The 72,089-nt window shown below is 45.8% G+C and overlaps 1 long non-coding RNA gene across 1 annotated transcript; it reads right to left on the reverse strand.

The window, feature by feature from the left end:
* Window positions 1-4,750: 4,750 nt before the first annotated feature.
* Window positions 4,751-60,493, reverse strand: LOC146180198 (uncharacterized). Its single transcript, XR_014700961.1, has 3 exons — window positions 60,249-60,493; window positions 14,061-14,195; window positions 4,751-5,571 (listed from the first exon to the last, which is right to left on the reverse strand). It is a non-coding gene; the product is annotated as an uncharacterized LOC146180198 (long non-coding RNA).
* Between the last annotated feature and the right edge of the window lie 11,596 nt (window positions 60,494-72,089).

The raw sequence follows: 72,089 nt of genomic DNA on the forward strand, positions 1-72,089 counted from the left end.
TTGCCGTACGTGACCTTCGCGTATAACACGGCAGTCCAGGAGACGACCAGAGCGACCCCATTCAAGCTTGTGTACGGCAGGCAGCCAACGACGACGCTCGACGCAATGCTGCCGCACGTAACCAACGAGGACAACTTTGACGTCGCCGCCTATCTGCAGCGTGCAGGGGAAGCCCGACGACTCGCACGGCTGCGTATTAAAGACCAACAGCGCACCGACACCCGACGATACAACTTACGACGACGTCACGCATAGTACAACCCAGGAGACCAAGGGGGGGGGGGGGGGGGGGGGGGTTGGACTCCAATTCGCCGCCGTGGACTAAGTGAAAAGCTGCTGCGTCGATGCTTTGGGCCATACAAAATCATTCGTCGCGTCGGATAACTGGACTATGAAGTCATTCCCGACGGTACGACAGCATCACAACGGCGACGCGCGCGCCCAGAAATCGTACATGTTGCAAGGTCAATGTACAACTGGTCGCGCAACTTGGAAGAAAGCGCGTGCAGCTGCCTACTGCCAGCGGCATCAACTCGATGATGAGGGCTCCTGCGAACTGTGAGGCAAATTACTAGCGCACAGAAAATAAGATCTGCCAGAACTCCAAAGAACTAGAAAGTAAACATAATATTCGCGCTCAGGAATGAATGCAGTTTTTGTTTCTTGCGTAAGAAAAAAACGTGTCACATTTTTAATAATATTTTAACTTGTTTCTAACGGCCTCTCTCGGCCACTTATTATCCGCTGCGTAGTTGCCCAAAGCTCAGATACGGCTCAGACCAAAGCTTTTTTTATGCGCGGGATGGGTGCGTCATCGTCCCCGGTTCAACGTTCATCGTTGCGCGCTGCGTACAGAGTGGGTTATCTGTAACAAACAGTCAGTATTTTATTATGCTAGTTGTGGTAGAGCTTTACAGCAAGGCTAAGACTGTCTGTGCTCGATGAGAAACTGATTGCCGCTGCATGTGCGCATTTCCGGACGATGGGACAATGCTGCGTCACAGCTCGGCGGCTCAACTCTGCCTCCCAGGCACGTCGCAAAAGTGGTGGCTTGTTTTACGGATACACGTCTGCATGAGCGGCGTATCGCTGCATGTTTTAATTGAGCGGTGAAGGTGAGATTTTATTGCCCAGAAGACGCGTGTCGCATTGCTCAAAACCTTCCGTTCCGCTCCCTTTGCTGCGTGTTTTGCTTGTTGCGTCCTATTACCGCACCAACGTTCGCTGAACGTGCTTTAGCTGTTATTACAGTGATGTTCCTATTGTCAATGGGATCTTTCTCATGAACATGTTAAATGCTTAAGTTGTAAATTTGTAACCTCACATTGACTCCTCTCAGTGGCAAATGAAGCGCGAGTAAAATAATGGAATCATGAACAGGGCGAGATTTATTGGAGCAAAACTATATCGTAGATATTTTGACTTCTCAGACGCATTAGCTTCTAAATACTAGTAATCCCAATTTGAATTGCTTACCTAAGCTCTTACAGGTTGGCGTTCTAGCGCTAGCGTTAGTTATTCCGTTCGTTTGTTTTTGTTGTTCTTTGACACTGATATGTACTTTGTTTGTTAGCAAGATTTTTTGCCCTTTTATAATCGCACCGCGTCTCGTTAGGAGACCTACGCTGAGGATATTTTGTTATCACGAGGATTTCATGAAGAACGTGAATGAGCGGTGGTCGCTTTCCCACACTTAAAGATTTCATTGTCGTGAAGCGTCTATGTAAGTAATCGTGAATTAATAAAGCCTGGCTTTCTATGCAGCACAGCTTCACTCATTTATGCCCTTAGTGAAATGCCTCAAGCCATGTGATTCTATCCATGTGCTTGCCGAATTCACTTGAAGGCCCTTGTTCACAAATGTGCCCGAAGAAATAAGCCCCAGAATGCGTTTACATGACGCGCGACGAAAGACTAGGCTAACGACGACGGAGGCAGAACGATGCTATGATAAGGTGGTTAAAGATGCCGTAACATTTCAGTTAACGTAAAACTTGAATGTAGAAATCCATGTCAAGTCAAGTTGGCTGAACAGTTACGGTGTCCATTTTTCTGCCTTATCCGAGCATCGTTCTGCCTCCGTCGTTGTTGGCCTTGTTTTTCGTTCAAAAGTAAAAAGACGATCAAATTCCCCGCCAAAAGCACGTCCCTGTGACGTCACAAGCAACGTCACGTGATTGTTGTGCCTCACAGTTCGCAGGGGGCGCTGGGAGACTAAAGCCTCGCTCAGAGTCGACACGCAGGCTTCTATGGGAGTTACGCTACCATTTGTTCTTCTACCATGCATGTTGTTCGTCTGAAGCCTTATTACGCGCGTTAAAGAATCCGTTGTGATTAAACTTTGTAATGTTTTCATTTAAGTTGCTTTGTTTATTTTAGAACATCGAGGCGATGTTTTTTAAGGGGGGAGTAATGCCGCGAAACCTTTAAAACTGTATTTGTTGTTTTTTAACAGCAGCTGGCATGCGGGCATATCACTGTGATCATGGCACGCGTATCAATTCTGTATCCCGTGTTTGCTCATGCTCGTTGTCGCGATACGACGCGCTATCATTTTCTTTGTCGCGAAAGATGCGCCGAGATCTGTCTCGAAGATTCCGATCAATTGCGTTGTTTCTACAATGTTCCAGGTTGTGCTAGTAGCAGTTTGCGACGTTATCTAGATTGTTCTGAGCAGCCTTTAAATTGAGCGTTGACGAGTGCGACGGGCATTCGTTGTTCAACGACCGACGAGCACGTTTGTTGCTATCGCCGCCGCCGAGTTGCTTAGTTCTTTTGCTGGCTCAAGTCAGCCCAATAAAGAGTTACTTTCAGTACCATCAAGCCTGTGTATTTTTTTGGGTGTCAACGGCCTTGTCACCACTACGTGACAATATGTAATAAGCAAATTTGTGATGGCAGTCAGCAGTCTGTTTCAGGCTACCGGTCCAGTTAACAATCACAATTGACACATATGATGGATGCAAAACGTGTTGCCGTGAAAGAAATGCAGGATACGTTAGGCACTGCTTATTACATATTAGACATGTGAAGGCATGACAAGCTGAAATGGTCCATGCATTGCATTATAGCAAACAGTAAGTCATTAAAAGATGCATGCATCACATGGATCTCAATTTGACACCACACATGTGCTAGCACTTACAAAACATACAATGCCATTACTCTTCATGCGATTTACACAACAATATTTTCATGTTTTCTAAAGGCTACGCACAGTTCTTTACTACATAGAAAGTACATATTTATAATGCCCCTAGTTACCCAAATATAACATGACAGCCTTAGTAACAATGTACGACATTTCTTCTTGCTGCGCTGGACTGAAATTCTGAGGCTGAATGTCCCGAAATCTGGTTGTATTGAGACTTTATGATATGCTCCATCAACTTTATTTCAGGTATGAAGGCATTATGCTCAAATTTATTAAGCTTAATCTAAAACAAGCCCTGATCACTGTGAAATGACTCACATAGTATTATAATAATCATAGCCCAAACGAGAATAGGATATCCATCAGGCGCTTAATTGTTTTTGGAAACAGGGTAACCAAAACAGTGAGAGCGAGGTCATCCTTTAATACTACACCTCATTTAGTTTTTTTTTTCCTAATCAACATCACTCCAGCATCACAATTCTGACCTGAAAAATTGCACAGTTGAATGACCTATAGTATCGTATCTCCATTCCCTGTCCTCACGGCCTTTTTTTTTTTTTAGCCCCCTACTGTCATCGACTATTGCAGCTAGGATGCTCATATATAATGACAAACAAGCGCCGGCGCCGTGTTGCCGGCCGGCATTGTATGCATACGCCGGCGCGTTACTTTGGAGTTAGGAAATTAGGTCATTTTAGTCAATTAGAGCGGTCACCGCGCGCATTTTTGGTTAAAAAATTTATAATGAACTATTTCGCTTAGAAAAAGGCCGAATTATATTGGGACGCGTGGCAACGGGACTGGCAACCGTTACCGAGAGCCCGCGCGCCTGAAACACGTCGCACCGAGAAAGCTATTTTACAAGAAAACGTTTTGTAACTAATATAATTTCAAGTACGAAATGTACAGAAAAGCGAAATCACCGCAAACATGGTGTACAGTTGTCAGTGGAAAATTCGCCCGGCCGGCCTACGAACAGGTCAAACCGCGTTGGTGAACTTCGATTGTTTTTGTCGCTGAAAGGTCTCGCACAGACCTAGACAAGGAAGAGCAATAAACTGTGCTTTCCCCGGCAATGCGTGCGGTGTGACAAGCTGGTTCGGAAACTTCTTCGCGGCTCGAAGCGCATATATGTGCTATTTGACGTTGCTGCCGTTTCCATGGTGTCCGCACCGCGCGCAAGCTAGGCCTCCAATAAAGCGGAGAGTTGAGCTAGTTGGTGCGACATTTTTTCAAAACATACAGCGCAAGAAACAAAGGACAAGCGAGTAGACGGGGACAGCGCTGTCCCGTCTACTCACTTATCCTTCGTATCTTGCGCTGTGTGCGTCAGCTTGCGGCCCGCCGGACCGGGCGCTCTCAAAAGCATGGGGATCCAGGGATGGCCTAGGGAAAACACGTGCACCCTTCATTCGGACATGATGTCATAAAATATTACGTGACCCATGACGTTGTTTGGTACGTCAATTATGACGTCCCATATTTTGTGCTAATCAGCGTTTCCAGCCGAACTACCTTGTGTCTCACGCCCTTCGCGACTCGCCAGTGTGCACAGAGCATAACAATTGCAAAGAATTCTCACATATCTGCCTGTAAGTTTTCTCAAGCAAATTTTATAACCACTTTTATTATTGTAAACATAGAAAGGAGGCCTCCTAAAGATGCAAGCATAGATATTCTAAAAGAAAATGAATTTCGTTGTGCAACCAGCCTTTTCTTGGATAGTTCTTTTTTCACTGATGCCACTGTAGCTATTACTCAGTTAAAAACCAGGCTTAGCTAGAACGGTTTATCCTAGATACATTTCACAGCTCATATACCTTCTCTCGCTATAGTGCATACAAGAGGTCCCACGCTAAAAAGAGCTCTTGATTGTCTGTAGTTAAAGGTCATGTGAAGTAACCTTGCTACCGAATTGGTTTGTCCAATGAAAAGATCAAGGTTACGTCCAATATAATGCCGTTGAATAATGGCAACGTTAAGCTTTAAAATAAATATTTATGGAGCAGAGACTGCCGCTGGATGAATACGCTGCTGATGCGATTCCAGTGCCGCCTTTCTGGTATACGCCTTTGAGCATAAAGCACATTTGAATGGTTTTTCATCGGTATGGAATTGCAGGTGACGCTTCAGGTGGGGCTGCTGAACAAAGGCCTTGGAACACAGGTGGCACCTATGTGGTCTCTCGCCTGTGTGGATGCGTATGTGAATGTCTAAGTTTGCCTGCGCAGAGAAGCCCCGGCCGCAATCAGGACACCGGAAGGGGTGCTGTCCGGTGTGTTTCCTCTGATGTCGTGTCATGGAGGCGCGTTCAGTTGTGGTATAGCCACACTCGGGACACTGCAGTGACCGTCTTGCCCCTTGTGGTGCTTGCCGAGGCAATTCATTTGACGGGCCAGGAGTGGTCGCCAAGCCTGAATCAATAAAGAAGGCACATGCTCTTAAATACAGGAGAGAGATTTCTCCATACACAGATAAGAGCTCGTCAATCTCTTGAGAGAAATCAAGGAAGCAAGAAACGTCCTTATTTTTACCAGTGAGCGCAAATGGAAATTGCAAGCAGGAAGCCAAATGGCATGCTAATGATTGCTCTTTACGTGAAGAATCATGTGTGGAAATTTCCTTTTCTGAGCTATGCAAAATTATAACAGAAAACAATGATGAAAGTGCTCACATGGAATCTAGAAACACTGAAATAACAAGTTCCAGATTTCACCACAAAGGAGAACTGCTCCTAAAATCTCAAGTTCACTTTACTCTTTGTTTTGCCCTGGGGGGGTTACTAACGGACCTCGGGCTCTGCTCTCAAAGCCAAACGTTTCACCGCTAGCTCGCGCCACACCGTGACAAGGAAAAGCAACACACCGAGGCCCAGCCAGCGGACCAAGCTGTTTATCCCTAAATTCTTCCTCGGTCTCGTAGCAGCATCCGCACGCTCCGCATCGCGGCGTCGTCTCTCCCAGGATGCAGATGCTGTAAGAGGGGAGGGGGAAGGAGGGGCCGCCCGGCGCGCTACATCAGTTCTCACTCGCGCCCTCTCCGCAACAGCTCCGGGGGAAGGAGGCCAGGAGGGGAAAGATGAGAGCTCCAAGTGAAAGAGCAAGATAGGGCGTTCGCCGCATCGTGCGCGCGATGGAAATATTGAATCCCCACAGCACATAACTTGCAATTACAAAAGAAATGAAGCGCAAACAGCTATATCATGAAAAATATGACAGCTTCCCACAAAAAAAAAAAAAGAAAAGAAAACGAAGCTTCTGTGGGACAGCGCACAAGCCGATAAACTTGAGGGTAAAAAGATATACCTGGTTCATGACAAAGTCAAGTTTGATAAAGTTCTTTTTTTCTGGCGTGAGGCCAAGAACATGCGTGTAAGGGTAATCAGCAAACCCTCCCCGCAGCCAGAAACTCCCAAAAGTGCGACAAGCAATTGCGTGTTACTAACCTAAACGCTCGCAGCGTGCTAAACAAAACAGAAAACCTTGAAGTTACTTTATTAGAACGCATGCCATATCGCAGTGATAACGGAGACATGGCAACGGTCTGAAATAAGTGACGTTCCCTCAGTGCTATTAAGTTTTCCGCAAGGATCGGAATTCTAGCGGAGGCGACGTTGCAGTCCTTATTAAGAACCATGTAGAGGCTGTTCTCCTGGAAGACGATGCAAGTCTCGAATGCTCAGGCATAAAAATCACGAGTTGGGGCCACAAGTTTATTTTGTTCGCCATTTACAGACCCCCATATGCGCTGCCTGAATATTTACTCGAGCTACAAAGAAACATGTCCCAATTCTAATCGAATAAATTGTTACTAGTAGGTAACCTTAATATACCTGACATCAATTGGGAGAATTTGCAAGCACTTTCGCGGAACAGTAAACATTTAAACACTATGCTTGACATAATGCTAACGCACCATCTAATTCAAATAGTTCAGGAGCCAACACGTGTGCAAGGACCTTGGAAATCTGTTCTTGACCTGGTATTTTTTGTCCAGATTGTTTACTGAGTATTGTTTACTGTTGCAGTTGTAGAAGGTATATCAGATCACCGACTTGTCAATATCGGTGCACCAAAAGTCACTTCCGGCTCATCTGAAAACCTTGTAAAGCGATCCTTCAAGGACTACTCACGTGCAAATGATGCAGCCATAATTGAACATATGGAAACCTGCCTTACAGACTTTAACGACAGTGACGTGACAACATTTTCGCGCCGTTTTAAAGACATTTGTAAGTTCTGTATTGATAAGTTTGTGCTTGATAAATGCAAACTGATTCGCAAATAAAATTCCTCGATGACACGTGACATTCATATGACCCACAAGATAAAAAGGTTAAAGAAAAACCCCTACAACTCGATCATGTTATTGAAATAAAGAAAAACTTGCGCGTGCAGTAGGACCTCGAAGGAACGCTACTTCAATACAGTATTCCGAAACTTTATTTTGAACAGCCCGAAAAATGCTGGAATCATATGAGCGAAAAAAAGAAACCAGTATCCCAGATTTGCATTGATGGTGCAATATTAGCGATCGCCGGGATATTTAAGGTGTTATTTCTATAGTTTATTTTCTAATTCTGGCATTTGTTCACCCAATGAAAAAATGTTTCACCCATCTGAAGCAAATTTTATTTCACACCCTGGCATAGTTTCGGTGCTATTAAACTTGAAAATAAATCTTCATATTGTCCTGACTACCTTGAAAACATATTTTTTAAACAATACGCTGGATCCATTGCAAAGTTCCTTGTTATTATATTTCGTGCATCATAATTCGCTGGAAAATTACCGGATACTGGAAGATAGCCAGAGTTGTACCCGTGTTCAAGAAGGGCGACCATTCAATGTTAGAAAATTATCGTCCAATATCACTGACATCCTCATGTTTTAAGCTAACTGAACATATTATTGCCAATCAGATTAATGAATTTCTGGATAAACACTCAATACTATTTCATCTTCAACACGGATTCAGAAAAGGCTATTTGACAATTACAGAACTAGTTGCCATAATACATTAACTCGCCTCGATAAAATGGTCAAACTGATGCTCCTTTTCTTGATTTCAGCAAAGCCTTCGATAGTGTTCCACATGACAAACTAATGCTAAAAGTGCGGCATCTTAAGCTTCCAGAAATTTTGATTGCATGTATAACGAGCTCTTTTACAAATCGCCGCCAGTTCGCAACAATTAATGAGCAACTATCTGGCTCTCTACCGGTCACATCAGGAGCTCCTCAAGGAAGTGTCGTAGGGCCATTGCTTTTTTTTTTTAATTTACATAAATGGCATTAGCATGAAATTAATTCCACTGTAAAAATCGGTTTGTCTGCGGACGATTGTGTGTTTTTCAAGAAATCACGTTATCAAATGATCAAATCGATTTAAATGGTTCTCTTGCTGGCATTTTTGATTGGTGCGAAATCTGGGGAATGCTGCTCAACACTGAAAAAAAAAACGACCTTTATTCGCTTTTCTCGTCAAAAAGCTCCATTATCCTTTATTTACACGTTAGGTTCATCGCCTTTGCAGGAACAAATCAATTATAAGTACTTGCGTTTCACAATTGCTAACAATTTATCATGGAATATACACATTGATAATATATGTTCTTCGGCCTCGCGTAAATTATATATATATATATATATATATATATATATATATATATATATATATATATATATATATATATATATAATATATATATATTATATATATAGGATGCGAGAACATTTAACATACTAGGCCGCTTTAAAAAACTATAGAGCGAAGTGCACGCTTCATTATATATATATACACACATTGAGGGGAAATGAGGGTACTCGTTATAATAAATGAAGGAAAGAAGCCAACAGTCGGCGAGACCAAGGAAAGCATTGGGGATTGTACTTTATGTCTTTTACATAAATTAGTAATGTAATCTGTCTAGGGGAAAGACAAACACAAAGTAGAAGGAAAAACAACGTGCCGTTGGTGGGGACCGAACCCAAAACCTCCGAATATCGCGTCCGGTGCTCTTCCAACTGAGCTACATCGGCCGCTGTCCCCATTGGTTCGGTCCCCACCATCGGCACGTTGTTTTTCCATCTACTTTGTGTTTACCTTTCCCCTAGACAAATTACATTACTAATTTATGTGATTACCGAAGTAAAAATAAAAAAAAGACTTAAAGTACAATCCCCAATGCTTTCCTTGGTCTCGCCGACTGTTGGCTTCTTTCCTTCATTTATTATAACGAGTACCCTAATTTCCCCTCCATTTATCTGCTTGTAGCCTACGGGGGTCTCGGTTCTGGCAGTCTTGAAGCCATAGGTAGCGTAAGAGGGTTCTAGCACAGCTTTCGCCCTCACTCTTAATCACGTTCTACGCGACGCTGGCGGTAACACAGGACGTTCCACGTCCACCGCTATGGTTGAGGGCGGCGCTTGTGAACACTCTCAAGGTTCGTATACAGAAAACATTAATACCCAAGAAAGTAGCAGGTGGGACAGCGGCCGATGTAGCGCAGTTGGAAGAGCACCGGACGCGATATTCGGAGGTCGTGGGTTTGGTCCCCACCATCGGCACGTTGTTTTTCTTCTACTTTGTGTTTATTGTTCCCCTAGACAGATTACCTTACTAATTTATGTGATTACCGAAGTAAAAAAAAAAAAAAGACAAAGTACAATCCCCAATGCTTTCCTTGGCCTCGCCGACTGTTGGCTTCTTTCCTTCATATATATATATATATATATATATATATATATATATATATATATATATATATATATATATATATATATATATATATATATATATATATATATATATATATATATATCACATATATACACATATATACATATATAAATATATACATATACTTATATATATATACTTATATATAAGTAAATAGACGTACTTGGTTGCTAGAGGTTACATACAAGTGAAAAATTGCTTCAAACTGTTTCCAAGTTTATTTGGAGTCGACGTTTCGGCAGGAACCCTGCCTTTCTCAAGACTTGAGAAAGGCAGGGCTCCTGCCGAAACGTCGACTCCAAATAAACTTGGAAACAGTATGAACGTAAATTTGCATGCCTATAATTCCTTACTTAGACCTAAACTAGAATATGCATGCGTTGTTTGGGACCCGTTTACTACAAAAAAATATTAAATGTCCCGAAAAGGTAGAGGGAAAAGCTGTACGATTTATTTATTCGAAATTCTCTGGATAGGACTCTCCCTCACAAATAATGCGTGATAATGGCAATGAACTTCTTAAACATAAAAGGAAACACGACTGCGATTACTTTCCGCACTTTGTAATGAAAATTTAGCATTTGACCCTTCGATCTACAGAAACAGCGCTACTTACACAAAAAGAACAATAGATAAATTTCAAAATAAGGAACTAGTTGCAAGTCACAAAATTTTCTTACCTAAAATGGAAACCTACGGTATCCGTGGGAAAGCACTAGATTTAATGGAATCATACCTCTCCCATAGAACATAGACTTTAAAAGTTCCTTGTCTTCAGTACAGAATATCTGTACAGGAGTCTCCCAGGGAAGCATATTGGGTCCGTTTTTATATTTAATTTATCTAAATAATATTGTGCATTGTCAACCTGATAGTACATTTGTATCTTACGCCGATGATACTTCAGTGTTCATATCCGGGAAATCAGAAGATAATATTGAAGCAAAAGCAAGTAGAACAATTGATGCATTAAATACATGGGCAAAAGCAGATTTTCTGAAGACTAATTCTAAAAAGACTAAAATAGGTTGTACTTGCCGAGAGGTAAGGTGTTGTTTAAGCCACTCAATGTACGTTTAAACCGCGATCCTGTGGAGATAGTGGATTCTGTCAAAAGTTTTGTGGTCATGTTTTCAAAGCACTTTTCTTTCAAAGCGCTTTACACGAATACAGACTTTTAAGAGCATCAAAAGTGCTTCGCGGAGCGATGAAAATCATGTTAGTAATTTGACAGAACTTGCAAAAAACACCCATATTTCACAAGCTAGAAATAAAGAAATGTGATTAGTTCCTACACCTAGAGCATATTGCTCCGAAACATCTATATCTTATACGCTACCAGTGCTATTAAATAAATTAAACAAAGAAATGTTTGACCCTTTCCAACATCCAAATACTTTTAAGAGATTTTTTTGAACAAGTTTGTGTGATGACGCTGAATGTATTTTTGTGTTGGTACTTTTTGCTTCTTTTCCAAGGTGCGTTATCTTTTTTTGTGCTATAATATATAGCGCAGAATTTATTGCCGCTTGTCTGATGCTATGCCAATGTGAAAAAAGCGGCAGGATCTCTGTCAAACGACTGATTGATTGATTGATTGATTGATTGATTGCTTACTCGACAGCATCATCCGAATTCTCTAACACGTCTTATTTTACACGGACGGATGTATTGAAGTTTTAGTCTTTTTCCCCCAACTATAGCAGGTTGGAATTAATTTGACCGATGCATTCTTTATTTATAATATTGTTGTATTTCACCACCCTGCTTGGACCTGAGCAATGTCTGCATTATGGAATAAATAATAAATAAATACCGCGCTTTACACAGACAGTGAGGCTAACTAGCCGAGTGTTCATCCTATTCATAGATTTGTTTCAGCAGCATGCAGCAATGCGTTGTACTAACTGTTCCCAGCATCTTTTCAAAACACTACCAGTTATTAACAAGTTACCTCTTCAAGCATTATCTATCAATGTTTGCTTGCCATATGGGGGCTTTGGGTGCGAACCTATCCTGATGGAAGCAAAAGGCGCCTGTGTCAGTGCAAGCTTAAGACCTCCAGGTAATCAATCCTTCACTATGGCAGCCCTCATAACCCATATGTTGCTTCGAGGTGTTAAGCATCATAATTTACAATTCTGTTTCCTTTTCGCGCCAAATATATCTAGTGTATGGAGCTCCCCAGCATATGCAAATCGACCGTTCTGAACACAAGCCTAACATCTCTGGGAAATAATATATGTGTACGATATTAAAGAGGTAAGTTAGAACGTTTCATCTGTGACTGCCAGAAGACAGTTTGCTTTCTTTGCTGTGCTCACAAGAGTCACTAATGAGAAAGCTATCAAGGCATAAGTAAATAACCAAAGCATGACAACAGAATAGAGCACAAATATGATGGAAAAGCAAAACAAAGCAGCCTATAGCAGCTGTGGAGAATTAGGTTATGATTTGCGATAACAACGGCTTCATGTCACATTATATGCAGAATTATAGTGCATTATATGCAATAATAGGCAGATTTTATATCATTAATGAGCAACAGCAACTATACAAATTTTAAAGTTTAAATCAAGTTACCAGAAAAAGAAGTAGCACAGCAGGGCAACCCAAAGTGACATTTTATTTTCAGGGCTACGTTATCCCAACAAATTAGCAAGGCAGCAATTTATTGGAGTCACAGTGTCAGTACACAGGAGAGGAATGAAGTTAAGAAACTTTCAGAAGCGCACTTAAGTCGCCTTCCTTGCAGCGAGGTGAAAACATTTTGTTTGCCCTGCTGCGATCCTTGGAAAGCTGCTGATTCCTCGAGAGAGAGAGAGAGAGAGAGAGCAAATGTTTCAGGAGAAAGAGCAGAGAAAAAAGAAAGAGCGTTGCTCCATTTGTGGAGAGGAAGCAGGAGAGGGAGAGGAGAGGAGGAGGAAAGCGAGGGGAGGATTGCTAGAGAGAGGGGAGGAAAGAAAGAGGAGAAGAGAGAGATTCACTCTTTCTCCTTACTATCATTATCCCTAACTACAACTTGGTCACTATATACAAGAACCTCGCCACCGATATCCCGTGGAATCTCGCACACACATCTTGAGCACCCTTTCTGGGGACGCCACTCATGGCTTCCACCTTAAAAGGCTCACCAAAGACGTACTAAAGCCAACCTGATACAGTGAAGTATTCTACAACTATGAAAGATACATGCAATGATACAGATACAGATGCAATGATAAGATACAGAGCTGCAATAAGTTCTTAACCCTCGTAAGCCCCGAAGTGCTCAAAATAATGCACTTGGCTATTGCAGCATACAACAGAGGCTGTTTAGTGAATTCTAATTGTCGGATGCAACATGTGAAAGTAAAATTATTTATAAAATGAGAATTTTAGCTGGTTCCCTTTGGACACTTTGTAACTCGCACTGGGCGCGACAGCATATTATGGGGCTTAATGATTAGATTAGTACTCAAAATAAATAATCTAAATTTTATTTTTTTTTATTTTAATAAGCAAAAGTGTAGTACAAAATTCAAGACTGTCAGTATCAAAAGTGAGCCCCCTTGTTAAAGTTGTCTTATTCAGCAACGTGCCTCTAGATATAGATGGGGAAAAAAACAAGCATCTAAAAGATGCTGAGTTGCCTTTTATGCCTTGCAAATTTATAAAATGGTTCCGAATTTCTAATGCATAAAATACATTTGCATACGTTATGTATTTGAGGACGTAGGAGAAGTTAATATAGTTTTGGTGGCAATAGTCTGCACAGCGACAGTATTCTATAAATGTGCAATGCATGAAATCCAACTCAAAAAAGATTTCAGATGCATATTCTGACATTTGATATTTCAGGCCAGATAGCCAAATAAAAAAAAATTAAATAAACGTCTGACTTTTGATGTTGGGAACATTTAATTCTGCAAAATTATATAAATTCAGAAATTTGACTAGTTAATTTTATTTATTTTTTTTTTGTCCAGTCACTAAGCTCTACAACGTATAGTAGACAACACCTGCTTGCTGTACAACCTTACCTGCACAGACCTTACCGAGGCACCTGCTATAGTCTTTAAAATAGAAATCTGCAATCAGAATAAAAGAATACAAAAACGCTGCCACGTTTATGCATCGATTTAGGCTATCAGGGGGAAATCGTTGCTGAACAGGGTGCTCACCAACGTGCGTCCTTTCGTGAAGCTTCAAGTCAGCCTCAGAATTTGCAGTGTAATCACACTCTGGGCACATGAACTGCTGTTTTTCTTCTTGAGAAGTTCTTTGAGGCCGTGGCGAGGCATGACCGGTGGCCATATCTGCATTAAGAAAGCCTAAGTTAAAAACAATGGGAGGGATGTGCTTCCATTATAAAAGTAAGAGCTAATCCATCGCTCTCTATTTTTTTATTGGGGGGGGGGGGGGGGAGGAGGGGGGATTTTGGCAGGTCCTAACTGTTATTTTTCATATAATGTGATTTTTATCTTTAAAGATACATTAGCCCCAAAATTACACTTTGTAAATTTATTTTACGCAATTTGAAAGCATATTTTACCCCTAAAGAAAAAGATGATGATGATGATGGATTTTAATGGAGCAAGGGCGACTCAGGCCAAAGAGCGCCAGACTCAAGGTTAACGGTGTACTCAAGTTTATATAATGGAATAGTTGTAATTTTTCATGAAGGAATAAAAAACAGTGGTGTATAGGGCCTAAAAATGTATTCGCTCTGTAAAATTGCTAAAAACAATGGTGTATAGGGCCTAAAATTCATTTGCGATATATAATGAATGTGCAATGTATAAGTAGATGTTTTAAAGGATCTCATCCGTCCTCTCAAGGAGGAGCGGGCTGAGACCTACGTCGATAAGAAATTTCATGTAAAAAGCCTACTTGCGATAAAAATTTAAGCACCTGTTTTAAAGGAAAAATTGGGTTGTCGCCAATAAAAATGGATGGGTGTGCAGGTATTTGATGAGTGAACAAGGAGGGAAAATGACGTCTTCTTTCTTGTTCCAGTTGTACACATATGATTAAAACATGAATGACAGTGAGCCGATCACCACATCTCGAGCAGTGCGGTGCAGGAGAGTTGGTTAAAAGATATGTATGAGTTATGTATGTGTGACCAATTCTCAGCCTGCACAGGGCTACTTCTTTAAATCTGTCTTGTTTTGCTGTGGTGTATCTGCCTATCCTTGGCTTTATTGTGTGTAGTTTATTTTCTGATGCTGCGTCCCATTCCTCTTGCCATTGTTGTCGAATCATGTTTTTTATGTGTGATTTGAGGTCATGATAAGTTATCTTATCAATGTCTGTGCCATTTCGAAGGGCAGCTGACGCAGCTAGCCTATCAGCTGCCTCATTACCCGGTATACAGCGGTGGCCTGGCACCCAACACAGTGTAATTTTAATTTCTAGTTCATGGGCAAACATAAGGGTGTTATAAAGAGAGTTCAGTACTGGGTTCTTATTATGCAATTTCCAAAAGGATAGGGACGTTAAAACACTGAGGGAGTCTGTGTAGATGACTGATGTCTGTATTTTATTTTCTGTAATGTGTCTCACAGCTAAAAGGATACCATGGCATTCAGCGGTAAATATACTAGTATGTCTGTTCAGGGTTTTTGACTGTGAAAACTGTGGTCCATGTGCTGCACAGGAGATTTGAGCAGACTTCGAAGCATCAGTGTAATATTCATCACAAGTGTACTTCTCCTGAAGTGACATGAAGTGCTGCTGTATGGCAATAGGGGATGCATGTTTGCCCACTTCAAGAAACGACAGGTCACAATTAACACCGTGCATTTTCCAAGGAGCAATTAGGTCTTTTATGGAAGTTGTATGAAGACTTGTAACCGAAACATTCAGATATTCAAGATGCGTGGCAACTCTGATTGGATATGGTGGTGTTAGAGATGGTTTTTTTGAGAAAAGTGCTGTGCCAGTTTTGTCAAGCAGGAGCCGACGACATGGATGGTCCAGTTGGCATAGTACCTTCATAGCATAAGTTAGAGAAGTAAATTGTCTCCTTCGTTGCAGTGACCATCGGTTCGCCTCGACATAGAGGCTAGCAATTGGGCTAGTTCGGAAAGCGCCCGTAGCGAGGCGAAGGCCGAGGTGGTGCACGGGATCGAGCAATTTTAGCGCAGAAGATGATGCTGACCCATAAACCATCGAGCAATAGTCAATGCGTGATAGAACTACACTATTCAGAAGGTTCAGAAGGCAGTCGCGGTCTGTGCCCCATGACCGGTGAGAGAGAATTTTTAGCAAATTCATCGCTTTGAGACACTTCAGTCGCAACTGTTTTATGTGGGGAATGAAGGAAAGTTTTTCGTCAACAACTACGCCAAGAAATTTATGTTCCTTTTTAAAGTCAAGGCTCTGGCCATTCAGTGTAATGTTGGGGTCAGGCCTGATGCCACGCTGCTTAGAGAAAAGTACACAAACACTCTTTCCAGAGTTAAATTTAAACCCATTGTCATCAGCCCACCTGGACAATTTGTTTACACCTAGCTGAATATGTCGTTCACAGATGGCCAAGTTGCAAGATTTGAAGCTTATCTGGACGTCATCAACATATACAGAACAAGAAATAGTTTTTGGCAGCACGCTTTTTAAAGAGTTCATTTTGACTACGAAAAGTGTGCAACTGAGAACACCACCTTGAGGGACACCATTTTCCTGAATGTACTGCTTTGAGTATGCATTGCCAACACGAAATTTGAAGGTCCGTTCAGACAAGTAACTTCGAATTGTGTTCAACATGTTTCCTGTGATGCCAAGAGAGAAGAGGTCGCGGATGATACCATAGCGCCAAGTGGTATCATATGCTTTTTCAAGATCGAAAAAGACAGATAAACAATGTTGTTTATGTACAAAAGCATCCCTTGCATAAGACTCAAAGGCAATGAGCTGATCAGCTGTTGATCGCCCAGCTCTAAAACCAGCTTGGTTTTGATGAAGAAGACCATTGTATTCAAGGAAATGAAGAAGGCGACGATTTACCATTTTCTCAAAAAGCTTGCATAGACAGCTGGTTAGTGCGATAGGCCGATAACTAGCAGCAAGTGTGGGTTCTTTTCCGGGTTTTAATATTGGGATGATGATCGCTTCCTTCCATGCTTTAGGAAAGCGTCCTGTGGCCCATACTTTATTATACAGGGAGAGTAGGGTTTCAAGAGTGTTCACATGCAGATGCCTGAGCATTCCATATGTGATCCTGTCAGGACCTGGTGCTGTGTTCCCACATGTGCCAAGTGCAATCTTCAGCTCCTGCATGGTGAAAGGGCTATTATACCCTCCTGTGCACGGTCTTTTATCACATATAGGCTTCCTCTCCTCAGTTACCTTGTGCCGCAAAAAAGAATCTATAGTGCGCTGAGCTGAATACGTATTCGAAGTGTTGCCCTAGTGTGTCTGCTTTATGTTCAAGAGAGTCACCACTGGTGCTGACAAGGGGCGTTGGGATTGTGCTATATCCTTTAAGTGCTCTTATCCTGTTGTGAACTTTGTTAGCATCAGAATAAGAGTTCACAGAAGAAAGGAATGATGACCAGCTTTCTCGCTTGGAGATGCGTCGAACACGCCTGCCATTTGCCTTTGCTCGCCTAAAGGCAATTAAGTTTTCAGCTGTGGGGTGTCTTCGCAAGTTCGATCATGCCTTGTTCTGAGCTTCGCGAGCAGTCTTACATTCTGCATTCCACCAGGGTCTTCGTTTGTTTCGTGGCTTACTTGAAGTTTGTGGGATGCATTTTTCTGCAGCTTCTATAATGTGCAGTGTGATCAAGCGCTGAGTTTCATCTACATCTAGACCACTAATGGATGAACAAGGCAGTGATGAGTGTTCCCTGAACATCTTCCAGTTGGCTGCATTTTCTTTGAATTTTCTGGGATTCGACACATTTTCATTTCCGTTCCCAGTATATTTTATTAAGATCGGAAAATGGTCACTTCCGTATAGATTGTTAATGACAGTCCACCCTGTAGCTGCCAGGAACATCGAGGAGCCAATGGCTAGATCTATGGATGTGTAAGAATTATGTGCTATATTGTAGTAATTTGGCTGTTTCGTGTTTAGTAAGCATGATCCCGAGGACAATAAGAATTTTTCGATTAGAACGCCTCGGGAGTCCGTTCTTGTACATCCCCATAATGGGTGGTGAGCATTAAAGTCTCCGACCAGCAACCAAGGTTCCGGAAGTTGATCAATCAATTTTTCAAAACTTTCGCTACTTAGCTTATAAGTTGGAGCAATATACAGGGAACATACCGTTGTTATTTTACCATAAACTAAGCTTCTGATTGCCACTGCCTCTAAGTCTGTGTTGAGTGAGATGTTTCGAGAGGGGATTGATTTTTGTGTTATAATGGCAACGCCACCAGAGGAGTGAGAGCTGCCTTGCCTATCGTTCCTGAATACATTATATTGCTTAAGGAAATTTGAGTCTGCTGGTTTTAAATGGGTTTCTTGCAGACAAAGTATGTTTGGTTAATAGTCCGCAAGAATTTCATATATATCATCTAAATTTTTAAAGAGTCCTCGGCAGTTCCAATAAATGAGGAGCGCCATAATTAAAAGTTATTTAGGGGACAAGTTTAAACTTAGGTTTGTAGGTCCTTGAGACCTGTTATTGGGACTTTTCCCCTTCTTTTCCGCTCCAGTGAGCTTTGCCGCCTAGGCAGCTGGGGTGAAGAAGTTGTGTCCATCGCAGCGGAGATAGCGTACAAGAAGGCCGGGTGAGGAGCGCTACACAGGCGGCAGCTGTTATGCAGAAACTATCACAGTGATTCTCACGAAGTGGTCAGTTCGGATACGCCTTTATGTCAGGCTTGTTATTCTAAGAAAGACTATTTCAATACGCACGCTGGCACAAGAGATATCCGCCGCTGCCGTAGCACGCCTCGACGCGGCGATAGGACGATGCTTGAGCGCGCTATTGACGCCCGAGTCGGAAGCAGCTCCACGCACGGTGTTATAAATAATTAGGATATTTGTAACCGCAGCTTCGTTATGCAACGGTTGCGCGCTGTGCATGCAGTGGTGAGCTGCTATTCGCGTTAACTGCGGCCACGGTGTAAGAAGTAGCTACTTCTTACACCGTGACTGCGGCTAAGTTCGGTCCTCAGTTAAGGCGTTCGCGTATGTTGATGTGGTCCTTATTGATCATCTTCATCTTTGCGTCTGGAATTAAACTGATTAAGTGGAATGCTGTCAACTCAGGTACGTTCTTAGGGCTGCACAGGTGCGTCCATCCATGTTTATGTGAAGCCCCTATAGATGAAGGCCGTACCTGAATATTGCCAAAATGAGCGCCAAATTCGGCATTGTGAAATAATTAAAAAAAAAAAACGGAGGCAGTGTCCAACGAGCGCATCGCGAAACGGCGAGGTAAATAGCGTATACCTTCGGCCGGCCTCGTGGTCCGGCTTGTCGGCTGCTATTTTGGCCAACCGTGTGGATACTGTCGCGGGCCGGACCTAGCCGGACCATGCGCGATCGACACCACGTGACCGGTCCGCGGCCCAGTCCGTGGTCCGTCGTGTGGATACACCTGACGACTCCGGATGTCCGCACGCCGGCGAAGGCGAGCAGCAATATTCCCGACCGCAGATTCGGAAGTCATCTGCGGTGTGTGGATGTGTGTGCTAGCCTCTTGTGTAAAGGAGCAGCGGATGCCGCGAAGCTCATTCCCACGGGACTCGAGCGGTCTGGCACGAGCGCACGTGACGACGGCAGCGGATTCGAACACTATGGGATGTGCACGCGTGAATTTATGCGTACAGCAATACAGGTGTGTGGAGGAACTATGCTGGAGCCTGTTGGCCCTGCCCAGGGAGTTTACTTCGTTCCTATTGGCTTAGCGTCGTGGTCTTTGTTTAACAAGGCTACTTAATGAGGTGTTAGGGGGGATCTCGGAGAGAAGAGACAAGTTGCAATAAAAATGCTGTAACCTCTTTCGACTACGAGTAGCTCTCCAAGGTACCCAGCAGGCACACCTCTACAAAGATACTTTGTTGGGCGAGTTAGTACTTATTCATTATTAATATAAACAGCGCGAACACGAAGACAAGGGACAAGAAACAAGAAAGCCACAGTACAAGCGCTGACTTACAACTAAGCCTAAGCCCTTTACTCCAAGGCCCCCCCCCCCAAAAAAAAAAAAAAAAAACATGAAGCCTTGGAGTAAAGGGCTTAGGCTTAGTTGTGAGTCAGCGCTTGTACTGTGGCTTTCTTGTTTCTTGTCTCTTGTCTTCGTGTTCTCGCTGTTTATATTAATAATGAACACCTCTACAAACTGCCGGTCAGCGCATCCGAGCACGGCGGGTGAGAGGAGAATCCTTTCGAAGGCCAGCAGTTGAACAGACCGTCGCCTCTCTGGACAAGCACGGCGGGTGACAGCTTGGACAGCGGCTTGGAACCTATGGCCTATTCTTGCAATCTGTCAGTTTTTACCTGCCCTAAAGATGCCAGGGAGAAAAGCAATGATCTTGTTTTGAAGAACTGCTTATACCACCGTTTAGCAAGTCCAGGTAGAAACGAATATTGCGTCCGAGAACGTCGTCCACGAAGACGGTTTTATGATATCGCTGTCACGATCCCGAGTGCGCCAAACCACCAAGAGCCTGGATTCGCTGCCTATAACGACTAAAAGTGGCAGCTTGCAGTTCAACCCTTTATCGAATTGGAAACGTTAATGCTTGCGCTACCCATTATTGCCCTGATCGCGAACTAGCAGGTACGTGTCGTCGTGGTTGTTCTGACCACGTGATGTGCAAGGTGTCGCTGATGAGGGTGGGTGCACACCGCTCCGGTCCGGGGCCCATCTCGAACTGCATCAAATGGGTTGTTACTTGAGCGCGTGCAGATGTTAGCAGCGGTGTCAAGGTAATACAACATTGATGAAGATGACTGACGTTTTTACAGCATCTGCGCTTGGCTACGTAAAATAGCTGTTTTATCTTGCTTCTTTATAGTGATGCAGGCCTTCTCCACGTGTGCACGCCGGTAGCAATTAAAATTTGCCCTTGTTGCAACCGGCATGTCTGTGCATTTTGTTCGTCACGGCTAGCACGAACAGCGGCGAACTTTTATAAGTTTTTGCAGACTTATCTTCTTGTTGTGGTTCTGGTTGTGCGAACGGCTTGTCTTGTGCCCTGTCTCAATGTATCGCCACATGCTTTCTAGAACGCGAGGTCTTTTCCAGCGAAACGGCGCTCGTGTAAGGCTTTGTCACGAAGCATGTCACGGCCTTGCACCTCGGTATATCGTTGTTTGAGACACTTAACTTTATTAGCGCCCATTTTAAGGGTAATGTCATCGGGATAGCAATGCGTGATCGTGGACTGCACAATCATTCAAATAAATCGCAAGATGATTGCCGAGAGCGTATGCTGGAAGTATGCAACGACCGTCCGAGTGCGGCTGTAATATGTTCCTGCTTCACCGCTTTCCGGTCTATCCTGATTTAATTCGCCTATGAACGTTTTTTGTAAGCCATACAGACTTAGTACGAATGACGGACTCACAAATATGATGCCCATTTTGCTTCCTTCGCCGTAGTAAGCACGCACGCCGGGCAGGCCGTGCCTGCCCCAAGCCCTCCGCACCAACGATACGGTGGATCTCTACCGCCAGCGCCAGAAGAGCGTGCTAAAATCTGCTCTTCGCTTAAACAATAAGCCAACAGCAAAAAAAAAAAAAAAAAAAAAAAAACGAAGTAGGTGCGTATACCGTTCATGCATTACCACACACATCTGCGATTTGCACTATCTTAAATATCTTCCCTCAGCTCACGGAAGAGGTGGCCAGAAGTCACAAAGACAAACAGCGCCGCCGGTTGCGCTTCCAAAACACATTGCGCGCGGGCGGCGGTTTCAAAAAGACGTATGTCCAGACTAACAAAGTATCAAGGGGTTTTAGTCCAGACGTCTTCCCGAGAGGACACTTGCAGCAGCTCCCTCTGCCGTGCATTCTTCCCAGCCCGTGTTTCGCCGCGATTTATGGCCTCCGCGCCCTTTCCCCTCAAACCGAGAGACAGAGCAGTTAGCGCCGAACCCACAACCACTATGCTTACGCTGTGCTTTTTAACTGATCTGGTTTGCCTCCTTCGCGGCACAGTCAAAGCGCGACTTTTCCGAGAATCGGAACAGACTGAACCGAGGGCGTCGCCCGTTTTCATGTGTTCCTATGGACGATATTAGTTTCGATGCCTGGGCGCAGCCATCTTAGTTTGATGGTGGCGCCCCGTATGAGCCGAACTGGGAAAGTCCGCTCCGGCTCCTCTTGATGCCATCTTGGGCTGTGCTGTGCGTGTTGACGCTGAGATGTGGCAGTGTAAAAGTTCTGTTTCGCAGTGTTTGTGAAAGCTATCCGACACCTTGGTGCTATTTTGTGCTTTGAGCGTGCCAGCAAACCGTATACAATCCGTCTGGCATAGCGGGAGCTGTTGGACTGCGCTCCGCTTCCACAGGCCGAACTCGTCAGAGTTAACTGTGAGGATGTATCTGTTGTATCTTTCACGATACACGTATTTTCAATTATATTTTATAATCGTAATGGTAACTATACACACAAACGCACAGCGAATGAACCGTACGGGCAGCTACCGAACGCGGAATACAGATACTACGAAAGATGCTGCAGTCATCGCCGGATTGGTTTAACTTGAAGTGCGACCCATTTTGATATACGATCGAGCTGTCCTGTTTCAACAATGTATACTTTCAAGTTAAACCTCGATTCAAGAACAGTACATAAAAGATGTGGTGTCTAAAGTATCATCCGTCGACGTTTTTATGCAGCCTTGGTGTTTGTCCTGCGACGCAACAACGTCGTATCCCCGTCCCCTACGTCGTAGCAGCATGGTTTGCACGACGTATTGTTGAGCAAAACATTGAAAAATGTGCGCTCTCAGCTGCACCATCTGCTAGTTCTGACGGCGCGTATATTGAGCTAGCCGTGTAAACGGTCACAATCAGCGCTGCCTGCAGCTATGGCCATCATCTCTCACCTCAAGCATCGGATCACCGCAGTGGCGTCCAGACGCAGCCTCAAGACCGTCGGGTGAGCGGGGGCATTCAGCTCTGATTAAATCTGTTACTGGCCCTATTTCCGTGCAATTCCTGCTCTCCACCCCGAAAAGAACCCTATAACCGGGACATCACAATTGTGGCAGCGGTATTTTCGGGTTTGACATTGCTCTTAATCAGATCCCTTTGCCACGGAGAGTAGGAAGGATACACGGAATCCGGCCGACTGGTGAGACTGGCATTGAAATGAACGCGAAAGCTGAAGATCCGGTTATGGCGCATGGGTCGAGTGTACTAGCGTTTAGCCATTTGATCCCTATGTTTGATGGTACCGGATCTGTTCGCGAATCTGAATACCGTAGAGCAAGTTGTCAGCATCGCTTCTTGCACCGACAGTCATGTGCTGTGCCTCTATAAATGTAAGATGGCAGGCGTTTCCAAAGGGTTTGTGTGGCATGATGCAACGGCCAAGGAGGCGGCAACATTTTCCAAGTTCAAAGAAGTTATAATAGTGAGGTTTGGCACGGAGCCGTTGAGATTGCTCATGCAGCGGTTTATGGTTACCCGACAGGTGCCTAGCCAAGACGTCCGATCCTTCGCAACGCGAGTACAGAAGCTAGCGCAGGCAATGAACTTGAAGCAAAGGACGAGAAAAGCAAAACCAAGAAAGAATTGCTGCAGGATCAAATGAGATCGCAACATGTGAATGGGCTGAGGGACAGTGTGCGGCGTTTTGTCATGTCACGTGATCCGCCAACGTTTGACGATGCGGTCGCCTGCGCTGTCAACGAGGAAGCGAACGAACTCCTCAGCGGCGGCATGTCTGACATACGGGTCGTCGACAGGGAAAAAAGCTCGTCTCGAAATGAGATAGAGGAAATGAAACCATGATTAGAGAACATTGAGAGGTTGCTCACTGCTCCACAGTCATCGAGTGTTCCATATGGGCGGCGTTATTCACGTAGGGCCGTGTGCGGCCGAACTGGTCACTTTGCTTGTAACTGCGCTGAGCGTGTACACTCCAAGTAACAAACCATTCCAAAAAACGAGTAGGTCGCCCCTCTGACTGCGGGTTGGAAGGGGCTAAAGAAAAGCAACGGGGGATTTCGGTGAGTAGATCCTCTGTAGACGGGAAGATAGAGAATGTTCAAATCAAGTGTACAGCGACCTCTGGAGATCTTCTTACAGTAGTACGGTATTCGGAGGAAACTGGTCCGGTTGTACAGTGCCACATAAACGGGAGTGAAGCTGCAATAGTTGATGCGGGATCACGCATTTCGCTCATTTCTGAACAGGCTTTCAAGAGGTTGCTAGAGCGATGTCCTGACAAAATTGCTAGCGCAGTAAGCTCGCATGGGCGATTCGTGAGCATCACTGGGAGTAAGATCGACATTCACAGCTGTTTTTCTTTGCAAATTTCCTTTGGAAACAGAACTTTCTTTTCATGACTGTTTTGTGATTGCGGATGGGCCTGCAATCCTAGTAGACGGAATAATCGGACAGGATATCATATCGGCCCAGAGAATTGATATTTTAACAACTGAAGAGGTCTTGGATCTGCAAGAGTGCCGAATTCCTATTAAAAACTGCCGAGCTGAATCCATGAGAGAGATCCCTTAAGCGCTAGCTGTCCTATATGCGCCCGAACGCATATCTGTGAGGCTGACGTGCCCTTGCACTGTACCGGCTGGGCAAAGCTGGCGAAACCCGTGCGCCAGGTTAGCGTCGTCGATTTTGGCACATGGAGTGATAGGGTCCGCGACTCTAGTGAAGCCAGACGAAATATGCTGCGTTCCACGTCCGCCTTGCAAACTTCACAAAGGAGAAAATAATTTTGCCCCGAAATAAGAATATTGCTACATATATGTGCGCTGTGGAAGAACCAAAAGACGAAAAAGTGCTTGCGGTCACAGATCCTTGCCAGGCATTGACAGATGATGAGATCCCGTCTCTCTTTGATGCGTCTCACATACTTGAGGAGGACTTGGCCCAACTGAGGAAGGTAATCAAGACATACACGGAAGTTTTTTCTCGAGGTAACTTTGACCTCAGGCAATGTGGGGAAATCAAACACCACATAGACACACGAGGCGATATCCTGTATATCAGAGGGCCTACCGCATTCCGTATGCGCAGCGTGAGGAGATGAAGTGCAGGATATGCTGAAAGCGGGAATCAGAACATTCCAAGTCCCCGTGAGGATCGCCTGCACTATTGGTTGAAAAGCTAGATAGGTCATTCCGGTTTGTAGTTGACTACAGGAAGCTAAACAGTGTCACCAGAGTGGACCCGTATCCGCTGCCAGATATCCAAGAGACCTTGTCACAGTTCGGATCGGCCAAATACTTTTCGGTTGTGGACTTGGCCTCTGGCTTCTGGAAAATCGAGATGGATCCTTCTAATAAGGAAACAACGGCGTTTTACACGACCAGTGGTCATTATCAATGGACGAGAATGAATGCCCAAGGGATTAGTAAACAGTCCTGATGTCTGGCAGCGAACCGCCGACGTTGTGCTCGAGAGGTTGACTGGTCACATATGTCACGTGTACATGGATGACATAATCATCTATAGCTCTACGATCAAGCAGCACATGATATATATTGAGGCAGTGTTGAGGAGACTGAAAGGCGCCGGGCCGAAGTTGAAGACGAGAAAGTGCCAATGTTTGAAGGCGAAAGTGAAGTACCTCGAAAATGTAGTGTCTGCCAACGGCGTGAAACCAGATGAGGAGAAAGTTGAGGTGGTTCTTCGCTTTCCCAACCCAAGCGGTGTCAGCCAGGTGCGAGAGTTTCTGGGCTTAATAGGGTATTATCGGCGTCGCATCACAAACTTTGCGCAAATGGCTAAGCCACTGCCATTGCTAACAGCAAAGCACACACATTTCGAATGGACGGCCGAGACACAAGCTGCTTTCGAGAATTTGAAAAGAAAGCTCGTTGAAGCGCCAATACTCAAGTACCCTGACTTTAGGAAGGAGTTTATCCTTCAAACCGATGCGAGCATGGTTGGAGCAGTCCTGTCGCAAAGGTTAGAACAAAATTAACATCCGGTGGCTTTCGCAAGTCGTTAGCTAAATAAGGCGTAACGAAATTATAGTGGAACAGAAAAAGAATGCTTGGCTGTTGTATGGGCGGTCCGCCACTGTTACTTGTATGGTCGCAAGTTTAAACTAGTGACAGACTGCCAACCGCTTAAGCTGCTTATGAGCATCAGGGATCCTAGCTCGCGACTGGCACGCAGATATTTCTTCAGCTTCAAGGCTATGACTTTGAAATAGAGCGGGAAAAGTGCACGCAAACGCGGATGCCTTGAGTCGGGTGTGCTCGGAACCAGTCTTTGAAGTAAGGACCACAGCTTTTATTCCAGTTATTGATGAAGACAAGATGAAACAAGAGCAGCAGAGGGACGCGAAACTTCAAGAATTGAGAGATAAACTAGCTGACAACCAGTATTCAAGGAGATACGCATTGAGCTCATCTGGCTTGCTGTTAAAAGTGTGCCCGTACCCGACGCAAAGGCCAGGCGCGGCTACAAGAGAAAGATACATTGTACCGCGCAGCCTGGTTAGAGATGTGTTACGTGCATACCATGACGCACCATACTCGGGTCATTTCGGGGCCAGGAAAATAAGACAGAAAATTGAATTTAAGTATTTCAATGAGAAAGTCGATTGCCAAGTACTGCGCTCAGTGCGAATCCTGTCAGTTACGAAAAACACCGAAAAACAGGAAAAGAGTTCCGTTTCAAGAGTTTGGAGAGTTGAGCGCACCTTTTGAGGGAACGGCCATGGATGTTATCGGACCCTTATCGACAACCAGTAATGGGAACAAGTACGTGCTAGTATTCTTCGATCATCTGTCAAAATTCGCGGGAGCCATTCCAATGATTGACCAGAAGGCGCCAACAGTGGCAAGGAGGTTTGTTGAGAGAATCGTTTTGCGCCACGGTTTGCCCAAACAGCTGATGAATGACTAAGGGAGCAATTTCAGTTCCAAGGTTATGACAGAAGTGCGTCAGCTTCTAAAAGTCAAAAAGCTGAAAACAACAGCATACCACCCAGAATGTAATGGGGCAGTAGAACGGCTGAATTAAACTCTTAAGCAGCTGCTCTTCCATGTTGTGGAACTTGACCAGAGAGACTGGGATTTGTGGACCCAGTATGTACTTTTCGCATAGACCACCGTCCACAAGAGTACTCATGAGATGCCTTGAGAGGCATTTGAGGAGTGTGGGGGTCTCAAGTTTGGATGCGATTATCGGGCAGAGCGTGCGTTGCGACTGCAGCTATCTCACGAGATAGCAAAGAAAGCTTTGGCTTCCGCCTTCACGGTCCAGAAAGCGAGATATGACATTAAAGTCGCTGAAGCAGAGTTCATGGTAAGAGATCGGGTCTTGCTCAAAGTTGAGCACAGTGAAAGGGGGCTGTCACATAATCTGGCGCCAAAATGGAAAGGCCCCTACCGCATCGTGGAAAAACTCGGCCCGTAACATTTCGTGTTCGGAGCTGTGAAGGGAGGCACCCAACTTTCACTGTGCATGCGAACAGACTGAAGCGATGCCAAGAAAGGCCCCCTCAAAGTGATTCAGAACAGGACAGAATCGAAGCTTGCACAAAGAGCGCACCGGCTGAGAACAGTTGCGATGACTTAATCCTACCTGCGACAACAAGCTCTATAGATCCTGAAATCGTTCACGGCATTCTGACACATGCTCAACATTTACCGCCGCAAAATGCTGAAGACGACGACATTCAACCCAGCAGCACTTCCAAGGGTGACATGGATAATTCACAGGCCGCAGGGTCGCAGGCATTTGAAAAGAACAGGGGCGAAAATTCCGAACTGCCGACAGAGCCAGACTATGACTTGATTTGGCATCCCAATGTGTGGGATATGTACTATCCTGTGCCTCAAATGATAATGCTGTGAGCCTGCTAATGAGTTTCATTCATGTACAAAACAAAATATGACACCCTTTTCTGAACACTGTTCAGTTGTCTAAGCTTTATTCTTGTACTCTTGTGTTTCGTTTTACTTGTATGGATATTATGAACTAGTTTAATGATGTGTATATGAACCTGTATGATACCATTCTCAGACTCCCTTTAGAATGTGTATCCGTTGCAATGCTTTCCTAAAGGCAAGAAAGCGTACGCGCATTTTTGTTCATTGTAAAATAGTCCCCAGTCGAGCCAGTTGATTCTCAACAGATGTTAGGGAGCTGGATGACCTCACTGTTGTGTGTGAAATGCAAACTTCTTGTATGGATGGTGATGCGGTTGAACTCATCTGTGATGTGCCTTTGTGGCAGTGCTCTACAGCTAAGAATCAACAACGCATGGACACAAGAATTGATGTGACAGTACACAGGCTTCGAAAAAAATTTTTTTTTTTCGAAAAAACTTTAGTGAGCGAATGTGATGGCTAAATTGCCTGTGCCGGAACTTGAGATACAGGTTGTGCGTGGTTCTGGGAACCACCGACCTCTCCACAATTTTGCCTGCTCGTGTCGCCTTTTGTCCGAAAGCCGGATGCGAGAAGGGCAACTGAACGATACGACGCTGGAAGGCGGGGACGACGCGTTAATGACGGCTACACGTGCTCTGTTGCGAGGATGGCGAAGGTTGTGGGAACGGGAAGAAAGGACCCGAGCTGACAAGGAAGCAACAGAAGGATGGTGGGGCAGAGAGGAGCGAGAGACGCTCTAGAGCCGATCAACCCAGCCTCGTCTCCCGAGGGACGACTGTCTGAAGATACGAAGACGACTCGCTATAGTCCTGGCGGCGCGTATATTGAGCTCGCCGTGTAAACCGTCACCATCAGCACTGCCTGCAGCTATGGCCATCATCTCTCACCTCAAGCATCGGATCACAGCAGTGGCGCCCAGACGCAGCCTCAAGACCGCCGGGTGAGCGGGGGCATCTAGCTCTGATTAAATCTGTTACTCGCCCTATTTCGTGTGTGATTCTTGCTCTCCACACGGAAAAGAGCCCTATAACCGGGACATCACAGCTGCGCTCAGGCATCGAAACTAAAATCGTCTTCGTCTCCTCCCTGCACAGCTTGAGCAAGTGCCCGGGTTTTTTTCTGGGTGCTCTCCGTGAGACCAAAGCCGAAGTAAAGCCGTTAAATTCCGGTGTCCGTACGGGAAACGCGAACATGGTCAAGGTGTTGCACGGGCATAGCTTAACGCTGGACTCGGATAAGATTCCTCGTGACCACTGTTATACCCGCCGTTGACATTAGAAAAACTTTTTCGGACGCTAGAAAACTATTTACACTCGTCTAGACAGCACATGTTTGCTACGGGGTGTCAAAGAAATAAGGAAGTGTCGAAACCGAGGTCGCTATTTTCATGCTGCATTGCAAAGGCGGCACCTCCCTCGCCTTCGAGTCCCTGCTCTTTCAGAATTTCTGTCCCTCTCCCACTGCCGACAACACCTCTTTAGGAAGCCCCTCCCCACCCTTCTCTCCTAACACCTTTAAACGTTGGCGAGGGTTGCTAAAGGATGTGTATGGAAAGAGAAGTGGGGAGGGGGGGGGACAGCCATGCGTAGCTTCTAGTAATGTTGAGAGATAAGGTGCGCCGGAAGCTGTTCTCAGAGAAAGAATTTACGCCGGTAGATGTAGATTTACTGACGTTACAAACTGCAAACAAAATTTTGAGACAGACAAAAATTAAGAGGTGCGGAGTAAAGAACGCGCCTGTAGTTTAGCACTAAAAAAAATCAGGTGCATATAGCTACTACGCATGACGTTAAATGCGGAGGGAGTAATCAAATCACTTTATTCTGATAACAGCACATAAAGTATATAGATTAAATTCCATAGCTTGCCCAGCCACGCTCTGAATAATAACAATATGTGGGGCCAGCCTTCATTACTCGTCTTTGATACCGATTAGGGTTATTTCTCATCGCTGTTCAAATACGACTTATTTCAAATCCGTTGAGGGACGCATTCGGCACTTACAAATCACTGTCGCCTTTGACGCATGCGTTTATGGTGCTCCCAAACACTAGCACGCAGGTCGATTTGAATGAACACTTGTCGACTTAAAACGGCGCCATGCGCCGTTCCAACGTAATCTTGTTCCGAAACTGGGGAGCGGCACTCACCTGTACCCAAGCCTGCGCAGAAGCAATGCTCGGATTCGCAGCTTACACCATCGAGAGAGAGAGAGAGATATTTTAATGGCAACAGGAGATGTCTGCCTGGTGGTAAGCCTAGCATGCTACTCCTGATGAGGGTTGAGGGATGAGGGTGACAGAGTGTGGGAGGGGAAGGGGAAATAAATGAAAAAAAAAAAGAGAATCGTTGTCGCACACTTTCACACGCACATAAGCACACACAGATGAGTTTTAAAGGGTATTGATCAACCCTGTTTCCTTAAGAAAAGTTAACTTTCACACGCACATAATCACACACAGATGAGTTTTAAAGGGTATTAATCAACCCTGTGTCCTTCAGAAAAGTTAGTAAGGCCTTGGTAGCTCGCGCAGCAGACGATCCGTCGCACCAAGGACCCAGGACATGCTCAAGGCGCAAGGTTGTTTCTTTAGGTAAGCTTAAATTATTGCGCAGTGTCCTGCGATGTGCAGTAAATCGTTGACAGGAGGTTACCAAATGTTCAAAATTTTCACACACATCACATGTAGAGCACAGAGGCCTGCTCGCTATGGCTATTTTATGTAGGAAGTAGTTTGTGTATGACACATTTAAGCGGATTCTGTGGAGACAGTTTTGATGCCACCTGTTCAAATTGTGAGGAATTCGAAAGACGCAAGTGGGGTCTATTCGGTGTAGAGGTCGATATTGATGGTTCGGGTCACACCACAGAGAGCGTTGCAATCGCCATGATTCAGTTGCTACAAGTCTTGCTGCATCTCTTCGTGAGAATGGTATTGAAATTGTCCTTGTGGAATCTTTTAATTCTTTTGCAGCGGCGTCTGCGAGGTCGTTACCCGCGATGCCGCAGTGAGCAGGTAACCACTGTAGCACAATGCTGTGACTCAGGTCATAGGCCTCTGTGTGTAGCTTATTTATGTCAATGACGAGCTCTTCCTGAATTCTTGATGATTTAAGCAATTGTAGTGCAGCGCGACAATCGCTGAAGATAACCCATGCTGCAGGGCGTTGTTGTAGAATATATATAATTGCTTCTCTCAGAGCTGTTAACTCAGTAGCCACAGCTGAAGTGCGATGACTGAGTGTTGCCGAGATTGTGGTGTGCATTGATGGTATCCACACGCCGATGGATGAAGAAATAGCTGTGACAGAGCCATCAGTATAGATGTGGCAATGATGACTGTAGCGTGCACAGATGTGCTCAAGGGCGAAGTATTTAAGTGCGAGTCCTGGGGTGTGGGCTTTTCTTTTGATGCCAGGTATAGTTGTCGAAATTTGCCATGAAGCAAACCTCCATGGTGGGAAAGATGACGTTACTGCGCGTTGATATTGCGCAGGCAGTAGATTGGAGAGTGATGTCATGCTTTGCTCTGAAAACGGGTGGGTAGGTTCACGTGCAAAGCGCAGCTGGGCGTGAAGCAGCTCCTGCGGTATCAGCACGGTTACAGATAGACGTCTGCTCTCCGCCAGAGTGCCCACTGTGGAAGTGTTTTTTGGAAGACCAAGGCACACTCTCAAAACTTTGGCCTGCATGGCTTCAAGTAGTTTAATGCTTGACTGCGAGAGGCCTTGAAGAACAGGGAGGCTATAACGCAGAAGACCTTCACAAAGTGCTCCATAAAGCCGCAATAAGGAATCGGTAGAGCAGCCTCTTCTGGTCGTTGACAGCATACGGAATATAGATACGTATGAAGAGAGTTTGGTCTTAAGTTGTTGAACGTGTGGTGACCATGAAAGAGACCTATCAAAGGTCACGCCTATAAATTTTTTATGGTTGACATACGGTATAGGAGTGCCAGCAACTTTCAGTACATAACGGGAGAGATCACGGGTGATCGGTACACCATCGAGTACCGATCAGCGGGCACAGGCGGTCTTAGCCGCCAATGTTTGAACACGCTGCTGCGCAATATGGGTTCGATAAATATTCCTACACAATCATTTACTGCGTCCTCCTGCCAACGCTTGCAGAAAGAATGCGGAAGAAATGAGATTTTCCCAGTTTTTGCTGAACCCAGTCGCCTCTGTCCAGAGCTCATACTGTTGTCGCCCCCCAGCGCCCTCCACCTCCAGAAGCGAAAAAAAGAAAAAAAGAAATGAGCACAAACTCGTCTCTAAGAGGCCCGCTAAAACCATTAACTGTTGTGGGTAGGGGCGCTGACCTCTGCTCCCCCATTCTTGCCAGTGCTGACAAGAAGGGTGGGGTGAGATGGTATTATGGGCATGGGATAGTAGTATTAGAAAACTTTTATTAGCCAGGAAAATAAAAGACTCTAGGAACAATTACAATGGTTGGTGTTTTCATTTCAAAACTCCACTGGCCGTGGCTGCCGCTCTAGCCTGTGCAACGAGTGCGCGCCGCAGTTCAAGCTCCGAGCTGAGCAGAGAGGTCTCAAATTGCTCCTTCGTTTTCACAGTCACAGTTGCCGCTCTTGTGCCTGACCCTACTGCTAAAGTGTCGACACGACCTGCACCGTCCCCATCTCCGGAAGCCCGCATATCAGGAATGGTTGCACCTAATTTGCGCCCTGACCGTGCTACAGTACTTACGAGTCTTCTGAATTCGTACAGCGATATTTTCGATTTTGGTAACCGCCCCTTAGGACAAACGTCCCTCGTTACACATCGTATCGACACCAGAGACGTCCGCCCAATTCACAGAAGACCTTATCGAGTCGCCATTTCTGAACGACGCGTCATACAAGATGAAGTGGACAAGATGTTAGCAAAAAACATATAGAGCCTTCGAGCAGTCCCTGGGCGTCGCCTGTCGTGCTTGTTAGAAGGAAGGACAATACCTGGAGATTCTACGTTGATTACCGACACCTCAACAAAATTACAAAGAAAGACGTTTACCCGCTCCCCAGGATAGATGATGCCCTCGACTGCTTGCACGGTGCCAGCTATTTCTCTTCCATTGATCTTCGTTCCGGTTATTGGCAGATCGCAGTCGACGAACGGGACCGGGAGAAGACCACCTTCGTCACTCCCGATGGCCTGTATCAATTCAAGGTGATGCTTTTCGGCTTGTGTAATGCGCCCGCAACATTCGAGCGCATGATGGACTCTCTCCTGCGCGGCTTGAAATGGACGACGTGCTTGTGCTATCTCGATGACGTCATTGTATTCTCTTCTACATTGGAGAGCCATCTCCATCGCCTTGATGTCATTCTTGGCGTCTTCCGAAGAGCTGGCCAACAGCTGAACACGAAGAAATGTAGCTTCGGCCGACGTGAACTCAAGGTGCTCGGTCACGTGGTCGACGCCCGTGGCGTACTCAACCCGATCCAGACAGAATGCGTGCTGTAAGTACATTTCCTACAGCCCGTTGCACCAGTGACGTGCGTAGTTAACTTGGGCTTTGCTCCTATTTTCGGCGGTTTGTACCTAACTTTGCGGACCCGGCTCGTCCACTCACCAATCTTTTGAAGAACGACGCTCCCTTTGCTGGGACCAAAAACAATCCCAAGCCTTTTCTGCGCTCATTGCAGCCCTCACCAACCCGCCCGTCCTGGCACACTTCAATCCTTCGGCACCAACGGAGGTACGCACCGACGCCAGTGGTCACGGTATTGGTGCCATACTCGCCCAGCAGCAGATGGGTCGCACTCGCGTCATTGTTTATGCCAGTCGCCTCCTTTCTGCGGCTGAACGGAATTACTCGATCACAGAATGTGAGTGCTTAGCCCTCGTGTGGGCCATTACAAAGTTTCGCCCTTGCTTGTTCGGCCGCCCGTTCTCCGTCATCACCGACCACCATGCCTTATGCTGGCTTTCTTCGCTGAAGGACCCTACTGGTCGCCTGGGTCGTTGGGCCCTCCGCCTTCAGGAATACACTTTTTCTGTCGTCCACAAGCCTGGCCGGCTGCACGCTGACGCTGATTGCCTGTCCCGCAACCCGGTAGATCCCCACCTGCGAGCGAGTGCGACGATGACACATATGTGTTGGCCATCTCTGACCTTTCAAACATTCGCCATGAACAGCGCTTGGATCCCAAGCTTTGCAGCGTAATCAATCGCCTCAGCACTGATCACCTTGATGCTACCCTTGCTCTGTTTGTGCTCAACAACGGCACCTTATACCGACGGAATATGCGACCAGATGGCGCCGAGCTTCTGCTCGTAGTCCCCGAACACCTGCGTACCACCGTTCTTCAAGAGCTGCACGACGCACCCACAGCGGGTCATCTTGGCGTATCTCGTACGTACGATAGCGTCCGCCGCCGCTTCTTTTGGCCAGGCCTCTATCGCTCTGTTCGTTGTTACGTTGCTTCTTGTGACCGGTGTCAGCGACGGAAGAAGCCATCGGCTATGCCTGCTGGATCCCTGCAGCCGGTCGACATCCCTGTAGACCCATTTTCCCGAGTTGGCCTTGACCTCCTCGGGCCTTTTCCACTTTCTGCGTCGGGGAATAAATGGATTGCAATGGCCACGGATTATACTACGCGCTACGCTGTAACCCGAGCGATACCCACCAGCTGTGCAACTGATGTGGCTGCGTTTCTTCTCCACGACGTCATCGTGCTCCATGGTGCTCCACGCCAGCTGCTCACTGACCGTGGCCGTTGCTTTCTTGCTCGAGTAGTCGACGAAATTCTTCGGTACTGCTCCATTAAGCACTATTTTACCACCGCTTACCATCCACAAACGAACGGCCTCACCGAACGCCTCAACCGCACGCTCACGGACATGCTGTCTATGTATGTATCGGATGATCACCGTGACTGGGATATTAATTTGCCGTTTGTAACGTTCGCGTACAATTCCTCTCGTCACGACACAATGGGCTACTCACCGTTTTATCTTCTATACGGCCGCGACCCTCCCCTTCCTTTTGACAGCGTATTGCCTCCCACCGCTAACGCCAGTTGCTACGTTCGTGACGCCATCTCCCGAGCTGCTGCAGCCCGTGTTATTGCTCGCCGACGACTGGCCTCCTACCAAAGTTCTCAAAAACGGCGCCATGATTCTCGCCACCGGGACGTCCACTACTCTCCGGGCTCTCTCGTCTTGCTCTGGACTCCCACTCGTAAAGTTGGGCTGTGTGAGAAGCTATTGCCACGCTACGCAGGACCCTACCGTGTTTTACGGCCAGTCACCCCTGTGACATACGAGGTCGCCCCTGTACATCCGCCGCAACAGTCCTCTATGCCACGCACCGAGGTTGTTCATGTCGCCAGAATGAAGCCGTAACCCCTGCAGTAGTTCGTCCTAGTGCGCACCAGGGCTGTGCTTTTCTTGGGGGGGGGGGGGGAGGGGGGGTAATGTGACATATATGCCCTGCATCGCTGGACGTTAAAGAAGATAACGATCAGAAACAGTGACACAGAAGCCGACAAAGTGGTAGCAACGTTTAGTGCTAGAAGAAGGTTAACGCTGTTGTGATTCTGTGCTTTGTGTGCTGCGTCAACCTGGACTAACCTTCGTGCCCTAACCTTGCCACGTATCAATATGTTTGGATGTCCGGGGGTTTCGGGCCTATCATCCCCATGTGGTGTAGTACGTGTCGGGCCTATCGTCGCATCATGGCATTCACCTTTACGGCACTCGGAGAAAATTATGCTGTATTTGTGGATATTGGGGAATGCGTCTATCTGGAGTTGTCTCCAGTCCCGAGTTTAATAAGTATTTAGCTTAGGTCCTATAAATTCAAGCGCGACAATGACCGCACACAGATATAGGGGCGACAGGACATGCGCCACTTGCAACAATTTATGAAAGCTGACAAACACCTGCTTATACAGTCATTAGAGGGCGGGGAAAAAAGAGAATAAAAGGTGAAGGATGCGCGCACGATCACAAAGAAGGCACAGAAGGGACAAGGGTGATACAACGATATCTAAAACGCATCTAAAAACTTGCACTCTTTTTTACCTAATATTACGGGGTAGGGATGGCACTCAGGATGCAGACGCATACGGGGTAGGATCACAGAGACACAGTTAATCGTACACCACCGGCTTCACCTATTCCTCCTATTTAATATATCCCCCACCCACGCGTTTGCCCCGCGTGCTAGCACCGCGCTTCCTTTTCTTCCCCACCGTAACATCTTTCCATAGGGGGAGGGGGGGGGGGGGAGTCAATGGACCAATCAAAGTTCATCTCATCCAACTCTGCGATGCACGACTGTGCGGGCAACTGTAGCAGATCAGTTGCTTGCGAGGGATTTATTGATCATGATTGAGTAAGCATTGTGATTGAGGGTGCGCTAACGCAGGCACTCCTACTTTTCACGATTTTATGTGCCTCAATCTATTCGCGTGCGACTGTCTTTACTTTGGCAGGCGATTCTTGTTTCTTGAAGTCTGGATTTGCAACTCCTCTTTTCTTCTTTCCCGCATTCCTTGCAGTGAAGTGGGAGATTTGAGCTTGATTCATTCTTCAAGTTCAGCGATAGTTTGTGCTCTCTCAGTCGTTCATAAATGCATCAGCCCGTTTGTCTGATGTAAATCTTTCCACAAGTCAGTGGGATGCTATACACAACCCCCGCAACACATTCCACAAAAGGGTTAGCATGTTTAATTTCACATACTTTCTTAATGTCACTTTCAGAATTGATCATTCTGCATAAGGACTCGAGGTGGTCAAATTGCCGCATTATTTGGTTTCGCTAGGTCCTCTCTTGAACATGTGAAAACAATGTGCCGGAATCTTCGATCCGTGCTATGGCGGCAGGTTAACATGCTCAGGGATTGGCTTCATCTTGCTTGCTTCTCTCAGGACCCAGTGAGCATCGCCTGCGTGAAGCTACATTCGTTGAAGAAGCTAGCAGATCAGACATCAAACCACATAGTTTTTGTGGCATAATACCCCCCCCCCCCCCCCCCCCCGTTGCCAACTATAGGCAGAAAAACTCAAAGCGGCGGTACAGCGCGTCAGGTTTTAGGGGGAACCTACACACCAGAAGACATCGCTGGCATCCTCAAGCAAGGTCGCAAGTACAGCGTTGAGCCGAAGATCCCGGAGCATGAGCTGCTATCCCTGAACCGAATGATAGCCAACAAAGCCGATAAAGAGGACAAAGAAAGATGTTTGCTAGATGGTGTTGACAGCCTCATCAGGACTGTACTCAACACCGGAACCCGGCCTAGAACTCCCACAAAACGTGCCGTCAATTTTTCAGAGACAATGACCTTTCACTCATGCAGACTGACAAAGAAGGCGGATTTGCCGCTATGCCGGCGAGTATGTTCAGCAAAAAAGCAGGTGAAGCTATTCACCGGAATTTCTAGGCCACAAAGTTGAAGCCAGGAAAGGTAAAAAGTCGAGCTATTACTTTGTGTGAACAGCTTGAATTGCTAAAGCTCGCGAACTGCATTCGTAATTGTAAGTGCCACAACTTGGCTGTGTTTTTCACTGCCAAAACGCATAAAGAGCATGCTCCTTTTAGGTGTATTGTTAGTAAACGAGTAGCCTGGAATAATAATGTTACCCGGTACTTAACGAAGCACCTGGACACTTTGGTTGTGGATCACCCATTTACTCAAGGAACAGTATCAGAATCGTCGAATTCTTGCGTGACAACAAGTCACTAGGATATATATTTTCAATAGATATCGTTGACCTCTTCTATTCCATGCCGCAGCGAGAGTTGGTAGTCGTCTCGAATTGTATTTTAATGAACGGCCCAGTTGCTTTCCACAATACCGCAGGGATTTCTGTCGACAACTTCATGACTGTATGAGAATTTTATTTATGCTCCACGACTGTCTCGTTTGAGAATCAGGTTTATGTTCAAAAGAATGGAATATGTATTGGTTCGTGTGTGGAACCGGTGCAGTGCAACAATTTTCTCACGGGCCTGTTACGACCAAGCATCCGCATTTGCGCGCTCTATTGTTCGCCTGTGGGCATGGAAAAGTTTTGTGAATATGTGGTGATGGTCCATTGGCTCTAAGTGAGCCTGTTTCCAGGAATCCTGTTTTGTAAGCATGTTTTGCTTTGTGGACAACCTGCAAATGCCAAATTGGCCCTGTCAAGAGAACGTCTGGAAAAACACAAAGAAACGTCCCCCTGCGGGAAATAGCAGGAAGTGCTTTCTTTTGTTCACCCTTCCAGTCGAGAAGTGCTATCCTCCAGTGATGAATGCCTCCTATCCAAAGGAGACGACAGAGTGACATGTCCGCTGACGTGCAGGACAAGAGAGGAGCATGACTCATACGGCCATTAAGTGATTTCCCGGGAATGCAGGAAAGATTTGCAATTGTCGAAAAGGGACCATGTTGGGAGCCCTATGCGGCGCCACGTGCACTCGGGTTTCTGAGAAGTAAAACCCCCAGAACCAGCCTGTGGTTTCTTTGCTGAAGAATAGAAATGTACCTCCTCTCCTCGCCGTTCCCAAGCTTTTCCCGCCAACAAGTGATCACGCCCAACGAATGAATGCCGGACCAGTCAGTGCTTCAGACCATCAGTGCAGTGATGTGTTCGATTGGATGCCGATACCTGAGGGGCGTGCCCTGGATTTGGTTGGTCAGCATCTTCAGAGAGGGGCTGGACATAGGGGGTTTTTAAGGACGCTGCAGAGCACGAAATGTCGCTCTGGGCCCTGGGTAAACGGCTCATCCAGTCGCTTCTCGCTATGAACTCTTAACGCTTGTCATTTTGCTGATGTACCCTTCTTCTTCATGTAAATATTCTTGTAAATACGTTTTCTCAAAGTGCCAGTAAACCTGCTTGTACATATTTTACCAACTTCGAAGATTCAGTCCTTCTTCAACCCGGAGTCTCTGCACGCTACCAAGTGAAGGCCGGGTCGCCATAGCCCCAGCGTCACGACAACTGGTGACCAGCGGTGGGATCTGAATCTACAAGCCACAACATCTGGTGATTGGAGGTGGGATCTGAATCTACAAGCCACAACATCTGGTGATTGGAGGTGGATCTGAAGCTACAAGCCACAACACCTTGTGATCGGAGGTGGCATCTCAAGCAACAAGCAGGAGCAACAATCGGCCAACAAGAGGGCAGCTCGGAACATCGATCGCATGTGTGGGTGAGTGCTTGGCTTTTCTTCTGATGTGGACCAGGTTCTAGAACAGGGTTAGATTTTAGAACTGGTAAAGAGAGTGTGGAAACGCCTTTAGGTTTGGTAGTTTGCACTGTTGTTTTGGAAGTAGCCGACACTCGGAGCGATCATGGACCTACAAAAGCTGCAGAAACCGGAACTGTTGCAATTGTGTGAGGAATTGGGAATTGATACAAGTGGTTTGGCACGAAAACCTTTGATTATAAAGGCAATCACAGATTTGGGAGCCGATGATGAGGAGCTCAGTGAAGCATGGAACCTCATCGGTCAAAAAAAGGAACAGCTCAGACAGCAGAAGGAGCGGGAAAAAGAGCAGAAAGAGCGGGAAAAAGAGGAAAAGAGGCGTGAGCGTGAACTTGAGAGGGAAAAAGAGGAAAGGGAGCGCGAACGTGAGTGGGAAAAAGAGGAAAAGAAGCGTGAAAGAGAAGCAAAAAAGCTGGACCAAGAAATTGAGCTCCGGAAATTAGAACTAGAGTTGAGCAAGAGGTCGGGCAATTGTCCCCAGCTAGCGGTACCTCTTCTCAACAAGGAGGCAGATTTCAAGATGTCAAAGTACATGCAGCCATATGTGATATCAGGGGATATCGGTCTGTATCTGGCTAACTTTGAGCGAACCTGCGAAAAACTGTCCTTCCAGCGAGACACTTGGTCTCAGAGATTATTGACGGTTCTGCCCTGCGAGGCAGCGGAGGTTGTCGCGCGGCTAAGCAAGGAGGACGCGGACAACTACGAGAAGGTCAAAGCTTGCCTTCTGAGAAAGTATAGGCTTAGCGCCGAGGCGTTCAGACAACGTTTTCGGAAAGCTACTAAGTCCAGGGACGAGAGTTACCCTGAATTCCTGTACAATTTAAGAGTTAATTTGGGCGAGTGGCTAAAGAGCACAGATTCCTACAGTGATAGGGACGCTGTAGTCGAGCAAATTCTTTTGGAGCAGTTTTATAACTGCCTCCCAGAAAAAGAAAGAAATTGGTTACAGGACCGAGGCGAAATTAAGTCGGCAACTGAAGCTGCCGAACTTATTGAGGAGTATGCTTCGCGCCGACAATTCAGCAACCCAGCAGTGGATAGGCCCCGCAATCCCAAGTTCAGTATGAAAAACCGTCAGGAAAGGCACTTTGCTAGAGTTGGAAACGAAGAAATGAAGGTTTCTTCAGGCAAATTCCCTAGAAAGGACGGCAGTGAGAAAAGTGGGGAAGTGACCAACGTGCAGAACACAAAGAATAAGCTTGAGGCTAGGAAGCCGCTCACATGCTTTAGGTGTAATGAGCAGGGTCACATTGCCGTCAACTGCCGGAAAGAAAAGATTGCTTTCTCGTATGTCAGGGACTGCGATGAAAATATGCAGCTTTTAGAACCCTACCTGCATGACCTAGTAGTCAACGGGAAGCCTTGCAAGGTACTGCGCGATTCGGCCGCAACGATGGATGTTGTCCATCCGGCGTATGTATCGCCTTCCGACTATACAGGACAGTGTGCATGGATCCGACAGGTAGTTGAGGAACAGAGTGTGTGCTTGCCGATCGCGAACGTGGTCATCGAGGGCCCTTTCGGCGAATTAACAACCGAGGCTGCCGTTTCAGGAAAGCTTCCTAAGTGCTATCCGTATTTGTTCTCCAACAAATCGGACATGCTGCTGCGAAAGAGGGGCATCCTTTTCGGAGACAGAGTTGTGCAAGCCTTAACACGTTCAAAGGCGCGAGAACTAGCTACACTGCTCATTCCAGAAAAATCCACAGCGGAGGAAACGGCAGTTAAAACAATGGTAAATGCGGAAGATAGCAGGTCAGAAAACTTTGAGAGCGAGGCATCTCAGATAAGTCAACTTGAAAGTGAGCTTGATGAGACGCGGAATGAGGACGTTCTTGAGAGTAACCTCTTGCCGCCAGTGTCTAGTAATCTCACGAGACTTTTAAGTGGAACCCGAGAGGACTTAGCTATAGAGCAAGCCAATGATCCCAATATACAGGAGATAAGGGAGCGCCACCGCGCCACTAAGACAGCAAACAATATTTCTTTCGAGATGAGAAAGGGAGTGCTGTATCGCTTATTCAAGGATAAGCGCGGAGTAGAGCGGGACCAATTAGTCGTTCCCCAAAAGTACCGCGGAGACTTACTGCGACTTTCCCATGGCAGCTCGTGGTCATGTCACCTTGGAATAAAGAAAACAAAGCAGAGGCTGTTGCAAGAATACTATTGGCCTGGATGTTTTAAGGACACGGAAAATTTTGTACGGTCATGCGACACGTGCCAGCGGGTTGGAAAGGCGCAAGATAAGTGGAAAGCTCCGATGGTGTTAGTACCAATCATTACCGAGCCGTTTCACCGGTTAGTAATAGATATAGTTGGGCCACTTCCTGTGACCGAGTCAGGGTACCGTTATATCCTCACTATGTTATGCCCAGCCACAAAGTTTCCAGAGGCTGTTCCGCTGCGCGAGGTGACGTCCGAGAGTGTAGTGGATTCGCTGCTGTCAGTGTTTGCACGAGTTGGATTCCCTTCCGAGGTACAAAGTGATCAGGGTAGCGTTTTCACGAGTGTCCTCACCACCTCATTTCTCGAGCGATGCGGCATTAAGGTAGTGCATAGCTCGATCCATCATCCGCAGAGCAACAGCGTAGAAAGATGGCACTCTGTTCTCAAACGAGTCCTGAGGGGACTGTGCTATGAAAACAAGCGCGAATGGGATACCTGCCTGCCTGCAGCGCTTTTCGCTTTGCGGTCAGTGCCGCACGAATCCACTGGATTTAGCCCAGCCGAGTTGGTGTACGGAAGGTCACTGCGCTCACCTTTGCGAATGGTGCGCGAAGCCTGGGAGGGGCGCGGAGAAGACCCAACAGTAGTAGAATTCATTCTGAACCTCTTGAATCGCTTACATAACACTAAGGAACTCGTTGAGGCCAGCATGAAGTCAGCCCAGGCTCGTTCCAAGGTGTACTATGATAAGTCAGCCCGTCAAAGGACGTTTTGTATCGGGGACCAGGTGATGTTGCTGAGAAGTTCAAGGCAGAATAAGCTCGAAGTACAGTGGGAAGGACCGGCTGAAGTCGTTGCAAAGCTTTCTAACACTAACTACGCAGTGAAAATTCCCGGTAGGCGTAAAGAAGTGCGCATTTATCATTGCAATCTTATGAAGCCTTATGTGCAGAGGGAAGCCGTGGTAAATCTAACGTTAAACCTTCCCGAGGAGATGGGGGACAACTTGATTTGCCTCAGCGGAAAAGGAAGCAACGCTCAGGAGCTTCTCAAAAAGACGGAGCAGAGAGGAGAACTAAAGAAATCCCAGCTGTCCGATCTGGGCGAGATAATAACAGAGTTTGAGGCCTGCTTCGTGGACAGGCCAGGCAGAACTGATTTGACTGAGCACGATATTGAGCTGACTTCAGACGTGCCAGTGCGATCAAGGTGCTACCGATTTTCTCCAAGGCAAAGAGAAATTCTGGATAGGGAAGTAACTCGCATGCTGGAATTGGGAGTAATAAAACCCTCGGAAAGCGATTATGCTTCGCCTATGATCTTAGTAGAAGCTCCAGGTAAAGACCCTAGGCCTGTGGTAGACTACCGAAAGCTAAATTCTCTCACCAGGGATCAAGTGTATCCTATTCCGAATATTGAGGAGAGAGTAGAACAGGTCAGTAGAGCGGCATATGTGACTACGCTGGACCTTACTCGAGGATACTGGCAAGTACCGCTCACTGAACGCGCCAGCAGATACGCGGCTTTCGTCACTCCGACGGGCAGCTACCAGCCAACAATGATGAGTTTCGGGCTCAAAAATGCTCCATTTTGTTTTTCCCGACTCATGGATAGGGTTTTAAAGGGGTGTGAAACATTCGCGGTGCCTTATTTAGACGACATTGCGGTTTTTTCCGACTCATGGGCGGACCATATGGTACATCTAAGAGCTGTACTGAGCCTTTTGCGTCAAGCTGGACTAACCGTAAAGGCCGAGAAATGTTGCCTGGCAAGGGCGACCGTGGACTACTTGGGTCACAATGTAGGTCAAGGTTTCAGGAAACCCAGCGAGATTAAGATTTCTGCGGTAGCAGACTACCCGCGGCCGAGCACGAAGACGGAAATTCGAGCATTCCTGGGTCTGACTGGGTACTACAATCACTACATCCCTAACTATTCAGCTTTGGCTAGCCCTCTGACCGACGCTCTCCGCAAGACAGAACCGACAAATGTAGTCTGGGACGAACAAAAGGAAGCCTCCTTCGTAAACCTGAAGGCTGTGCTGATTAGCCGTCCGGTATTGCGAGCTCCAGACTATGGCCGAGAATTCACGGTCCAGTGTGATGCCAGTGATCGAGGGTTAGGTGCTGTTCTCTGCCAGAGAGATGACGACGGTAATGAGCACCCCGTGCTCTACTTGAGCAGAAAACTGAGTTCTAGAGAGAGGGCTTATTGCGCGTCAGAGAAGGAATGCGCTTGCATTGTATGGGCCATTCAAAAATTGCAGTGCTATCTTGGAGGGGCCAAATTCACCGTAGAGACGGACCATTGTCCCCTGGCTTGGCTGCAAACTGCGACATCGAAGAACAGTCGCCTTCTTAGGTGGAGCTTGATTTTACAGCAGTACAATTTTGAAATAAGATACAAAAAGGGGAAGTTAAATGGGAATGCGGACGCGCTTAGCCGCTCTTTCTAAGCGGTCCGAGATGTTCCTCACCATGTATCCAAATTGATAATCAGGTTTTTTTTTTTTTTTCGTGCGCTTGAATATAGATGACTATGTAAAGCAGCACGTTTGGTTTTCGAGGCATACGTGGGTCCTGAACGTCTTGAGAGTGGGCTTTTCTCGAACAACAATGGCAGTTTTCTTTTGACCTGGTCTCTTCAGACGGGAGCCGAGTGCTTGCTTCGACATGTGGTTGAGTTTCAGATAGCTCAAGCAATTTGGCCTACAACAATCAAGACAACGCGACATGCAACAGCGAGCTTCAAGCGTTCACGTGCAGGCCATTAAGTCGTCTCTTCATGCAGCAGCTGCGGCTGCTGCCCTCCGAGTCTCTTCTGGCGGGGGAGGAGGCTGTTACGACCAAGCATCCGCATTTGCGCGCTCTATTGTTCGCCTGTGGGCATGGAAAAGTTTTGTGAATATGTGGTGATGGTCCATTGGCTCTAAGTGAGCCTGTTTCCAGGAATCCTGTTTTGTAAGCATGTTTTGCTTTGTGGACAACCTGCAAATGCCAAATTGGCCCTGTCAAGAGAACGTCTGGAAAAACACAAAGAAACGTCCCCCTGCGGGAAATAGCAGGAAGTGCTTTCTTTTGTTCACCCTTCCAGTCGAGAAGTGCTATCCTCCAGTGATGAATGCCTCCTATCCAAAGGAGACGACAGAGTGACATGTCCGCTGACGTGCAGGACAAGAGAGGAGCATGACTCATACGGCCATTAAGTGATTTCCCGGGAATGCAGGAAAGATTTGCAATTGTCGAAAAGGGACCATGTTGGGAGCCCTATGCGGCGCCACGTGCACTCGGGTTTCTGAGAAGTAAAACCCCCAGAACCAGCCTGTGGTTTCTTTGCTGAAGAATAGAAATGTACCTCCTCTCCTCGCCGTTCCCAAGCTTTTCCCGCCAACAAGTGATCACGCCCAACGAATGAATGCCGGACCAGTCAGTGCTTCAGACCATCAGTGCAGTGATGTGTTCGATTGGATGCCGATACCTGAGGGGCGTGCCCTGGATTTGGTTGGTCAGCATCTTCAGAGAGGGGCTGGACATAGGGGGTTTTTAAGGACGCTGCAGAGCACGAAATGTCGCTCTGGGCCCTGGGTAAACGGCTCATCCAGTCGCTTCTCGCTATGAACTCTTAACGCTTGTCATTTTGCTGATGTACCCTTCTTCTTCATGTAAATATTCTTGTAAATACGTTTTCTCAAAGTGCCAGTAAACCTGCTTGTACATATTTTACCAACTTCGAAGATTCAGTCCTTCTTCAACCCGGAGTCTCTGCACGCTACCAAGTGAAGGCCGGGTCGCCATAGCCCCAGCGTCACGACAGGCCCCAAGGGAAACAGTCTGCAGTTTTTAGATATTGACATTAAAATTACGGGCTAAGGCGCCTGCTGGATGTATTGTCCTCGTGCCCGTAGGGAATTGTTATTTTCGATTCTACACACTCGAAAACTGTTAAGCGTGCCAAAATACTTTGTTGGGCGAGTTGGTACTTATTCATTAATAATTTAAACAGCGCGAACACGAAGACAAAGGACAAGATAAAAGAAAGCCCCAGTACAAGCGCTGACTCACAACTATGCCTAAGTCCTTTACTCCAAGGCCCAGATAAAAACAAACATGAAGAAAACGAAACAATCACGTGAAACAACCCCTGGGTTCACCTGCTGCACTAAAAGTCACTCAAAAAAGACACCTCTTTGCTTGAAAGAGCAAGAGAAGTCTTGCTGACACACTTATAGTCCGTTGAAATAAAATATCATTCCACTATCTCTCTCGTCATCTTTTCTTTGTGGCGATACAAAATCCTAACCTGGTCAAACTTAGGAGTGCATTTCTTCATTGTTTCACATGAACGGCAATGTGATACCAGAAACGTTTTGTGCTTGCCACTTTCGAAGTTGTTCCGGTAGTCTCTTATTAATACATCGTCCTGTTTGTCCTATATAACAGGCTCCACAAGAGGATTAAATCAACGAATGAGGGACATTTTGGATGGTTTTACTGAGTGTGGATCCGGGCTGGAATTTACTGTTGAACCAGTTGACGATCGGTTACAGTATTTAGATTTATTGATTCAATTCGGTGAGGATCATGTTTGTTGGGAATACAATCCGAGATCGGTGAAGCCTTGCTAACTCCAATTCGGGGCATTAATTCCAAATTAGTGAAGAATGGGATGATCAACACATGCTTATTAAATGCGTTGAAGAAATCTTGCTACCACGGCATAGGCAAGAGCGTTGAAAGACAAGTGACAAGAATTGCAAAGGCCGGTTATCGGGAGTCTGTTATTAATGAGGTCAGTTGCCGGGTACTGAAGAGCCTTAAAAGAACGCACAGACTGAAATCCCTGCCCAGCATGGGTGAGAGGAAGAGGAAGGTTGCGGTGGTACCGTATGTGCACAGAATTTCACATGGCCTCAAAAATGTAGGCAAGAGGTATGGTGTTGACGTCGCATTGACCGCCCCGCTCAAGATGAAGATGATTTACCCGGTTATTCAAAGGGAAAGAGAATCGAAGAAGCAAGAATGTGGGGTGAAACATAGAGACCTATTTGCTGGATGCAAGACAGGTGCTGTGTACAGGCTTCCACTCTCTTGTGGAGCCTGTTATATAGGACAAACAGGACGATGTATTAATAGACTACAGGAACACCGGAACAACTTGGAAAGTGGCAAGGACAAAACGTTTCTGGTATCACATTGCCATTCATATGAAACAATGAAGAAGGAGAAGTGCACTCCTAAGTTTGACCAGGTTGGGATTTTGTATCGCCACAAAGAAAAGATGACGAGAGAGAGATAGTGTGATCACATTTTATTTCAGCGGACAATAAGTGTGTCAGCAAGACTTCTCTTGCTCTTTCAAGCAAAGATGTCTTTTTTGAGTGACTTTTTGTGCAGCAGGTGAACCCAGGGGTGTTTCACGTGATTATTTCGTTTTCTTCATGTTTGTTTTTATTTGGGCCTTGGAGTAAAGGGCTTAGGCATAGTTGTGAGTCAGCGCTTGTACTATGGCTTTCTTTTATCTTGTCCTTTGTCTTCATGTTCGTGCTGTTTAAATTAATAATGTTAAGCGTGCATCTTTTTTTGCGGCAGTTTGTCAGCGGATTTTTGTTCCTGCTTGGCGTTCATGATCCATTTTTGTTCACTGTCTGCCAAATTAGGCTTGGACGTGCACTGCCAGATTTTGTTGTGCCAACCGAATGTTACACGGGAGGTATTTTTGGTTACTTTAGAGAAGTTGTTCAAAGGTGCGATTTCTTTCTGCAAGATTTTCAAAAGAATATTTATCAATTGTGAAAAAGAAAACGTTATACAAAGATTTGTGCGACGTTGTTCTTCCGGAGCCCATTTATAGGGCCATATACAGGGGAGGCCCTGGCACGAATGTACTGAAGAGGGTAAAGAGAATGAAAGTGCCGCCAGCGGCTAAAAATTCTTTTTTTCATTTGTACACTGGAACTTTGCCAGTAAAAGTGTGTTGGGTGCAGATTGCTTAATTTGTAAACAGCCAGAAACGATAGATCATGTATTTCTTCACTGTTGCGAAAGGGTTTATTTTTGGAACGTACTTCAAAGAGCCATAAATAAAGAATTACCTATTAATCCTTACGGAATACGGTACTTACCCACGCAAAATGAGGAGGGGGCTCCATATGATTCAATCATGCTAATGGGCATCCACAGTATATGGCGTGTACGCATGGCAGGATATCACTGTGATCCTGATGCGCGTCCTGCACGTATTTTTTTCTGCGAGGCTGTCCATTGGTTTATCGAGATTGTGATGTTTGTCGATGATACTCTTGAGTGGTTGTCAAAGGTAGAACCTTTGATGGATCTACAGGAATCTTAGAACGACGAAGCCAGCCCCTGGCAGGCTTATTATATTAATGTCTTGTGTGTATTTGTGTTGTCTTGCAAAGGTCAGGCAATAAAGAAAAAAAAAGCGTGCCATAGCCACGATGTGCCTTGAATATTCCCTCAAAAGTCACGTAGTCACAAAGCTCAGCAAAGCTTTGACGTCCAGATTCGTCAACTTCAACAAGCTGGTTTTCCTTTAGCGCTACTAAAAAAGGTGAAAAAAAGAAGAAAACGGCAGCAAGGACGAAGGAAAAGCCGGAGAAAAGAAAGTTAAGCCGGTGGTAATTCCTTAGTCCCATAAAACTGCTCATACTCTGAAGCATGTGGCCGTCAAGTACATACTTCCTGTCGTCTTTTCTGCCCCCAGGAAACTCGCATCATTATGTAGAAGGATCAATTCTGGAAGTGATACTAAGGAAGTACGATGCTAAACATGCTAACCCTTTTGTGGAGTGTGCTGTGGAGGTTGTGTATAGCATCCTACCGACTTGATGAAAGATATTCACCGAAAAAACGGGCCGGTGCATTGATGAACCTTTAAGAGAGCACTAACTACTGCTGAAGAATGAAACAGGCTTAAATCTGCCACTTTACTGCAAGGATTGCGGAGTTGCGAAAGAGGATTTGCGAAAGCCAGACTTTAAAGAACAGGAATCGTCGACAAACGTAGACACAGTCGCACGCGAATCGACAGAGGCCCACAAAATTGCAAAAAGTGGGAGTGCCTGCGTTAGCATTCCCTCAATCAGGATATGGAAAAAAAGAGTGCAAATTTTTAGATATGTTTTATATACCTTTGCATTGCCGATGCCCCTTCTTGTGCCTTCTTTGAGATCGCGCACGCGTCCTTTCTCTTTTGTTCCCGTTTTCTCTCCCCCTGCCCTCTAATGGCTACTAAGCAACTGTGTCAGCTTGAATAAATTATTGCATATAGCGCATGTCCTGTCCTCTCTATATCTGTGTGCCGCCAATGTTGCCCTTGAATTATTAGGAGCAGTGCACCAACATGCCCCGCAGAGTGTTTTACTGAAGTAAATTTAGATTAGCCCGCACACGGGGAAACACATGCGTGGCTCTTACTTCACGGGATTTGGGCACTGTTGGGAGATGGCAAATTTTATCCGAGAAGCGGAAACCGCCATTAAAGGAAGCATGCCACACCCTCTGCTATCGCTTGTAGGCGAGATTCAAAAGCATCTCCGCTTAATTTCTACGGTGGTCGATTCTGGAGACAAGGAGAGGGGTGAAGGATGGGCTCCCCACGATGCGGAGAGGAGAAAAGCGCATTCCCCAAGCCGGTTTGGGTCGTTGTGCGGTTGCGTGTACAAACTCAACACCTCCGCCCTCACTGAGTCCCTCCACCTAAGCCCTGGTCCTGCCAAGCAGGTTAGCTGCCGTGACCTACGACGACATAAGAAGGCAGTGCGAGACATTTGAGGGGTCAGAATTTCAATAGGCTGCTGCAGGCATCATGCACGGCAGATTCACCTGTGGGTCATGAGTTCTCAGATATTTGCGCGTGAGCGACGCAAACTCGTACGCTTCTTGTAATTGGCAAATGATGTACAAAGCGCCCTTTCTTGTTATATTTCCCGTCAGCCGTAGCTCGGGTGCTTAAGATATTAGACAGTAGTCGCGACCGAAACATTCTTTCCCTTTTTGATTAGGGTTTTAATAACGCTCTACCACCATTATACCAGCAATACGCGCACAAGCAATGTCGCTGCTTCATGCAGATCTTGGCGGCTCAGTCGCGCCTGATTGAATTGAAGATTTATTTCCAGTAATATACAGGAAATGGGCCTTGAGCTTGAGAGATGCCCGAGGCCCAGTAATGGCAGAGCAACAAGACGTGTGACATTAAGGCGAAGATATACATATATAACACGAAAATTATGAAGCACAGAAAGAGCACATAGATACAAATGAAACAGCAAGTTAAAATCCAGCACAGTAAATTAACGGCCCACAATAATGTAACAGTATGCACAACAGTATCGCCCTCCTGATGCTGATATTTCTTTAGTTGCCGAGTTCCGCGAGGTCCTTTTATCAGTAACCAGCGCATACCGTCTATCGCCTATCCTGCTTTTCGGAGACTTCAATTTCCCTGCGAAAACTTGGTCAAATCTTGCCTCAGTTCTATCAAAAAACAACAGCGAAAGTGACTTCGTAAACACTTGCCTAACGTTTGGACTAACACAAACAGTCACAGAGCCGACGCGTCGCGGTAGCAATTCATCAAACACACTCGATCTGGTTTTAGCTTCCGAGCCCGAAATGCTCTATCCTCTCACATATTTGCCAGAGCTTAGTGGCCATTTCATTTTGCACGGTTCCTTTCATTGTCATCTGCCGCATACGCCTAAAATAATGAAAACAATAACACTTATTCCATAATTAATGCAGCACTCGAAGAATCTTCTTTACGATTTTTCAAAACACTCCGTAGAAACTAACTGGTTACTTTTTAAGAACAAAATACATGAGTTGATACTAACGCACATACCGACTACTACTATAAGGGAAAAACAGTCATCACCATGGTTTAACATCCCGTTGAAACGTCTCAACAACAAAAAGAAAAGGCCATTCCGCTCAGCTAAAACAACTAGCAACCAATGTTCATGGCAAAAATATTACGCAGCGGAAAAGGAGTTTGAATCACTTGCTAGCAAAACTAAACGCTCTTTTTATTCATCAGTCTTGCCAACAATGATAAAAAATAACCCTAAAAAGTTTTGGAGTACGATTTGCCCCAAACACTCGCAACCGTTACAACTATGCGATCAGCAGAACCGTCCAATCCCTGACAATAAAATAGCTGAAGAACATAACCACACATTCACATCTGTGTTTACCCAAGAACCCGCCAACACTTTACCAGATTTCCCTAGCTATGATCACGCAGTCACGCCTGATATCATTTTCAATCCTTCCGGTATCGCGAAAATTATACTCACTAAAACTTACATCTTCATCAGGTGTCGATGGCATCAACTCAAAAGTACTAAAACACACCAAAAATGTTGTCAGCGTCATTTTATGTCATATTTTTCAGCAATCGTTGTCATCAGGAGTGGTGCCGGTAAACTGAAAAATAGGCAAGGTTGTTCCAATTCCGAAAAAAGGACATCCATCTTCATGTTCTAGTTATCGTCCTATTTCACTCACAAGCGTCTCTCCAAACTAATGGAGCATGTGCTTTACTCTCACATGGTAAAATTTCAAATTTTTATAGCCTTTTTTCATCCTAATCAACATGGTTTTCGTAAAGGACTGTCATGTGACACTCAACTAGCTTTATTCGTCAATGACATAAGTTCTAACCTGGATTTAAATGTACCTGTAGATGCTCTTTTTTTAGATTTCGAAAAAGCATTCGACGAAGTTCCCCATCAGCGACTTTTACTTAAAATTTCACGATTACGCATTAACCCTCTTGTATTGAAATCGATACGTAATTTTCTGACTAACCGGAAGCAATTTGTGTACGCTAACAAACTCTCATCGACTTGCTCCCCAGTCCTCTCTGGCGTTCCCCAAGGCACTGTACTTGGACCCTTGTTCTTCCTAATCTACATTAATGATCTGCCTAGTAACATTGTTTCTAACATCCGCCTATTTGCAGACAATTGCGTCATCTACCGTCCCATCCATAACAGTTGAGATTCTCGCATTCTTCAAGATGACCTTAAACGCGTTGAAGCCTGGCGCGACAAATGGTTAATGTCTTTAAACACTAATAAAACGTCATTACTCTCTTTTCAGCGACGACAGCACTATCAACCCTCCAGGTATGTCATCTGTGGCTCCGAAATTTCATCTGTCCAATCATACAAATACCTTGGCATCACAATTTCTAACACACTTAATTGGTCTACACATGTAACGAACATTGCTAACAAAGCCAATCGCACTCTTGGTTACCTCCATCGAAATTTGGGCCTCGCCCCTGCCTCGATTAAAGAACTAACTTACCTCACGTTCGTTCGATCTAAGCTAGAATATGCATGCTCAATCTGGGACCTTCATCAAGCTAACCTTTCTACCATCCTCGAATCAGTTCAAAATTGCGCAGCAAGATTTATTTTTTCAGACTATTCTTGTCACTGCAGCGTAACTACTCTTAAATCTAAGGCTCACCTTACTAATCTCAATTTGAGACGTTGCATCTTTAGGCTTTGCCTTTTTCATAAATTTTATTACACACCACTTGATGTTTCAGTGATATTACCAGCTAATCGCTTCTAAAACCGCACCAGCCATCCCAAAGTTGTCTACCCTCCCCAAGCGCAGACTACAGCTCATCTTCGCTCGTTCTTTGTAAAAACTGCTCGGGACTGGAACAATTTGCCAGGCGACTTCGTGCACCACTCCAATCCATCTCAATTCAAGGCAGCCATCGAACCTGTTTTCAAATGAAATACTCATGTAATACCCCATTTCTGGGGCATTGAGGTAATGATAATAAATAAATAAATAAATAAATAAATAAAAACATGGCAAAACGAAATGAAAATAAAGTGACTATTCTTATGACAATGTTCAAGTCAAGGAACGGAAAGTACAGAAAGACAGTGCGGAATTGATGTCGACGGTGCACCGCAGAAGCAACAGAGCAGAATTGCAAGACTGTGGCAGAACAACGAAAAAGTTCCTCTAAAGTCGACTCAGCTTCACAATGGGAGAAGCCAAATGAGCGGTCCATAGCTACACGGGCATACGCTGCATATAAATTTTTAAGAGCGCGAGTACAGGGGTGTACGTTTTTATCATTGTCGACGCTTACACCTCGAGGTATATGAGCAACGCTCATTTGCCGGTGTCATAGATGCGCTGAGAGCATTGTTTGTCACGTTCAGACTAGGACAAAAAATCATTTCCGACAATAGAAGCGTCTTCATGTCGGCAGAGAGCTCAGAGTTCTTCACACAAAACAGCGTCGAAGCAGTCACATTGGCCCCCTACTATCCTGCAAAGAATGGTCAGGCGGAGCTAATACGCACGCGCTTGTAAGAAGGAGCGGGGTCGTTACAGCGACGCGCCGCCGGCTTTTTGTTCAAACATTGCAATGTGCAGAGTACAACAATGTACACGCCTGCGCAGGTCGTGCTCTGACGAGAGTTTTGAATAGGGTTTTTCTGGAGCCACCGCATCAAACTAGCCAGCAAGAAGACGGCCTTTCCGCGCTGCCGTGAAATACAAAACGGACAAGGTCTTCACTTGCCAGTTCCACGGAGTCACTGCCCATCTCCTTCCCACCCTCCTTGTCCCTGTCTCCGCGCCGCCGCACCCATTTTTTGATCTTTTTAGTTTCCTGATGTCTGCAAATGCCTTGTTTTAAGTCAATAGCGGAGATAACAGAGACGAAATTGTTATTTGCAGACGCTCCTTATATGTTTTATTTTCCGAGGCTATTTAAGTAAAGATATTGTCACGTAGTGGTGACAAGGTCGTTGACACCAAAAGAAGACACAGGCTTGATGGTACTGAAAATAACTCTTTATTGGGCTGACTTGCGCCCGCAAAAGAACTAAACAACTCGGCGGCGGCGATAGCAACAGACGTGCTCGTCGAACAATGAATGCCCGTAGCACTCGTCAACGCTCAATTTAAAGGCTGCTCAGAACAATCTAGATAACGTCGCAAACTGCTAGTAGCACAACCTGGAACATTGTAGAAACATACGCGAGTGATCGGAATCTTCGAGACAGATCTTGGCGCATCGTTCGCGACAAAGAAAATGATAACGCGTCGTATCGCGACAACGAGCATAAACAAACACGGGATACAGAATTGATAAGCGCGCCAGAATAACAATGATAAGGCCGCATGCCAGCGGCTGTCAAACAGGAACAAATTAAGATTTAAACAGTTCGCGGCAATATTTTGAAATTCGATGGGTCTAAAGATCGGCTTACTCGCACTCTTAACACGTAGTGGCGTACCTCCGGGCCTCATATTTTATTCAATAGCCTTTCATTGTTCCGCCAAGTAGCAGTTGATGAAGAATGTTTATCGTCAAACTGATGCATGCATTTCTTTGGACACTGGCTTCTCCACCCTGCTGGATCAGGAAAGGGGCCGGCGACTTCGCTACAGGGAGAGAAGGTAGGCAGATGACAATGGGCAGCCATCAAAAGTAGCAAACCTATTTATTTACCTCTTATACATACTTAAAAGAATTAGAGAATATCTGCAAGCACGTAATAGACCACGCAAATCAAAGGTAGAAATATGAAGCGCGCTCTAAGCCGCCAATTGGTGATTTACACTTGATAGTCTCTAAGTGTTTTTAGCTGCGTAAGCCAACTGCTTGACTAGCCTCCGACTGATATTAAAGAAACTCAAAATTACAAATACAAACTGAGCAATACAAAATAAATTGTTCAACAAACTTAGGCTTACCAGTATACAAAACGCAGGGTATAAAAGCCCACACGATATTTTAAACTATACTTATCGCCAGTGAATAGAACTTGGGCGAGGAAATGAAACGATTAAGGGCTTTAATTTGATAATATTGATACGTGGCAAAGTTGACAGTGCCAAGTTTTAGTTCAGGAAAATACAACAGCTGATGACAGGCGTAAGTGTTCTGGCAAGCACCAGCCGTTGCTTCAGTTTCGTCCTCTCTCTCGGTTGTCCATCGTTGCCTTCTTCAATAGCACACACACACACACACACGCACGCATATATATATATATATATATATATATATATATATATATATATATATATATATATATATATTTATCTTTTCGCCGACTGTTGGCTTCTTTCCTTCATATATATATATATATATATATATATATATATATATATATATATATATATATATATGAAGGAAAGAAGCCAACAGTCGGCGAGGCCGAGGAAAGCGTAGGGGATGTTACATCTCCTACGCTTTCCTCGGCCTCGCCGACTGTTGGCTTCTTTCCTTCATGTATTATAACGAGCACCCTCATTTCCCCTTAATTGATCTGCATATATATATATATATATATATATATATATATATATATATATATATATATATATATATATATATATATATTGTAATGAAGCGGTTCAGATGGTTTGCGCTGCAATATATTTATCTTTTCGTAGCAGCTGCGAAGGCCAGCATTCACAACGGCAGTCCGAGCTTCGTCCTTTTTGTCGTCTTTGGCGCTCTCTTCCTTCTCCTTTCCACAGGTCAGGCATCTCTCCTAAAATGCTCCCCGTGTAAAAAGACGTCATTCTGGCGGATTAAGCGGAGGTCACAATGGCAGGGTCATGGCACGGTTTGAGGCGGTCAAGGTGGACAATTTCACGTCCCCGCGGCGGTGATCTGCTGACGGCGTGAGGGGCTCGGTAAGGTAATTGACCGGAGACGTTTGCTTAAGCACACGATAGGGTCCCTGGTTTTGACTCAGAAACTTGGGCCACTGGCCTTATAGTAGAAAATGGCACCCATAACCACACCAACGACTCTGGACGATAAGCAGGCGGCCGACATGAGGATCCGGCGCGGTTGTTTTTCTGGTGGTACTGGTTTCAAGCTGTGACTTGGCGCGCGATCTGACGGCACTCTTCGGCATAGGCACGGCTTGAGAAATGGGTGTGAATTCAGAGGCATCGGGACGGTAGGGTAGGACCGTATTCATTGTGCAAGAAGGTTCGCGGCCGTTCAGGAGGAAATAAGGCGAGAAACCGGTAATCGCTTTCGTAGCAGAATTCTAGGCGTAGGTTATGAATGGTAACACACGGTCCCAATTTGAGTGGTATAGACGAAACATACATAGCCATCATGTCTCCGAGGGTCTGATTAAAACGCTCGATAATTCCATTTGTCTGGGGATGCCCAGTCAGAAAAAAAGTACACAAAATTTTCTGATCTTACGACAGAATTTCTGTTCGGTTTTTGACGGGGAACCTGTTGTGACAACAGAACATTCTGTAGTAACATCAGAAATTTTTGTAGTTACAACAGAAAAGTGCTACAGAAATATACTACAGAAAAACTACAAGACTACAGAAAAGTACTACAGAAGTACAGAAAAATCTGATGGTTACGACAGAACTACAGGGTATTTTGTCGTATTTTTTCACAGTTCTGTAGTTTTTTTTTTCGACTGGGTGGTATGAAGACGTCGTACGATGAACAACACTGCACGCCTGAAGAAGGGCTTGTACAACATCAGACAAAAATACGCCACCACGGTCACTAAGTAATTCCTGTGGCGCACCGTGACGCAGAATAAGGTTCTCAGGGATGAAAGCAGCGACGTCACGAGCAGTTGCAGCTTGTAAATCGGCAGCTTCAGCATATCTGGTGAGATGGTCGACGGTAACAATGACCCCCCTGTTCCCGGCGGAAGAGTAGGGAAGAGACCCGTAAATGTCGATTCCAACACGTGCAAATGGCCGAAGTGGACACGGTAGAGGCTGCAGGGGAGCTGGTGGGCGTGGTGGGTTCTTGCGACGCTGACAGTTGATACAAGAGCGGACGTACTGGTGAATACAACGATACATGCCCTGCAGTAGTAGCGATGATGTAGGCGAGTATATGTTTTAAGGAATCCAGCATGGGCGCACTGCGGATCATCGTGACAACTAGCGTAAATGAATGATCGGAGATGTCGAGGAATAACGAGCAGCCTTTTTCGGCCTTCAGGGAGGTAGTTTCTGCGGTAAAGGAGGTTGTCACGGATAGTAAAGTGATGGGCTTGACGTCGGAGAGCTCGAGAAGGGTGCCACTGTGATTGGTTGGCCAAAACGTTCATGAGTGCAACAATCCGGGGTCATTGCGCTGCTCAGATGCCATCCATGGTTTCAAGGGAGAAAGGAGTGAGGCCGGCGACAGCGTGTGGTTCAGGGTTAGATGTCACAGGGGAGCGTGAAAGGGCGTCTGCGTCGGAGTGCTTGCGACCAGGGCGATAAAGGAAACGAAAGTCATAGTCTTGTAAACGGAGAGCTCAGCGGGCAAGGCGGCTGGAAGAATCTTTGAGGGACGACAGCCAGCACAGAACATGGTGATTGGTGGTGACATCGAATGGCCGACCATATAAGTAAGGACGAAACTTAGGGATGGCCCAAACAATCGTCAGACATTGTCTTTCTGTTACTGTATAGTTGGTCTCTGCTTTGGTCAGGGCACGACTGGCGTAAGCTACGACGTACTCAGGGAAACCAGGTTTTCGCTGAGCGAGAACGGCGCCGATACCGATGCCGCTGGCGTCCGTGTGGAGCTCGGTAGGAGCGCACGGGTCGAAGTGGTGTAGTATCGGTGAGGGTGTTAGAAGTAGGCGGAGAGTAGTAAGAACTTCATCACATTCAGGTGACCAGGCCGACAAGGGGGGGGGGGGGGGGGGGGCTTCCAGCAAGAAGGTGGGCCAAGGGGGCAATAAATTAGGCAAAATTTCCGACGAAGCGGCAGAAATACGAGCAAAGCCCTACAAAGCTGCGCAGTTCTTTCGGTGAGATGGGCCTGGGAAATTCCGCCACTGCACTAAGTTTGGCAGGTGCAGCAGGACTCCGTCCTTGAAAACGACATGGCCGAGTATCACCAGCTGTCGAGCACCAAATCAACACTTCTTCAAGTTTAGCTGCAGGCCTGCGTCACTCAGACATCGAAAAACGCTGTCGAGGCGAAGATGAGATGGAAAGTCCTTCGAGGAGATGACATCATCTAGGTGGCAGAGACATATCTGCCAATTCAGCCCGCGGAGGATGTTGTCCATCATGCGCTAAAATATGGCTGGAGCGCTGCACAAACCAAAAGGCATGACATTAAATTCATATAGACCGTCTGGCGTTATAAATGCGGTTTTCTGGCGGTCGGCTTCAGCCATTGGCACCTACCAGTAGCCAGAGCGGAGGTCCAGCGAAGAAAAGTATTCAGCTCCCTGCTAACAGTCAAGGGCGTCGTTGATGCATGGGAGGGGATAAACGTCCTTCCGAGTGATCTTGTTAAGTTGATGGTAGTCGACACAGAACCGAATAAAGCCGTCGTTTTTTTTTACTAGCACGACGGGTGAAGCCGACGGGCTGTGGGAAGGCTGGATCCCTCCAGCGTGAGCATGTCACTCACTTGGTCATCGATGACGCGGCGTTCAGCGGCTGAGACTCTAGGTGGTGTTGCTGAGACTCGGTAGGGGCGCTGGCGCAGTGGTGCGTGGAGGCCGCGGTGTCGATATGATGGCGAACCGCGGTTGTGCGTCCCAACGAAGTTTGATGAGAGCCGAAGGAGGCACTGAATCGTTGAAACAAGGCAACGAGCTCGTCGCACTGGAAGGCGGCAACGATGCGTCGACAGAACGGTCGAAAATATCAGATGTGGTGGAGTCGGTGACTCCAGTGAGAGGAGTGAGGGCGGTAATGTGATGCGGGAGACGCACATATTTGCGATGAGCACAACGGACGGACGGTGTGTACAGTCGAGCGCGATTTGAAAGTTATCGCGCGAGCGTCGACCGGGAACATGGACAGCGCCATGGCCCAGAATTCTCTGCCGAGGCGAGGGGGGTATCAAGCCAGCTTCCCTCACTCTTTTTGCTGTTCCTTCAGCAGCCGTCACTTCCTGCTGGGATATTACTTACTTTTGTTTTTTACTTTGGTTCTGCGAACAGGCAGTGATCGTTGTGCGCACGACGTATTATTCGGTATTATCTGAAATTGGACAGTTTATCGCAACAAATGGAAAGCTTAGAATAGAGAGAAAGGGCCGTGAGTTTGTCGCGGGGGAGGGGGGGGGGGATGGTTGTTGTATGGAACAGCGAACGAGGGAGAGAATTGTGTGAAATCATAATTTTTCCTGTTCCAAATTTGGCCGCCAGGTGCCTGGAGTGCTAGGCTGGTCGATGCTCGCGCGATAACTTTCAAATCGCGCTCGACTGTACATTACTGTAGTGTCATGGATATCGTCACATTTCACAGGCACAAGAACCGAAGAGGAAGCAGGGACAGCGATGTCGTCGGTAGCGAAGATGGGTGCAGCTGGAGCAGGGGTTGTGTCTACGAGAGTGTCACAAAGCGGCAACAAATCAATATGAGCACGTGCGCAGCCGATGATGACATGATGCTTGGACAAAACGTACCATCCGAGGATTATTTCATGAGAAGAGTGAGCGTGAACGATGAATTCAATAACGTAGGAAAGGCCTTGTATGATGAGCCGTGCGGTGCACGCCGCAACTGGTCGAATCTTTTCGGCGCTCGCGGTTCGCCATGAAATATCTGGGATCGGCGCCGCCACTTTTCCAAGTTTGCGGCACAGGTTGCAACTAATCACGGACAGCGCAGCAACAGTGTCAACAAGCGCATCAACAGCAACGCCTTCGAAGAAAACCTCAATAATGTTTACAGGGCTTGACACAGTTACTGGGGACGTAGTTCTTGCCTCCGGAACTGCGGCACCTAGTTTTCCGGCTGAAGGGGTAGTGATCGGCGGGTCATAGGAGAGAGGAACTGACGGAACGTGTCGGAGAGTGATGCGGAGCCGGACGACCGAACTCAGCTGCAGAGAGAAGTGCAGCAGACAATATTTTTCGCAAACGCGGTGTTCTCCTAGCTGGAGGACTAGCCCGAACCTGAACCAGAGGCATCAGTCCTTAACATGTGTAAGCATGCTCTGAAGCATATCCACCTTGTTTTTGACATGTGAAAATTAAATTTGCTAAGAAAAAAGGAAAAAAATGACTGATTTTTCACAGCTGGAAATAAAATTAAGCGGTCCTTAATAGTTTCTACTGCATGTTAGCAAAAAATTAGAATGCCCTGTGTACAGGATGTAGCTGCAAATAGATAATGTATCTGGGCGATTATTTTGAAACGACCCGGCTTTAATCTGCAACGCAACAAAATAGGGGCAAGTAGTTTAATCTACGGAACAAGCAATTCACACTGCCGCTTGCTCAAAGTAAATATTACTTATTGCTCATAATAAGCGAGTTTACTAATGAGCTCATTTGGGAGCACCGCAGCGTGGTCTGTGCATAATTATACAGAGCTATACCTAATGGGGTTCAGGTGCCCTTTTGTCCTACTTGGCGCAAGATTGAGACCTTTCGCTTTCAACCTTCCCGCCAAGCCGCCAGGGGTTCCCGCCAAAACAGAGGTAACAACAGGAATTACTCTAAACCTCGCGCTTTATATTCGTATGCCTGCAATTGATCAAGCTGTATCGTATGGTGGCATATACCCTGCCGCACTACCAGGATATGTCCAAAATTTACTGTGCCAGGAGATTGGACGTCAAGAAAGGTGGGAAGAACTGATTTCCGTCGCTAATTTGAGGGGCGGGTCGCCAGTTTTGCCTGGCAATTCTGCCGCTGCTAGTAGAAAGACACGTACTGACTAAATATAATTAGACGAGAGCAATCAGAGCTATGTTCTGCTTGGACTGAAATGTTCATGCTTTACTACTAAAGCCCGTTACTACCGCTCCTAAACACAACAGAAAACTCAAATTTTGTCGGGCGCGCCAGTCGTTCAAACGGACAAAGAGCTTGAACTCCCGTATCGCTTAATTGCATCCTTAACGCATCCTAAACAGCGGTAAATTCACCTGTATAACGACGCTTTCTGCAAGCTTCAGGGCGCTGAACCACGCGCACACAAAGACCATTCTGTCAAGCAACTCACCATTTGGTCGCAAGCTGCTGCGCTTCGGTCGTTGTCCCCCTGTGTTGCAACCGTTGCCTTGTTGCCGCCGATGCGTACTGTCATGAAGAGCAGCATGCTGACCAACGAGGTGGCATTCAGGTGTGAACCAATGAAGGCGCACCAGGCTTATCTCTCATCAACGCTTTAGGTGTGGACTAATTTAGTGAGTGAATCTGAGTGTTAATTGTTGAATATTTATAAGTAAACTAGAACAGCAACGCATTCGTAAAGAACAGCGCGAAGAATACGGAAACGCAGAGAAGAATGGACGGACACAGGCTCTGAACAGGCGGTGCTGCGCGATAATCGAAAACAGTGTAGTCATGTCAGAAGTAAAATGATAAAATACTAAAAAAAAAATTAAAGGCAATAAAACGACGTTGTGAAAGGCCGGGACGAAAAAAAATGAAAGATGACTTAGCTCTGCTATGCCTGGATATACGTAGCGAAAAGCAGTGACTACCTCGGGTGGCTTCCATATCGAGTGCATCTAAGTTCACCGGCGTTCTATAATTTGTTTACATGAAAAAAAAGACGCAGCATCTTTCTGTCTGAAAAACTTTATTGAGCAGATAAGGAAGAGGAATGTGTAGGTGGGGTCCCTAGTCCTGAACACCAGCGGCTGCCCCCGCTATCCGCCCGCGTGTCACGAGGGCCCGTTGGGCCTCTAGTCTAGAGCTGGATAAGGCAGTCTCCCACCACTCAACTGTTGGCACTGCACATGGGTCATCAGGTGGAACGAAGAGGCGTCCGTGTGCTGTGCGATGTCAGCGCACGTTAAAGATCTCCGTGTGGTCGAAATTACTCCGTAACCCTCCACTACGGCTCCTCTTTCTCTCTTTCCACTTTCGCTCCCACCTTCCTCCCTTCCCTTACAGCGCGGCTGAGGCGAAGGGAGACAGTTACCGCGCCTTTTCCTTCCTATAAATCAATAAATCAATCATCAGGTGGATTGCGTGGGCAGATCCACACCATGTGATGCAGGCCTGCCTTCTCCCCGCAATATTTACATTTGGGGTCGCAGAACCCGGGCTGTATTGTGTTTAAACGGGCTGGTGTGTTATACGTACCTGTCTGTAGGCGTCGCAATCTAACTTCTTCCGCTTTTGAGAGGAGGAGGAGGACAAAACATCTTTATTTATTTAGTCAGCGAGGGGGCGGGACCCTTAGTCCAGGGTACCGTTGGCCGTGGCTGCAGTGCGGCAAGCCAGCCATTGCTGGCGCTCCGGGCAGGGGCCCTGCAGGGCGGCCTCTCAATCTTCCATGCAGGGGTGGGGGAGAGGTCTTAAAGAAGGGGTAACTTGGCATGCCCAAACCATGTGGTAGAGCGTTGCCCGCTCACCGCAATGTGGGCAAGGTATATGTACTATGGTAGCGAAGGCTCCATAGACGCCCATACCATTATACAGTAGGTCGTGGCTAGAGTGTACTAAATGTCGTGGCCCATACGTACAAAACATGGCGGCTCATGGGCTCCAGCGACCAATGAAAATTGGGGGGCCATGACGTCAAATGACGTCACGCATACGTTCACTTTGGCGCGAATTATAAACAAGTTCTTTTTTTCTTTTTTAAACCCCCGCGTTGCATTGACGAGCCTGCATCTTTTGAAGGTTGTTGCCTTTCAGCGCGCGCCAACCTTTGTCATCTAAAAGAACCCGAGTTTCTGTTGTTTACGCACTTGTTTATAAGCAGTTGCTCCAGCACAATGAAAGTGGTTGGCAAAGGTGGCGGCATAGAAAGGCAGCAACACTTCCAAATAGAGACCACGCATGCAAATTCAAAATACAAATACTGCTGCAAGTCATGCAAGTATTTTGGTCATTTACTTTGTCCCTCAGCAGAGTAAGGTGCGGTCGAGAAACACTGGTGCAACGGGGCAGTCGTGCCCAGTTCGCAACAGAGCGTACCGAGTGAACAATTATGGTTTTCATATTCCAAAGGCCTGCCATAAAACATCACCAGATAAGAAACATGCATGTACAGAAAACAAAGCTATGCCAGCTGCAATTGAAATAAAAAAGTAATGAATTAGTAGGTGCATCAAAACATACGTGGAGCATAGAGCACTGGGATCACTCTTCACATTTAAATTCTTCGGCAGAAAGTATACAGCAGTTTTCAAGGCAATTTCAAGGTTACACCAGTCCAGACAGCTTTAGAATCAACAAACGTGCTTAACACACGAGCATTAGAGCCTACATTGAGTCTGTGTGCAACCTCCAGATCTGCTCACCGGTGAAAGTCAGCCAGGAAGCGGTAAGACACCGACGGTTGAGTCGACGCTGTCGCAACGTGCCACAGAGCATCGGTTCCTCGCTTTGTGCGGGCACATCTTGCGATAAAAGGCTAAGAGCAATACACTGCTGCAAAAAGACTTCGCACTACCCGCACAACGAAGGGGACGAAACCAAAAAACACGGCTGCAGGGGGATATTAAATCTCACCAAACGGCGACAGAATGGCAACCAGCAAGGATGTCGAAATCTTCGCAAAAGGGACACTTTCAGACTTGCGAACTAAATTTATACGCTTTCCCGGGCGAACCAAGGCCCGCACCACAGCAGACGAGCAGCAGACAGCGATAAGAAACCGTTTCGTGCTTCGTCAGCTTCGTCATCTCCGTTGCCTTGATTACCTCTGGCAGCGCCTCCTGACCGATGCAACATCAAGTGTTGCAAGATAAAAAAAAAATTGAGAATGTATTTATAAAATACCTTACCTCATTCACAAGCGAAGTTATCAAAATGTCTATTCTTTTTATGTTGATTGATACTTTTTAATTTGTAGTAGTATAATTTCTTAATCTGAGTGGTTGGCCCCCCGACCTGTGGCTATGCTGCGGTACCGCTTAACCGCTTTTGGGCCCAGCCTTCGCCACCATTCTACTTCCGCCATGATGTGGGCAGTGAGCATCTGTCACACGGATGGATGGATGGATTATAGGAGCGTCCCCTTTGAAACGGGGTGGTAGCAGTAGCTATCATGCTCGTTTTTCTCCCTATATCTTAATTATTGTTTTAGATTGCTTAACTATATCATCGTTCTATTTATTGAACATTATGTCACTTCTCTGCTTTTAAGCCACCAATCTTCTAGTCGTTTTTTGCTAGTTTCCACCACCGGTTTATTCCCCCGGCCACTGGTATCAAACACCAGAGCTTCAGGAACAGTTATTGCGCCTGCATCAACTTCCGGGTGGATACCATTACATTCGAGTATAATATGGTGAATTGTTTCACTGGAGTTACCACATACAGCACATGCGTCATATCTTCACTGTTAAAATTCTTTTTGTAGCTGCGTGTTGCAAGGCACCCTGACCTCGCTTCAAAAAGTAGGGCACTGCCTTTTGAGTTATCAAAGAAAGCTTCCTTCCTGATCTGCCTTTTCCACTTTCGGTATAATTTCACACCCTGTTTCTTTTCCATCGAATTTATCCAATTTTTACCTTCTGTATTTTTTACCTGTTGCTTAACGCTCTTAATTTCTCCGTCCTTGTAACTAGCATACTTACTAGTTAGTTTCCTAGTTCTTTTCCTCCACGGTGAGTCAACGCTTTTTAGGTACAGGCATTTAAATACTTTAGCTGCCCATCTGTTACTGTCCAATTTCTTCAGGCGTTCCTCATATAATATTTTACTCTGAGCTTCCCGTACTTCGAAAGGTGCCCAGCTCATATCTCCCTGTACCGCCTCCTTTGTGGTTTTGCCGTGGGCAACTAGTGCTAATCGTCCGACGGCTCACTGATTTATTTCCAATGTCGACTGTACTTCTGATTTTAGGCACAAAACCGCATTTCCGAAAATAAGCCCGGCCACCATAATTCCTTTCCAAGTACCCCTCAAAACCTCATACCTGTTGTATCCCCACAATGTCCTATGCTTCATTATCCCGGCATTCCTTCGCCCTTTGGCCTTAAGTGATTGCTCATGCTTTCCAATGTATGCCAATCCTTCGTTTACCCATACCCCGAGATATTTATATTCTGCTACTCTGGGTATTTTATGACCTTGTATTTTGAGACCCTGATCAGTTGAGCCGTTGAAAATCATCAGACCCGACTTAACTGCGCTAAAACTGAAGCCTAGAGCAATACTTAGCTATAGAGTTTGTAATTCTTCCAGACTCTCAGCTAGCAGCACAATATCGTCTGCATACATCAAACCGGGGAGGCGCTGCTCTACCGCCTTTCCACCTAATCTATATGATAGGTTAAAACCTAGGTTACTTTCTTGTATCCTCCGTTCCAGGTTTATCATATAAAGCCTGAACAGCAGCGGTGATAGAGGACAGCCTTGTCTTAATCATTTGCATACTTTGACATCTTCCGTACTTCTTATCCCTTCCCATGTAATTTCTACTTTGTTATACCGGTATATTTCCTGTAGGAACTCTGTCATCTCATAACCGATACCTTCTTCTTTTAATATGTTCCACAGGAGTTCCCTGTTTACGTTGTCGTACGCCCCGTTTATGTCCAGGAAGGCCAAATACAAAGGTCTATTTTGCACTCTAGATATTTCGATGCATTGGGTAAGCACGAACAGGCTATCATCTCAGCGCCTACCATTTCTAAAGCCATTTTGAAGTTCTCCGAGTATCTTGTTACTTTCTACCCATGCTTGCACCTTCAATATCACCGCCTACATAGCCAACCTGTACATAACAGATATTATGGTAATCGGCCTGTAGGATTTTATGTGCATCTTTTCCCCTTTCCCTTTATAAATTAAATTCATTTTATTCTGCCGCCAGCTGTCCGGAATTTGCTTATTCGTTATGAGTGTTTCCAAAGCTTTTATCAACGTTTCCTTACTTCTTGGACCAAGTTCATTAAAATGCTTGATCGGAATTCCATCTATTCCTGTAGATGTGTTTTTAGGAACATTTTTTTCTGCCGTTTTCCAGTTTAGATTGGTCAGTTCTAAGCTGCTTTGTATTCAGCTATCTTGTGTTGCTTTCTGATTTGCGGAGATTACCCTATCGTCGCTCTTAAATGACTCGGCTATAACTGATGTAATGTAGTTCACTGCGTTGTCTCCCTTTAAACAATTTCCCTCGTTATCTCGAATCCGATCCTGCTTTCTTTGATTCTTCTTCCCTAGCCAGCTTATATGGTTCCAGAATTTTTTTGCTCCGCCTCTAGAGGCATTGTGTATGTCAGCCATCCAGCGATCGGTGGACTGTTTTATTTTACTTTGGACGAGGACCTGTACATCAAGTTTCTTTTGTCGATATGATTCCCATTTTTGGTCGATTTCCTGCTGAGATACCCGTGCTTTCTTTGCCACTCGGTGTTCCCTTGAAGCAGCCCGTCGTTGTTCAATAGCTTCCCTGATTTCCTTATTCCACCAGCTCCGTGGCTTCCTCTTTCCATTCCAGCGGTCTGCTACTTTAACCTCCTTAATTTTTCTCCTTATGAGTAGTTCTACCTGTTCATAATCCCAGTCTTCCATGGGGCTTTTCTCTATTGTTTCCTTTATGTCTGCTGCTCTGCTATATGCGCTATTTGGTCGTCGTTTAATTTTGCGTTTACTTTTTGTCAAAGTTCCATTTCTGTTTTCATCAAGGGCCCCAACTGAAGACTAATACGTTTATGATCACTTCCCAGACTACACTTCCCTTCTTTGTCTAGACCTTGCTATAAATTCCCTGCGGCATTAGACAGTAGTCAATGGTCGTCAGCCTTTTGCGGAATTCCCACGTGGTTTGTCCTTCGCATTTTGTTTCTCTATTTACTATAACTAGGTCGTGTCGCTCACAGAAATCTAACATTAGCTTCCCGTTACAATCCGTGTATCCATCCAGATCGTCGATGTGGCCGTTCATATCCCCCCCCCCCCCCCCCCCCGCAGAATAATATCGGCCCCGTCTCCAAACTGCCTTATATCGTCACTGAGACATTCAAAGAGATCCTTGTTTTCTTGCCTGCATTGGTGTCCTGTTCCTAAATAAACTACCGCTAGCCATGTCCATATGCCGGCAACTGTTCCTGATATCCAGATATGTTCTTTACAAAATGAAATTTAATTATTTGCCAATTTGTTCCCTGGTGTATCAACATACCTACCCCTCCACTCTTTTTTTCCCGTTATCGTTCTCTTGCATCCTTCCCAGACGTAGTCTTCTATAAACAGCGGATCTTCTAGATCCCTGAGATGAGTCTCGCATAGAGCGTACACACCTATTTTGTAATCCTTCAACTGCTGTTCTATCTCTAGCCATTTCGGTCTTTTTCTACCTCCTTGCATGTTTATGTAGCTGATCCTAGCGTTAAATCTCTTTTTTTTGTACTTTTCTTTCTCGACCTCCTCCTTGCCGTTTTTTTGGGTTCAGCCTCCGTTATTACGCTTTCTTCTGCTTCTGTGCACGGAGCCCTTGCGGACCCCCTAAAAAAGCTACAGCCCTGCCTGCCAGGCGCCAGCCGATCTCTGCTCCCACCCTTCTGTTAAAATGTATGCCATGTCGCTGAAAAGCCCTGCCAAAACCTGCTTTATGCACCTCCCTGTTTACCTCAACCACTTCGAAACGCTTCTCCAGGCTTAACTTTCTTATGTCCTGATTAACTGTCACCACGTCCTTTTCCAGCTTTCCGTTCGATCCTAGCACCTCCGGTACTGTGCATACAACTATCTGCGCTCGCTGTATTATCTCCATGATCTCGTCAACTCCCTTAGCTAAACTTTCCACCACTCCTGCAGCGTCACCATTTAGGACATCGTTTAGACCCGCGGAATGCAAGAAGCGCCGCCCGGCGGCGTTGGAGCGCACTCGTTCCCGCTTGGTCCTCATAGCTGACGGTAGATGGGTGACGTCACATCCTTGACGTCACTTAATTGAGTGACTTAACTATTTTAGTCTTTGTTTCTAATTGTTCGCCAATCACAGTATCTGTCACTCGCGGAATCTCGCTATCATCCTCACGGTAGACAAGCAGAATTATGAATCACGTTTCAACGTTGACAAGGACTTGTGCGATGTCTTTCTCCTGATCCCATTGTACAGATTTTTGTACTGTGCAGGTCCATAAAGACAATGGCTGTACCAGGGGGAGCAAAAACTTGCTTTTTCAAGCTACATAGCAATACACTATAAGTTAAGACTTATTTAGAAATGAAAGGTTTTTTTGTACCTTGGGGAAATCACTGTTTCGTATGCCGCAAACCGGTAACTATCGAACACGTTTTCTTAGACTGTTGGGAAGCCATTTTCTTCTGGGACATTCTACAACGAACAATTAAAAAAGACCTCGTGGATGCATTCGGAATTCGATTTTTACGAATTGAAGATGATGATGGGCTACCGCTGGACAAGATTATGTAATTGGGCCTGCACAGTATATGGCGATCCAGAATGGCTTTAAGGCATGCAGACCTTGATGCGGGGAAAATACGGCAGTATTTTCGTGAAGCCGTTGCGAGTGTTATTGAAGTTTTCAAGACTCAAGACGAAGTGCCTGAGTGGCTTCCGAGAATGGAAGTGTTGCTGCAACTGCCTGATTTGTAATGGATCACGCTGCCCAAATTGCATGGTTTTAACCCACGCAATGTGTGTGTGTGTGTGTGTGTGTGTGTTTGTGTGTGTGTTTGTGTGTGTGTGTGTGGAATTGATTAAGCATTTAAAACCCAAGGGATGACTCCGTGAGCAGCTTCATTGTATTTACTGAAGAAGTAATCTGACGTAAACGTGGCATTTTTCTTGCGACAAGCGGTCTGGGATCGCATCGATCATTACAGCAGTTATATACTCTTACGAACAAATGTTTTGCGGAATTTTATTGGTGGACAAAGACGATATGACGAGGCGATGTTGCGTTGATTTATTTGTTTCCAACTTCAACGTCGTTCAAATCAAGAACTGCCAAGCACTGGCTTTACCAGATCTTTCCCACCAATTTTGTTATCGCCCGCGAAGATACGAGGTAAGCAAATCCACACTTTATCGCAACAAATTGAAAGCTTAGAATAGAGAGAAAGGGCGGTGACTTCGTCGCGGTAGTGGTGGTTGTTGCATAAAACAGCAATCGAAGGAGAGAAGAGTGTGAAATCATGATGTTTCCTATTCCAAAATCAGCCGCCAGGTGCCTGGAGTGCTAGGCTGGTCGACGCTCACCTTCAAATCGCGCTAGACTGTACAGGAATTGTATATGGGCTTTCACACGTGTTCGTTGCTGCGCTTTTAGTAGCCTTAAATCTTATTCTAGTTTTCCATTGCCTTTCTTTTATCGCTTTTACACGCCGTTTTGGCTACCGCTCCTTTTATCAGTCTTATTTTAATTTTTGGCACGGCCTTTTACACCGCAGCTTTATTGCCTGTAGTCTACTGTCCCGTAGTGGTGACAATGCCATTGGAGACAAATTAGGACGCCTTCAAGCCTGCAGTATGAATTTTAATTCAGCGAAATAAAGTTTTTATTGGGCTGACTTGCGCCCGCAAAAGAACTAAGCAATCGACGGGGGCGATATATAGCAGGAAATGTGCTTGACGCTTGTCGAACAAAGAATGTTCGAAACTGCTGTAGCAGAGGTCGCCTATACCTGCCAATGGGCGGAGGTGAAGCCGCGCAGCTAGGTTGCCATGGCAAGAAACGGAAGCCGCATCTCGCCCGCCGCGCTTGATGCCTTGCCCCACCGTGGTTTTTAATTGCTATGGTGATCGTTGGTGGTAGTTAATGATTAATAGAGGTTATAATAGACATTGTAGAGGTAATGAATGCAAATAATAACGAATATGACTCATGACTGCTTATGACGACGAAATGACTAATATGTCAAACGATGTCCTGGAATGACCGCAACTGATTAGAAACGAGTAGAAAGGCTTATCGATGAGTGGTAATGACTACAATGATCGACTACAATGACTGGTCGAAGCAATCACCGTGAAGTGCGCCGAACATAAATGGTCCCCGTCTTTTGGCTGCCAGCTTTCCCGCCGGACAACCCGCTCCCACATACTTCGCACATTTGGGTCCTTGGGAAACCTGTTTAGAAATGTACTTCAGTAGAGTTAGTTGTTTGGCTAGAATTGGTATTCTAGATTTAAGGACATGGTTATTTATGTTGGGCTAGTTATTATGTTATTTCTGTTATAGTTATTTAGTTATGTTATACTTATGTTGGGCTGGTATTCTAGATTTGAGGTGACGACCTTTTCCATTCCGTTTCGCATCAAGAACTGTTTGACGCTGCTGCGGGATGTATTGACGCTAACGGACCTGTTCCGTTTCAGAATGCTTCGGGGATGACTGTAGGGGACTTTTTAGTGCTTTAGAATTTTATCTTTGTAGCACTTTTACCGTCTTTTACAATGAGTTTTATCTGCAAAAGAAGGGGATTTGCATTGGGTCACGTGTTGCCCCGATTTTATGATATATTTTTTAGCCAGCATTGATCGCCATTTACACGATCATTTTAAGCAATCTAACGCTAACTGTGTTCGAAAAGTATTTCGTTACGTTGATTACTTTATAGTTGTTCTAAGCATACCTTGTAGCATTCCCAATAAGGATACACTTTTGAGTGTACTGAATGATTTCCAAAAGCATGACAGGGGGCTCATTTTCACGTACGAGCTCCCGGTTGAGGCCAGCCTGCAATTCTTGGATTTAAGAATTAGGTTCATGAATAATCACGTTTGCTGGGCATATTCACCTAGAGCACAAAAAGAGCTGTTGCCATATACGTCATCCCATTTAAAAATCATGAAGAGAGGGATCGCTAAACTCTGCTTAGAGTCTACGCTCCGAAAATCATCTGTGCATGATATGAAAGATAGCTTCAGGTATCAATTGGCAAGGCTTGATGCCGCTTGTTTCCCTGGGTCGGTTGTTGTCTCTGTTGCAGAAACATGAAGAAGTTGAAGCCCGGAGCTGGCAAGGAGGCAGTAATCCCTCCGCAGGCTAAAGTAAGGCCTGAATAGTGATGCCATACGTGCACAAAATCTCCCATAGCCTCAAGAAGCTGGCAAACCGGCACAACGTGCCGTCGGTCTTTTCAGCCCCTCGGAAGCTTGGTCAACTGGCCCGACGCATCACCGGTGATAATAAAACGTCCGGGTGTAAAAAGCGGCATAAGAACCGCTTTGCGGAATGCGCCACCGGCGTAGTGTACGGAATTCCCCTGACGTGTGACATCGGGCAAACAAAGCGATGCATCAACGACCGGCTCAGGGAGCACGCGAGAGACCTAAAGAATAGGGAAGGTGTTGGCGAGCAAAAGTAGCTAGATGGCAGCGTGGAAGTAGCTAAAAGTAGCTAAAAAATTTATCAAGGAGCTAAAAGTAGCTAATTCTTTTTTCCCAAGAATTTTTACTTTTTATTTTGGATATACAACCCGTTTATTGTCAGCTCTATTATTGTAAAAAATAAATACAGCTATCAAAACATGGTTTCTTGCAGGCGACTACGCACGTCAAGTGCTAACTAAAGAATTACAATTGATGTGTTCAGATATCGGTTCCGATAATTTAGGCAGACGTAGTTTTCGCAAAGCGTAAGGCTTGCGCGCTAACAAAAGTCTTTTGTTACATGTAAAGAATGGACTTTTATCTACTTTTTGCGCGTACACAGAGGCCTATGAACGGAGAGCTATGAAAGGTTTAATGACTGTCCAGGCGATATCTTCAGTCCGCGACTCGGCATAACTCGGTGGGCCTCTTGGCCTCTTTCATCTGCTCGGCGCTGACCGCGCATGATCCGCAAAGAGAGTCGAATTAGGCAGTTGAGAGAGAGAGAGTAAACTTTAATTGTTTTACGAAATAGCGTGGATGGTTTCCTCAGTCCAGGCTTAATAGTTTAAGTAGTAGGAATGCGCACACACATGCGCAATAGTGTACCGCGACTGTACCGCGAGCTGCGCCGCCGCATCAGTCGCATGGCCGCCTCGCCTCTCTTTATTTTGTGAGCAATTTTTTTCTTTAAGTTGCAGCATGACGTCACATGCAGAAAGATATGTCCTGAATCCGATCATCGTATCTGGGTAAAGTTTCTGCTCTTCTAGGAATCTGTTTAGTCTCGTGTTAATGGACCCCTTGCAAAAATCGTTAAGTAGGCTTTCTCACGCTGCTTCTTTCCCCCAACATGGCGTCACTGGCCGCCAGAAAAACGGCAATATAGACCTGAAATCGCATGTTGCTTCTACACAGATGCATGTAGTGGTAATAGGGCAATTATGCGAATATGTTCTGATGCATAAATCATATGAACTATGGTCTTAATATAATGTTTTGATACATTGCTGTTCCGCCATTAGTGGGGAAGGCAGCATAGAGGTGAAGCCGACTTAACATTTATGAAAGGGGTCTCCATAACTTTATCATGGAGGTATACCTCCATGAGGTAAACGAAATGGGCCTCAGGGTTTCTAGACTTAGTTTTTGGCCCTTGTCCCAACATTCCTGCATATACGCTGTTAATTTCGCTATTGATGCATCATCCAAATTCCTTAGCATGCGATTACTGATTCTGTCTTGAACCTGTCGCCGTTTTTGTTCCATGTTTATAATTCCGCCCTAACTTCTCCGATGGTGATTAATTAACTAGTCTAGAATGGGATTCTCTGCGTCCTTGTATTCGGGGAGGGGTGTGGGGGCCGTCCATCTCAAGTACCTGTTTCTCACTTCAGAGATCAGTTGGTCTCTAGTGCCTTCGTATTTATATATACGAGCTTCTGTAATTGTTGGCGTGCCTCATGTTTTGTCTTGTCTAAAAGATGTGTAAGCATTTTCCACGTGTTAGCTTTGCTGATTCAGCGGTCCCTCTTCTCGCAGGTTGCGCCAGTTTTGTCTAGTTAAGTACAGCGCACGCTCTTCAATATC

This window comes from Amblyomma maculatum, chromosome 9 (assembly GCF_055883805.1).
Source record: "Amblyomma maculatum isolate TAMU_Amacu chromosome 9, ASM5588380v1, whole genome shotgun sequence".
Lineage (NCBI taxonomy): Eukaryota > Metazoa > Arthropoda > Arachnida > Ixodida > Ixodidae > Amblyomma > Amblyomma maculatum.